The following is a 72,089-nucleotide window of genomic DNA, read 5'->3' as shown; positions in this document are numbered from 1 at the left end:
TTATACAAAGTACAAATAGTGCCAGATGGCTCTATATCAGAGAAGATTTAAGGATCATCTAGCCATAAACCTAGAGAGGACATAATTTGTATTTTATGATTTGGTCGCTCTTATCTTTTCCTACTTAGAAACACTTTTATCCATTTTTTTTTCATTTCACTCATCAAAGAAGTGGATTGAAAGTAGTGCTTACTCACTGTATCTAATATACCTTGTAAATTATTTCTTGAGCTACTTTCAGCTATGGATGACTATCACCTATAAGTCATAAGCCACTAGATCAACATTCACAAGTTTGGCTATCCCATTTCTCGTGTCTTCTGTAGTGGGACTGAACATTTATATATAATATAGAAACTTCGCTTTCTGAAGATGAGGAGAACACTGGATTCATCTGGCTTTTAAAGTATGTTTGCAATGATATCTTTCATCAAGTGTTCTACTTTTTAGCCTTCTAAACAAGTGAAATTTATAATTTTCTAACCTTACTATTTGACTGATTTTCATAGTTGAATGATTTTTATCTGTCTCTTTTTAATATTGGACAACACAAGCTATTTTCAGAAACAATTTTGTATAGACAACTAGGTACAAAAATTATTAGCTACGTTTTGAATCAATGAAAGGATTTTTAAAAAGGAAGGTGAAATAACCACACATATAGCACTGGTTGGAAGCAAATGTCCCTCCTTGGGGAGTCTTGAGGAAGGGCCCACAGAACTGAAGGTCAGCTCATAAGCAAGGGTTGTTGGTTGGCTGGTGTCTGCAGCTGTGTTCAGAGTTGGGTCACCCTAGTATCAGAACCAGGGCTTCTGAGAACAGTCTGTCTGCTGCTGTTGGTTTATCTACCCATGAGTTTTGGCAACATAGAACAATGGGACTCACCTCTGACACATAACTGTCTGCAGCTGCCAAAGTGAAGGATTGCTGGGCAAGACCCTTTGCAACAGGAATGGCAGGAAGTCTACTACAGAGAGAAGCCCTTCACCCTCCAGCTTAGACTCTCCCCCCCCAGCTCCCTAGGGACAGGATCAACCAAGAGGCAGCTGGGAAGGCAGAAGTGCAGATGGCAGAGACCCCCTCCCCAACATCACCAGCCTGCCCACAAAGTGAGGTAGAACTTGGGGCAGAGGCTCAGTAACTGGTACAGCCACTCTGTCTAAGCATATCCCATACAACCTGAATTGGTTATTAATGAATGACAGCAGTGACCAAAGCCTTGGAGGCAAATTTCATTTCCAAGCATTACATATCGGCAATCTCTTCTATATGGATCCTGAGACGAGATCTCATGGAAGAATGTGCTGTCCTTCCTTTCCAATTAGGAACCTAACCTGAGTTTTCAGCTAATGGTCGGCTTTCTTCTTCTAAAGGCCAAATTTATAACATAGTTCTTTCAGATGTTAGAAAGGTTTATGTAGTGGCTCTAGTTACACATGATATATTTCTAGTCCTTGGACCTCTAGTGACTGTTCTCATGTACCAAAAGTCTGTAAAAGGAGGCTCTCAATTGCTATATGGTTTTTTTATTTTTTCTGTCCTATGTGATGTGAAGTTCTTTTCCTCAACTCCATTTTCTACTGAAATACTTAACTATGAGGGAGCACGAACTCTGGTGAAGGTATGGTGGCATCCACTTATTTCTAAAGAACACCAGGCAGTTTGACTAGCCTGGAATTAAATTGACATCATCAATCACAGACATTCAGCTTGAATTATTTTTTAGTATCAGTGGAAACTCGAGACTACATTGAAGTTTTAATAAATAATCAGAAGTATGCAATGTCAGTGAGTCTAAATATACTTTATCTAACTTGGTATGACACAGTGAAGGACAAGAAAAGCATATATCACATGATGAGAGTGAGACCACACAACTTCGGGGGTGGGGGTTACTTACACAGTTCATTGAGGAAACATCATTGTTTTATTATTAGCAGTTTTCGACTTAATATAAAAATCTAAGTAAAACCATATATAGGATAGTCTACAAGGAGCTACTCTTTAGGCATTCTAGTTGTAAAAAAAATGCTATCCAAGTGACATAATAAACATAGGTACTATAATTTGCTTTTATTTATCTATTGATTAAAATAATTTAAAACTTTTGAGATAAGGACCAGGCATTTGGCCTAGTGGTAGAGTGCCTGCTTAGCATGCAGAAAGATCTGGGTTCAATTCCTTGGTACCACATACACAGAAAAAGCTGTGGCTCAAGTAGTAGAGCTCTAACCTTGAGAAAGACCAAGGACAGCACTCAGGCCCTGAATTCAAGCCCAGCACTTATAACAGAAAAATAAACAACAATGGTTTATAACACGACAGTGACTATATTATGAATATACTGCACCCATGAAAAATACCACTTGCTGTCTGTGTGGTACTGGGAATCAAGCCTGTCATTGCATGCCAGACAAGTGCCCTACTCAGCTGCTACCTCCCCAGCCATATATACTCCTGATAATGATGGTAAATAATGGAGGTTTTATGACGGAGTTTGAAACAGTACCCATAGGATCCTATGTTGAGGGCTTAGTCACAGCTGGTGGCATTGTTTTGTGGGTCACCAGAAACTTGAGGAGATTGGCCTGCCTGTAGAACCTACGTCAGCAGAGATGTGTCTGTGGAGGTTACATCAAGATCCTGGTCCCTTCCTTTGTTTGTTTTCTGTCATCCATGAGAGGAGCAGTCTCCTCCTGTACATGCTCCCACAGTTATAATGCTCAGCCTTGCCTCAGGCCAGAAGGAATGAGATGCTGTTAAAATATGTTAAAACACTTCTAAGTAAAACAGTTGATATTCTCCACCATTCAAGGCATAATAAGAAAACAAATGCTACTCAGTTCAAATCCAATTGTTTTCCTGGACAGTTTTGGTTCCTGATCAGTTGATTCCATGGATAAAACCCCACAGACACAAAGGCCAGCCTGGCTTCTTTTATAATCAAGAAGATGTCTTCACAAAGTTTTAATGGTGCCTTGAGATGTAGATTGAGAAAGTATAACAGAAAACAGAAAAACAATATATATGCAGTTCAGTAATGGGATGTGAGGATACCAAGATTATGGGAATGATTTTTAAAAATCACAAAAAAGAGTCATTATGAAGGCTGGAAACACAGTCCAGTGGTAGAGCACTTAACTGGCAGTGTGAGGCCTTGAGTTTATTACTTATCCCACAAAAACAAACAAAACCACATTTTGAAAAGTGCTTATTTTTAAACAGTAAATATAACTTAAACTATGCATATAGACAAGTACAGGTAAGCTTACTAACTCCCATTTATACAAGAGGAGAATGAATTGAAAGGTTAACAACCTTGTCTATCATGACACAACTAAGAATGAGTTTCATTTTTGGCCATTGAAGCACCTGGGAGCTAGTTTTCCTTGGATATATCTCCCCATCACGGCAACTTGGTTATTATGTAGAGCTCAAACTGTGGGAAGAATTACAGCCTGCAAGTAAGAACAGAAGGAAATTTTTTGGTTTGAAGCTGGTGAGCCTGCAACTGATTGCCTGGCAGGACACAATAACTTACAGCTTTAAACCTGACTTTCCCAGAGGCAAAGGACTCCATTCTTCCAGACCTCTAGATATCCTGAGGAGCTCCCTCTGGTCTCACAGTAGATATCTTTCCATTTATACATTCCCTTTATTCTCCTCAAATTCCAAAGATAACTCTCCTGAGTCCAATTCCAACTTTAGCCACCAATATAATCTTTGCTAAGATTTCAACTTTGCTGTCAGGTGTAGGTTATTTTTAGCTCATGAACTGAGCTCACTGTAGAAGTTAGAAATGTTTTCAGTGTATTCTCCATGCATATTCTACCTGTCACACAGCAGACAGTGTGAACGGAAAATAAAGGGCAGAATAAATGCCTGCAACAAAGGAGAATTAATATTTTTGAATTTGTTTGGCCATAAAAAGCACATGGATGAGGAGAAAAGGCACTGAGGGGCAGGAAGGCAGAGAGATCCTGGGTTGCACACAAAGGAAGACATTTATTAAAGATTTACTTAGGGGCAGAATCTTGTCTTGGAAGACAGCAAAACTGGAGGATTTCCACATTCTGCCAGAGAAAAGGCTCATGTGCTATGCTAAACAAAGACAGACTATGGACAACCAAGAATGTACCTGGGCTCTCTCAAAATCTCTTCAGATGTCAAACATCAGTGAAAAAGCAGCCAGGCCTGGCACAATACTTTTACCTGATGACCTAAATTTTTATCCTATAGTCTGTTCATCCAGCAGTTTGAAATGTGTGCCAAGGTCATATGCCAGGAAAAATGGAGGTAACAACAAAATGGCTGTATTGGGCAAGCTGGATTCTTAGAGGAGGCTAGAGAAATACATCGTGTTTGACATGTGTAAGATACTCAACAAGGAAACATAGGTTCAGTGAGTAATTATTACTCATCTCTACTCTGTCATCTGATCAATGTTGCTGGGAGCACAAGACAGACCTGGCTTCCGAATACCTTTTACTCACTTGAGCTCAGTCCTTATTCCTCATTCCCTTTCAAAATATAGACCAAATTTTGCTCTGTAGCTTTTGTGTGTAAACTTTGTCTTTATATGGTGTATTACAAAAAGGTAAGTGTGTTTAATTTTTTGACTTACATTATACTTCCTCCCCTCATAAATAATATAAAATGGGATGCGTCATATTCTTCTATTGGCAAGTGTCTAACCCACACCACCACGTGTCAAGCTTATCCTTAAAATCAGTGCTAAGTCAAAGATGAAAATCAATTGCCAGGCTGAAAATGAGAATAAAAAATATCCCAGTGTCGGCAGGGTACCAGTAGCTGATACCTATAATCCTAGCTACTCAGGAGGCTGAATTGAGGATCAAAGACAATCTGGAAAGGAAAGTCCATACGACTCCATTTCCAATTGACTAGCAAAAAAAATCTTTACTGGAGGTAAGGGTGAGATGGTAGAACCCCAGCTGTGGGCAAAATAAAACAATCAATGAAAACATGCAAGAGTGTTAGGCTTTGAGTTCAAGCCTTGGTACTAGCACAAAAGAAAACATAAATTTCATTGTCTGATGACAGTATTTTTCCTTGAATTTAATTCACCTAAAAGAAGATGTACAGTTTGTGTTTTACAAAGCAGTTAGGGAAGATTTTTTCTTGTTTTGTTAAGGCATTTTTTGTTAAGGAAGTTTTTATGACTATATCAAAATCTGGAGGCGGAAAAACTTGACTTATAAAGTTTAGCACTAAACCTGGGTATTAAATTGATAAATAACAGAAGAACAGGAAACATATGACTGATGAAAATCTTTCAGATGTATTTAATATAAGTTTTACATGACGTGGAAGCCTTCATAAGAAAGCCATGAGAATCAAGAAGGTGTATTAAGTTGGAGAAAGTGTAATTATTCTGACAGGAAAATACAAGGGGTGTGATCAACAAGATAAGGGTTAGTTTGACAAAGCTGGACTTCCCATTCTTGATCATGAAGATGTCACTTCCTCCTGATATAGCAAAGCAGTGCATCGTCTAATGAGTCTTAGCTCATGTTCTCAGAAAGGAACTCTCAGAAAAAAAAGAAAAATCAGAGTAACTTGTTTGTATCTTCTGCTTTTTTTTTTCTTTCTTTCTGATACTGTAAGCTCAAAATAACTCTGTGGCAGTCAGTCTCGTGCCGTGATGACAAAATATCTGAGAAAAATAACAGAAAGGAGGAAGGATTTACTTCAGCTGATTCAGAATTTACTTTCATAGGTCTCAGTCTTGGCTGTCATGGTCTCTGGGCCGTTGTTTCTGGACCGTAGTAAGACCAAACATCATTGTAGAAATGAGTGTGAAGGATGAGAGCATATCATCTCATGGTGGACAGGAAGCAGGAAGAGAAAACACCTTTACTCACGGCTTCCTCTTTCCTTTTCCTTCTTTAGCTCCATCGAGGTCCCAGGTCTTTAAGATGATGCTACCAACAGTCACTGCAGGTCTTCTCCTTTAGTTAATTTCTCTGGAAAGGCCCTTATGAACTCACACAATGTGTGTTTTACTTGTCTCCTAGGTGCTGACTCAATCCAATCAAGATGACAATCAAGCTTAACTATCATAAATCCGTAGGCCAAAGTGGTATATTTGGGGGCATCATGTTTGAACTCCTTCAATTCAACTCTATATATTTAAGAATGAGAGTTTCCATAAGCCATATAATGAATGATGGTTGTCCTTAATGTACTATGTTATCTCTCATCTCTTTTGCTGTCCCTTGATTATCTCATATTGTTACAGTATCTCACTTTGTTATCTGATATATTGGATATATGCGTATTTGGTTATTTGAAATAGGATAGGAAAGGAGGGAAAACAAGATGAGGGATGGCGTGAAGGGGAGGGAAATGGGGACTAAGACATGAGAAAGGGTATCAATGTATGGGAATTAATGCACCATCTATCTGGCAAATATCATGTAACCCTTCTATTAATTACAATAAAAAATATATGGAAAAAAAGAATGAGAGTCTCAAAAGTTCTCTCATTACAGTCCTTGGCAATGATTTATATATTCAAATCTAACCTGTGAATTCAGCATTTCTGTCTTTGTCAATGTTCTTTCCGAAGAGAAGTACATATATGCTTTCAAAAGTAAAAGATTAACAAAATGGAAAGACCTGATTCAAGATCCAGCCTGGCTTCTCTGGGACTGGAAAACAGTATCTCTCCATATCCATTCTTACATTGCATACTCCATGTTTCCCAACAGTATGGAAATCCAGCAGAAAGAACAAAATGTTATTCATAATCTGCTTGTAAAGTATACTGATTTCCACATTTTAGAATCAATCATCATGGAAAAAAATAACCAATTGTATCTTATTCTAAGGTCAATATGAAGTCAGTTCATCCTCATTTTATTAAATATAAGGAAACAATATTAACCTTCTCAGGAGCTTCTAAAGTTCACAAAGCTTTTCCAAAAATGAATTTAATGAAGAATTTTTGTGTTTTTGACAAATTAATTCATTTATTGCTGTCTCTGCAATTAGGTTGAAAAAAATGACAGAAAAATTTCCTAAGGAAGAAAAAATTAAATTTATAAAAATCTAAGTAATAAATATGTACACATCTTTCTAGATCACAGTTTCTTCAGTTTGTTTTACATTAAAGATCTGAAACCCGGGTATTTTGCAGTCAACCACTAAAATTCTTTGGCTATTTTCAAATAAGTTCCTCATGGCATAGTCTCACAGAATAACAAGGTAGTGAACCAAGGTTAATCTAAACTGAAAAGCTCTCTCTCAAAACAGGTCTGAATTCAATTGCAATTAGCATTTGTGTACAATACTTTTCAAAGATCCTTATTTGTTTCACTTAATTGGGCTTTCCACTTGGATGTAATTATTAGTTTGGGGGTAAAATCTGTTATGTAGGACATACAGAAGACACATTTTTCACTTGGAAAATGTTCATATTTTTGAAAAAGTGCAGTAAATTTGGCAACACATGGCAAAAGTCAACTACATAATGTGGAACTAGCCAGGTATATGTATGTGAACAATAAGACATAATAACTGCATATCTGAGTGGTCTGTCCTTAAAAATAAGCTAAATAAGCTGAGTGCTGGTGGCTCATAACTGTACTCCTAACTACTTAGGAGACTGAGATCTGAGGATTGCATTTGAAAGCTAGCCTGGACAAGGGAGTCCTTGATACTCTGATTCTCTTATCTCCAATAAACTACTCAGAAAAAAAGCCACAAGAGCCAGTAGAGCACTAGCTCTGACAAAAAGAGTCTCAGGGATCATGCCCAGGTCCTGAGTTCACACCCCAGGACTGACAGTCCCCATAAAAAAGGGGGAAAAAACAAGCTAAATATAAGCTTTAAAATAGTTCAGAATTCTGGCACTGCAGTGCCCCCACCAAGAAGTAAAATATCCCATATTTTACATGACTACATCAATCCATCCATCCATCAATCTACCTACCTATATAAATGTATGTACAGATGTATATAGATGTAATACCAATTAGTTTCTGTTTATAGACCAGTTGCATTAGAGGTTATGGCAAATACTACTGGAAGCCACCTTTGCCCATTTGTGTCTTTGGTACCTATCCTTGTGGCATATTTAGTTACTAAGGAGATCAGTTCTCTTGGTCCTTGATAGGGATGCAGGATGAACATCATCAATCATTCTGCTGGCCAGGCCAGGGATTTGTGGAAGAGCTGCAGTATCTTGCAGTATCTGCCAATGAGAAAGGACGGTCTGACCATTCAGCCTCTGGGTGTGCGTGCGTGTGTGTGTGTGTGTGTGTGTGTGTGTGTGTGTGTGTGTGTGTGTGTGTGTATTGTCAGGAGATTGGCTGGTCCATCACCCGAATTTTGGGATGTCTTCGCTTGCAACAGAGTGCATCTGGCGTCCTTATTCTCCTCACCTTAAAAGAAACCATGTGTAGCATTGGAGAGGGGAGAAGGGAGGGAGGGAGGGTGAGAGAGAGGGAGAGAGAAACACTACAAGTTCATTTTTTAAAATATTTTTATTGTAATTAATAAAAGGGTTACATGATATTTGCCAGATAGAAGGTGCATTAATTCACGTACATTGATACCCTTTCACATGTCTTGGTCCCCATTACCCTACAAGTTCATTTTAAAACCATATCTTAACTAACTGATTAATTCACAGGAAACAAAGTTGAATCTGAGATTTTATAAAACAAAACTCTTTGAAGGAACTTTCAACAAATGTATGAAGGTATTTGGCAAGGAACAACTCTTATTTGAACATTTATAGCCTTTCTGGCCATTTGCTACAATGACTCTTAGAATAAACAAGAAATTCCTCTTGGTTCATTATAGCTTTATTTAATGGCTTAAACAACAATCAGACCATTACTCAAGAGTGGAAAAAGTGACCCAGCATCCTGCATGCTTGACAAAGGTGTGTCTTGGTTAGTGAGTCCCGCCTTGGGTGGGGCCCAACCCACTGGCTGCACTGAGTTACAGGCTTATCAAAACAGAAGCTCACAGGCCCTCTCATTTCAGACAGTGGAAAGATCACCAATTTGGGTCCAGCTTGCACTGGTATGTAGACTGGAGCCAGAAAGAAACAAAAAGGGGGAAAAAAAATCTCATCTACTGAGTTTTGAGTTCTTTGTTTTATCAGGCATTTTTTTCCATTTGACAATGACATATGACTTTACACTCAACTGTGTGACTTTACTGTACAAGGCATAATGTTGATTGGATTGAAAGAATATGAAAGGGCAAAATAAAAACTCAATTGCTAGGATTTGTGTGAAGATGGATAATTAACATTGAACAACAACAGTAAATGACATCATTTACTAATTTGGGCAAGTAGGAAAAGTTAATGGAATCTGGCTCACAATTGTAAGAGGAACTGCCCTATTTTTTTTTCATCCAGAAACAAAAGGTCCACACATGCTTTAAAAGTATGGTTACAAATAGAATGCTTGGCTCTTTCTTTGCTTAGTCAAAATTATTTTCTCAAAATTTAATTACGATGGTACACAAAGCAGAGTTCTACAGCATTAAGGTTCTTCCCTGTCAACATACTAAATAATAAACACTGATTTTTCAAAAAGACTATTTTAGGAATCTCTGAAAGCATTTTTTAGGGGTGTGTGTGTATTTTTTTTTAGCAGAAATGGAATGTTTTTTTAGTGGGTGGAAACTGTAATAGCAAACACTTAGAAACAGGGTTTTAAAATTGTTAATGGAAAGGATACTTTTAAGCATATTTTAGTTTATCTATAGAAAATCAAGTGTACAGAAAAGAGAGTGTGCTGCTAGCTTTCAGGATCATAAAAGTTAGACAAAAACTTTAGGAACTTTATTTTCATGGATAATGTAATTACTCAAAAATCAAAAGCAAAGAAATGGTTTTGAGTCCCTTGTGTTAAAGTGGTTAATTACTGCTTACAAAAAAACCCCCACTATTCTGATGTTTGTGCATGAAAAAGAAACAACTCCTGTCAATGGTTTCCCTAATGTAGTTTACCTGTAGAAGTGAGCGAGGCAGCATCAGGCACAGTGTAGGTCCTCAGAATCAAGCACAGATCATCATTATAATTGTTAATATCTGTTGTTACTGTGGATAGCCACAGTAAGTACTTTATAATTTATAAACAAGTACTGAGACATTTTATGCCAAGTCTTAAAAGAGAAACAAGTCCATTTTGTGCAATATTTACTTTCCTATAATTCCATAAGAAATATTGCTAAAGAATTCTTCCCATTTGGCCATATAGCCTTTGGTATTATTTCAGTTCCAAGATTCTGATGAAAAGTGAATAAACAAATAGGTTTCTAAGTCTACCTGGGCATCAGATTTATATTTACCCCTGTCTTTTGAAAACCATTACATAAAATAACATTTGCTCATTGGGGTAGCATACATCAGGGTGGGGGAGAAAAAAAGAAACAGGGAAAAGTAGAGAATTCTAAGAATTAAAAATCAGAAGTCCCCATCTGTTTGCTTTCTCCTGAAAGCCATAATCCTTGTTAAAATGTCGAATGTGGCTTTCCAGATATTGCGCAGGCAACGTCTCCCCAGATTGTCAGCCAGTGAAGTTCAGTGGTTTTTCTCGGTCTGATTCCCATGTATCTGGCATGCACGGAAGGGTTGGAGAAAGGAGAACTCCAAGTGGTTGTTGATTAATGAAGATAGTTCATTAGTAGAAACCAAACCCCCAGCCTGCGCCAGGTGGAGAGAGATTCCGGGCTGGGGCTGGTTGCGCAGTGGGGCACTGAGAGAGAACCTTGGATGGGGCCATTTTCCCTGGGTGGACCTCACAACTTGTGAAGAGACTGGAGCGCCAGCCGGGTCAGCCACTTCCACCTGGCTTCTGGGGAAGGCCTTCTTCCCTCCACTGGCCTGCCCTGGAGAGATCTCCCTGACCCTGGAGATGGCCTCTACCTCAATCCCCCCCACACACACCCCCTGACCACCCCAGCACTCAAGGAAGCATCAAGCTATATCATGGCCCTTGGTCACTTCTTTATGGTGGCAGGAAGAGGAGGGCGTGTGACAGGAGCTTCTGTAGTAGTTCTGAAGTCAGTTGTTTCCAACCTGGTGAACTCAGAGGTCCCCGGGACTGGTTTTATGCCAGTTGAGGCTCACTGGGTTCCCTTGGGCTTAGTGTGAATTTCCATTGTTTTTAGAAAACTGGCTTCTGTAGGTTCGGTTTTATCGTGTGCACAGAGATAGCATGAGTGACTCCTTTCTGACTTCCTTCCCTAGTACAGTGAAAAGAGAAGGTAACTGAGGCAGGCTTTTAATTGTCACCAGCGTGTTCCCACATTTGCAAGTGATTTCATTCTGGTTTGGTCTGTTCTAGTGGAATCTGGTGTAAGAGTTCAGTCTAAAACAATGGCTTCCTTTAAGCTTTATCTAACAATACTCATAGGATGAATGTGAAAGGAGAATGATCGTATGCTGGCTGGTTTAAGGTACTTGAATCATCATATTCTCTCACTGTTCTACGCCTTTATAAATAACATTTATTGCCTCACTTAGTTTATGGCAAAGACACTAAATAAAGTGAACCAGAGAGCTCTGAACTAGAGATTTCTAGCACAGCCAAAATCTTATCAGACAGGAGTTTGGCAGGAAACAGATGGCATACTTTCCCTGCCATTGACAAAGAGGGGTTCACTGAAGTCTTTGTTATCAACAATGTGTCCCCAGTTTGAATTCTAACTACATAGGCAGGCATGTATCCCTTTCTGAGGAAACAGGCCATCCAAAAAAGACAAACAAACTTATAGTCCTGTGTCCCAGTATCCCTGCATGACACGAGACAACAGTTATGTCAAAACATGGGGCTTCCAAATTACTCTTCCAGAGGCTCACTTAAAAATAGGAACAGCATAGGAGGAATTCACTGAACATCTGAAGAAACCCAGACATGAAAAAGCCAAGCAAAGAGACAGAAGACAGAGACCAGGAACACACACAGAAAAAGCTCAGGAAACAGAAAAATTAAATGTAGCTGTAGATGTCAAGAGAATATCTCTTCCACAAGATAAGAAAAAAACATATATGTAAAAAACATATATATGTAACCATATATATAACCACATATATAACTATACATAGTTATAGATAGATAGATAGATAGATAGATAGATAGATAGATAGATAGATAGATAGATAGATGAAGCACTGACAGGAAAAAAAGCAGCTCTAGGAAATGAACATTCTGATACAAGAAATAAAACTTGCAATGGAAAGAATGAAAGCTAAAACTGAGAATATCTCTCAGAGTGAAATGAAAAGGAAAATGGTTAGAACATATCAGAAAAGGGATCCAAAAATAAGATCAGAACAGAGATTTAAAAAATTCCATTGGTAAGATTTTCAGAAACAGAGAATAGAGAAAAGAGAGGGAATCATAAGCACATCACCTAAAGTGAAAAGTATGCATTCTTCAGAGTAAAACTCCTTCCTGAGGGGTGCAACAAATTGCGTGGGGAAAGACTAACATCAAACAAAATCTTTTTCGATATTTCAAATCAAGGGTTAAAAAGAAGATCTTGAACATTCCTATCAGGAAAAAGCAGGACACATGTTTGCAGAAGGAGATCTGACTGCTTGAAGACAATGAAGCAAAGCCAACACACGTGCAGGAAAAGATTATTCCCAGCCTAGCAATACAGACCCAGGCCAACGCTCAATTAGGAAATGAAGCTATCTATACATGATACCCTGGAATTCAAGCTTTGTGTGATTATGAAAGAAACAGTGATCAGGTCATTGTTGTCAGCTTGAGAGAGAAACTGGAATCTTGTCTCAGAAAGCCTGGTGAAATATCATCCCGAGAGCAACACCAAATTTGCAAGACTGAAGCTCGCAGGTGTTACCTCAAGTTTTTTAGGTGAGGATATTTTCCTTTTCTCCCAAATGACTCATGCTCAAAAGGCTGCATCTTCCTGAGAGTTGTAAAGTGGGCAAGAACACTGAATCTGCTCTAAAATTGGGTATATTCACTATCTTTTTTTTAAATTGTCGGGATAATGTATAGAAGTGACAGTTACATTTGTCAGGTAGTAGGTACATCACTTCTCATGCACTGGTACCCCTTCTCATGGTTTTCTTGTATCTTTTTTAGTCAGAATCCCATTCTAAATTATAATAACAACATATGTATAAAGTTTTAATGGAGTGTGTGTGTGTGTGTGTGTGTGTGTGTGCGCGCGTGCGCGCATTGCATGTACACCAATCCTGGGGTTTGCACTCAGGGCCTGGGTGCCGTCCCTGAGCTTTTGTTCTTAAGTCACAGCTCCATGTTCAACTTTTTGGGGCGTGTGTGTGTGTGTGTGTGTGTGTGTGTGTGTGTGTGTGTGTGTGTGTTTAATTGGAGATAAGAGTCTCACAGATTTTCCTGACCAGGCTGGCTTTGAATCTTGATCCTTAAATCTCAGCCTTCTGAGTAGCTAGGATTGCAGGTGTGAACCACTTAACACTCGACGTTTAATGGAGTTTTAAAAGGGAAGTTGTCTGATTTCTGGGCCTACGCTCATTAACACCCCTGCTTCTCTTATCTCTAAAATGTGTTTTGTTGTGTGTCTAGATCTGGTCATTCGATTCAGAAGTTAGGTTATCACAAATCCCTTCATGGTTTAATGTATCTTGCCCTCTATTGTGTTTTATACTTGTCTTTTCCAAACAAGAGCACGTTCATCATTCTGCATATCTACCCTGAGCAGTCCTGTTCAGGTACTGCCTTTTCACATCACTGAAGGTCACATTGGTGTAATCGAGGCTTTTGAGAGGGTCCCACTCAAGACATCTGCCAGCTGCAGCAGTAACAAAGAAGTGGCAACAACCTGCAGACAGCCTGTCCTCCATGGCACAGCCTGCAGGATTTAGTAAACCCAATGGACTGTGGTCAGTGGCTCCTCCCATGTCTGCTCTGGGTTCATCCCTGAATTCCTTCTCTGAAGAAACCAAGAACCTTTTTGCCCGCAAGCCTGTAGCCTAGATCCAGTCACTCTAAGGGATGAATCTTATTTGTTGCACCTTTAGTTCTACTAGTATGAACTGTGAGTCCACAGACACTCTGCTAATCGTGTGGTGTGACTAATTAATATGATCCCCAGCATGTGTCATCTGATCTAGGAGATGGGGTCTGGTGGAACAGATCAGCTTCCTCTGCCACTTTCAAGCCATCTGACCTTGGGACAATCATTTAACAACCTCTAACCTGGAACCCATATGTTCACCCACTTAAGAATAATAAAACGAAATAAAATACATAAGTGAATAAAAATAAAATGTATATGTTGAGAGCATTCTTTACTCCTTGAAGTATTGAAATAATTAAATGGAGAAAGTAGTGGTACCTAACTATTTAGTGGTGCCTAATCCAGTACTAAAAGATAAAATATTAGTGTTCTCATAATTAACTGTTATTGTTGCTGACTTAACCTCTCTTTTCTATATTTTCATTATGTGGAAATGAGAATACTAGAACCAACCAGAGAGTAACTCTGAAAATGAAAGAAGATAAAATATTCCAAACATTATATGTAACACCTAGTAAAGAGTAAAAAACTTTCTATTGTGATTAATAAAAATATAAAAAATAGGGCCAGGAGTGTGACCCAGTGGTAGAGTGCTTGCCTAGCATGCACGAAGACCCAGGTTAGATTCCTCGGTACCACATACATAGGAAAAAGCCAGAAATGGTGCTGAGGCTCAAGTGGTAGAGCTCTAGCCTTGAGAAAGTTCTAGGACAGTGCTCAGGCCCTGAGCTCAAGCCCAGGACTGGCAAATATAAATATATATATATATATATATATATAATAAAATGCAACATGTCTTTCTGTATGTTTTACTATGTCACTGTAATACTCGCCTAAGTTAAAAAGCAGCACTTTTAAAAAATACTAACAACGTACAAATGAAAGATAAGTGTGTTCACAATTTACTTATGGTACAGCTTTAGGAATTTACAAATGTGAATTTGCGAACCTTTTCATGCAATAGACTGAATAAAGAACTATCAAAGGCTGACTTTTGTTCACACCTTCCTGGAAAGGCTGTTTGTAGATTTGGGAGAATTAAGGATCTGGAGATGGGGAAGATATCTGTATTGTGTGGATGAATCCAATACATTCACAGTTATGGGAGAGAAACAGAGTGACTGAGATACTAGGAGAAAGAGAGGTTAGATTAGGATTAGAATGGTTAGAGGCATGGGCTATGTGACATGGACCCCAGAAGAAAGGAACCCAGATATCCTCCACAGACAGCATGAGGCAAAGAAATAATTTACCTCTAAAAGACTCCAGAAACAGCCAACTAGCTCTGCTAACACCTTGATGTTAGCTTTTGAAGACTGAGCAGATTTCTAATACGTAGAATCCTGCAAGGGTAGCTTCTCCTTGTTTGGGGTTGTATAACTTTCTATAGCAAATAGGAACCATAAATGTCCCTTAAATTCAAGAAAGATGATACGTAAAAATCAAAGCTGATTGCTTTATAGCAGAACACGCAAATAATCTTCATTTATTAGTATTAGTATTAGGGGCATGAACTGATTGAAAAGAGACTAAGTTTTGAGCTCTTCTAAGAAAGAATGAAACGGCATCTATAAGACAACTATTTATTGAAGACCTTATACAATGTTTTATATACATACCATTGGGTAGAAGTAAAATTTAACAGTAAATATTATACAATGAAAAATCGGCAATATAAAAAGGGGAAATTCATAGCTACCAATATGGAAACTCAGAATTACACAGATAAGGCTATTTATATTTTATATTAAGGGAAATTCAGTAAGATAATTTCAGTATAGTAATTATATATATGCATATATATATGTATTTAGAACTACCAGATTAAGTAAATAAAAATACAGAACACACATCTAAATTTGAATTTTAGAGACCACAAATAATTTTGGATATAAGTATGTAGTACTTAAGCTAAAGAAAAATAATTGTTTATTTGAAATTCAAATTTAATGAGGCTTTTATGGCTATTAGTAATATCAATGATTATACAAGCAATCTTTTTGTTTTGGTGAATTTGTGAAAAGAACATCAGCAGAAAGAACTGTGAAATAAAGATAATTGTAATCTTAGTAAACAGAAGCTTTTACTTACCTAGAAATCACCATTTGTGTCATCAGATACCACTGTACATTGTCAATTAAAATGTAAATTCAGACTATTTTTTCCCTGTTGAACATACTTCAGTGATGGATAAAACTCATGAATAACTGATTAATGGTAAAAAATGATATGTAGCTTTTAATGACACTGTTAGATAAGTAGATGGATGAAATTTGAAGCAGGAAAGGGAACAAATGGTTGTATAATTGTAAGATGCCCCCTGGATTATATAAGAGCAAGCCATCTCCTTCAGGGAATTTGGCACACAGGGCTATTTCTAGGAAGTATTGGGGCACACATAATCACATTATATGCTTCCTTCTCTTCCTAACCATCAATTTTGTCCAGCTGAAATCCAGTTAAGGAAATTTCTCAGGCTCCCTGGGGGATAAAGAAAGGTCACAAAGAGACAGAGGAAGACTCTTTTCCTTTTCGGCTTTAGAAATTTCGAGAGATATTATATGTTCCCAGTATACCTATGCCTTTTCATTTCCCACTACATTTTTCCATCAGTGAGCTCTTCCAAAATATATAACATATGCCATCTGTGGTCTAGGGATGCTTCACACATGAAATGAAGAAACTGTAAAGTAAGGGCAGCTGCAATTTATAACTGAAATGTCAGAGCTACGATAGGTATAGATTTCAGGGAACAGATCAATCATCTGGTACTTAAAAATGTAAGACATCCCTTGCCTATCAACAATGTTTGAAAGAATCATTCCCAGCAGGTGTCTATCCATCAGCTTGTGAGCTACACTTGTTCTCCTTCATTCTAACGTCCTGGTCTTAGACAGGCAGTCCTTAATCTGAACTGTGCGTTCCTGAACCCAGCCCTTTCTCACAGGCCTTCCTTCCATGTCACCAACAGTATTGAGATTCTAGCCCTGCTCTCATTCCCATTTTTTTCATTATTCTTCTCCATAAAAGCTAATGTTACTCCTATCTGTACCTCAGACACGGACATAAGATGGATGGTATACAAGTTGGGTAAATACACCAGAATCAAACAATTTGTCTGATCTACAACTTAATGTGGATGTATGGGTCATTTAACTAAGTTTCAAGTGTGAGAGAGAATCTGATGCTCAAAGGTTGTTGGATGCAAATAAAATGTGCCATTTCCCCACGGAGAGAACAAAGATAAAAGAGCCAGATGAACAGATGCCAAAATATAGACAAGCAAAACCCTACCTGTGGCTGAGAGCTATACTAAAACCAGAGGGCCCAGTGGTGTCATTACAATTACCATACTCTGTGCTACAGCCAAAGCAAGAGTAAAACCAGCCTGTCAAGAACAGATACCACTTAATGCTTCCTGTAATGAGACTGTGGTTTTATTAGTCTAAAGAATCCATTTGATCAAATCTCACAATCATTTTACTTAACTTTGCCAGTAATTTTTCTGACATAATTTCATAAAGTGACTAAGGAATAAGATGATGGGGTTATTATGTGTTAACATCCAGGAGAAGGCAGAAAGACCGCTCTGTGATTCTCTTGGCAGTAATATCTTGTACAAACATACTCATAGATTTTGTTTGTTTTACTTTGACAAATTGTTCCGAAAGCACTTATTCATTTTTCCCACCTTTTCACTTTTATTAGTCATTTTATCTTTTCATGCTACATATAAATCTTTTCTTTATCTCACCACCTTCCAATACACTTTCCTGAATTCAATGGAATATGACATTTCTAACCCCAAGAATCTTAATATTGGCTTGACAGTAGTCTATTTTTTTCCAGCAAAAAAAGGTGTGAGTAAGTGTATGAGTGTGTGTGTGTGTGTGTGTGTGTGTGTGTGTGTGTGTGTGTGTGTGTGTGTGTATAGATAGAAGGCCCTAATCTTTTTTTTTTTTTTTGTAATGGTCGCTGGGCTTGAACTCAGGGCCTGAATGCTGTCCCTGACCATTTTCTTTCAAAGGTGGTATACTCCCACTTGAGCCACAACTTTACTCTTGGCTTTTTGCTGGATAAAATTCTCTCACAGACTTTCCTGCCTAGGCTAGCTTCCATTCTCCATCCTCAGGTCTCAGCCTCTTTAGTAGCTACAGTTACAAGGTGAGTCACTGGCACCCTGTTTCCAATCCTTTTCATTGTCCAGCAGAGGGCTGAAAGCAAAGGTTTCGGCTTTCCTTCAGATTCTTCTTGTCATTAGCTAGTTCTCATATCAGATGCTTTGTAATTGCGCTGTTCTGGTCATTTTCTGTGGCATTTAAGCCAAATATAAATTCTAAACCTGGGGGTCTGTCCAAGGAGACAATGATTTTTCTCACCCTGCACACCATCTTTCCAGAAATGTGGCACAAAAACAGTAGAGCTATGCAAGGAATATAGCTTATTGACTCACGTTTCTACGAATGTTGGGCTGCATTCCCTCCAACTGCACTTGTTCAATTTTTAAGACACATATAGAGTTTATTATGTTAAGTCTTAGTATGTTCATCTGACCACACCAATGTTTCTATGATTTAGCTTTTCTCATTCTTGTTTATCTTTGGTTTTGAAGCAGCTCCTCACTATGGAGCCCAGATTACCAGCCAGATCCCCTGAGGGCTGTAATTATAGGCACAAGCCACCATGCACAGATGCTATCCAGTTTTTTATGCTAGCTGTATAGGGATATAGAGAGAGGAATCCTATATAGGAATATATTTCATATTCCCATTTTCTTCCAAGTCATTAATAAGTTTGATCAGTGCAGAACCAAGGACAATGCTTGCCCTTGAGTATGATCACTGTGACATTTCTGAGTTATGATCATTCATCCAGGGCTCAATCTTTCAACATGTCCTTTGCCTCTAAGCTCATATTTCTCTATCAAGTCCTCAACGATACCAGAAGAGATACATTGTCAAATGTCTTGCTGAAGTTGAAATACTCTGGGTCTACAATATGTGCCTTAATTGCCCTGTTAGTCACACTGAGAAATCAAGACATAAGATTATATGCTATCACATGTTTTTGGAGAAGTCTGTTAGTCTTGTGATCTGGCTCTTCTTTCTCAGGCCACAGACAGTGAATATCAAACAGCTCCTTCATCCAGGGAACAAAACAGCTCTTTAGAAACAATGAAAAGAAAAAAAAAGAGGAATTACCTTGAAATTCAAATAAATCATGGAGTTCTAATGTTGATTAAATTTGTCTAAATTTCTATAGTGCTTTGCTCATGAATGGATTGTATAGGAACATGAAAATAGAATAAATGTTATTAAAGCTGTATAATCCTGGAAGAAATCCATTTTAGGTTTTGGTGGATAGGGTTAATTTTGAAAATTTTGGAAAATACATTTTAATTATTGTTTTAAATCTGCAATTCTTTTTGTAAAGGATAGAATGTCCAAGTGAAGCCTGCACTATCAGTTTCTGAGTCTGGCTGTGAAACTCATTAAATAATGTTTCAGTATGGCTGGCTGGCTTTGTGTGATGTTTGATATGTCTATAAATCTAAGCAGAGAGAGAAAGGAGGTAGGATTTACAGGATCCAGACAAGGAATCAGACAATTCTACAGTGGCAGACAATCCTGAGACTAGACTGAACTGTGTTAAATTCTAGAATAGAAGATTTATTCTGGAGTAAAAAGTATGCATTGCTGCATAACATCTAAATATGCCTTTGAATTCATATAAGAAGATGTCTGGACTAAAATTCCCTAAATTTCTCCTGCTGATGCATTTTTACACATTTTTTTTCAAGATATTAAGATAGGTAGAGAGCTCACCCCCAGCCTTAAAATTACCACAACTTGAATGTGACTATATACCAACTTTGATATAGGAAAGAATGTTAGATATTCAAAACTAATATGATTGATCTTATCACAATCTGTAATTTCCAAATGACCAAGTAGGAAACATTAAAGCTGAGTTATACGAATTAAAAAAAAACTAATAGCATGGTTCTTTTTAAAAGAGGATAATTTAATTAGTATTTTTTTTCCTGGAAAGGAAATGAACACTTGACCAGTTATTTATTTAATGGAATTCCACTAGGAATCCCGCACCTAAATATTGACGTGGTTAATTTTCACTGTCTGTTGAAATCGTTTTTACTTTCTAAAATATCCAATAGCTATTATGTAAAACAAGGGAGGGAATTCATAAGGAAAATTATTCCTTCCCTTTTCTCCTCAATAAAAACAAAACAGAAACGGCTGTCTGCTTCTGCTCTGTGGCTTAAGCAAAAATCTATATAATTGTTATGCTTTTATACTCCAGGAAATATGGTGTTACTATATTTCATGCTACCATACATTTCGAGGTGTTATGAAAGATATATAAACAAGTGAAATCAGTGTGTTAGTAGTAAATTATAAAAATTGTATTTTATGATGGAAAGTTTAATGTGAGTTTCAGAGATCCTTACTATGAACCTAGCACTTCCTTTCTTTCCTTCATTCCACCTAAACAAAGTCTGTCAATTACAAACTTAGCGCTGGCTCAGGAAATTACTGATTATGCTATTCTTCAATCTGTATGGTGCTACTAAAACGATAAAATTAGTGGACTAGAACACTGTCCAGGTTCTATGCCAATTACTTCCTAAAAATAAACATCTTCTATCTAACATGAACACTGCACCAATGTTTGTGTATAATTTAGAAAGTAATTCTTCAAATTAGGAAAAACATCTTGGCTTATTTTCTACAATGGTCTAACAGTTCCAGTCCATTATCCTTCCTTAGATGGATAAGCCCCATTGTAGATGGCATTTAATTTAATAATGTAAGGCATGTTCTTATTACATGAGCGTTCTTTCTTTATTTCTTACAAGGAAGTTTACATAGTAAAGAAAATCAAAATTTAATGGCTATAATATATAATATTTTCAGGTTAATATAAAGACAAAATAGAATAATGTTCTAAATGACTATTTTGTCCTACTTGGTTAAATTCTCGGATTTTTTTGCTTTTCTTCTGTCTTTTTCTAAATGCACAGAAAGTATTTGTGATTTTTTTTTCCTGGTCTCAGAGCTTGAACTCAGGGCCTGGCCACTGTCCCTGATCCTCTTTGTGTTTAAGGCTATCACTCTACTGCTCGAGCCCCAGTGCTACTTCTGGCCTTTTCTGAGTAGTTTATTGGAGATAAGGGTCTCATGAAGTTTCCCTGGCTGGCTTTGAATGGCAATCCTCAGACTTCAGCCTCCTGAATAGCTAGGATTATAAGTGTGAGCCAACCAGCGCCTTCTATACTTGAGCTCTTAAATATGCTGGTCATGTCTATTTTACTTACCTTCATGAAAATACACTTTTTCATTTATTATACAACTAATTACATTAAAAAGAGACATCTGAACTATACACTACCCCAAAGCATAGTGATTTAAAATAATAGACATGGCCAAGCACCATAGGCCCTGCTTATAATTCTACATACTTGGAAGGGTGAGAATGAGAGGATTATAGTTCAAGACCAGTGCAGGCAAAAAAAAAAAAAAGCCCATGAGACTCCATTTTCATAGGAGGAAGCTAGATGTGCTGGCAGGTGCTTGTGAGTCTGGTAATGGCAAGAAGGCTGAAGTATTGAAGCACAGCTCAGGCACAGGCATTGGTGGGAAATGAGATGCCATCTCAAAAAGAATCGGCACACACACAGACCTGGAGGCAGGCTCAGCATGGAGGCGCAGACTCAAGGTCTCAAACATGAGTTCTTGAGTTCAAATCTCAGTAGTGCTCCTGCTCAGTCGTTTCACTGAGTGGTGAATTGAGTATCAACCTAGCTGGGTCTTTCTGATTTGGAATTTCTTATGAAGTATTGGTTCACCTAATTATGGCGGTTGTAAAGTTGTAAGATCTAAAGATAGTCCAGTGGAGCCACAGCAGTGACCATGATGTCATTCCAGTGTACGTCCATACACCCGAGACCCAAGAGAGCCTCGGATTGTGTCAGTTCCAGTCCACCAGCCTCAATGCCCTGGAGGTTTCAATGTTCTACAGCAGGAGAAAAGGACCTGATGTTCTTGCTCAAGGAGTCAAGAAAAAATACTTTCGTTTTCTCAATGCCTTTGTTCTAGTTAGCTCTTGAGTGGATTGGATGGTATCCATTGATGTTAACCAACAATCTGTTTCACTCAGTTATCCTGTCTAGTTAACACAAATGTTAACTTTCAGCCTCATCTCTGACGATGTCCAGGGAAATATGTCTGTGTCTCCTCTGTGCTTATCACAATGGGAAATTCAATGTATGTCTGGTGAATGACAAGGAAAAATTGCTTGACTTTTATTTTTAATTTTTTTTCATTTTGTCTGAAACAATATACAAGAATATAATGTACAAAATTGAGGGACAACGTCAAGAAGAAGTGTAATGAGATGAAATCGTTTTTTGTTTGTTTGTTTGTTTGTTTGTTTTTTTGCCAGTCTTGGGCTTGAGCTCAGGGCCTGAGCACTGTCCTTGGACTTTTTCAAGGCTAGAACTCTACCATTTGAGCCACAGCACCACTCCCGGCTTTTTTCTATGTATGTGCTACCAAGGAATTAAACCCGGGCCTTCGTGCATGCAAGGCAAGCACTCTACCACTAGGCCAAACTCCCGGCCCTGAACTCGTTTTTATAGCTGTGATTTCTAACCAGAAACACCACTTGATAAATTACATGAAAAGCCATGATTGTAGATCAGAGCAAAAGCAGCTGTATTGCCAATGTATTTGTTGACTTTTATTCTTATGATTAACATATTTCCCCCTTTTTTTAAAAAAAGAAAATAGTTGTACTATGGAATTCTTATGTGGAAACTCAGGCATTTGTTGAGCAATAAACCTTTTCACTGAAACTATGCTGCAGATTTTTAATTCTCTCACTCCTAAAAGAGCTTCTAATGGGACCTCTGCTTTTCAAAGCATTCCTGGATAATAAAAAAATCCATCCATACCTTTTAGATTAGGAAAATTTGTTCACTGTAATATCAAAATTCAGAAAGACCACTCAATATAAAGTGTTTCCTTGTCCTGTAACAGCAAGGACTTTGGGTTGAGAGGACAGAATATTTTTAAGTCATCTTTTGGCCATTTTCTCCATCATCCTTATTCCACATTTACTAGCGCCTTTGAGATATACCAAAGAAGACTCACAGAGAAGAAATAAAGCTGGGGAGAAGGTTCTTGAGAGGAACAGGTGCCATCTGTTCACAATACAGGGTCCCAGGGCTGCTTGCTTTCTTCATAGGGTGGCTTAGTAGGTCTTTGGATGACTCTGCTGTGGTCATTTCTGGTTTCTCTAAACAGTTTTCTTGAACACAAACCTGTGTGGTTTAGAAGACCTCACCCTTAGGCTTGCCTTCAGCATCAACTTCCCAGGAATGACTGATTTACTGTCCTGACAAACAAATCCAGACAGACCAATCCTGATGAAGCAAAGACAGCCTCTTCTGAAGGAAGTTTGCAAATATGGGAGAGAAAATATTGAAGTCTCAAGTCTCAAGCCAAGGCCATCTGCCCAGGTTTGCACCACGTGAGGGCAGAGGTCACATTCTCTGGTTTTCTTGAAGCTCTTCATCACTTTAGCTTCAAATGCAAAGGAAATCTGTCCCTCCCTCATTAGGAGATGAGACTCACTCTCTCTCTCTCTCTCTCTCTCTCTCTCTCTCTCTCTCTCTCTCTCTCTCTCTCTCCCTCTCCCTCTCTCCCTCCCTCCCTCCCTCCCTCCCTCCCTCTCTCTCTCTCTCTCTCTCTCTCTCTCTCTCTCTCTCTCTCTCTCTCTCTCTCTCTCTCTCATAATCTAAAGCTAGTTTTGTAAGTTAACACAAGTAGCAATCCTTTTGCAAGTCTGCATGGATAGTGTAGTACTCAATGGAAATGTACCTAGCATCAGTTGTATTTTTTTACTATGAGCCCAAACTCTGAGCCAAGGGGAACAAGAACAGGAGTTCCGCAGGAAAGTCACTCACTGAAAACATTTGCACAGGGCACCTCTTACTTAAAGTCACTGGGTCAGATGCTATCCAGATGTTACTCAGGCTAGAAAATGTCTAGATACCAATGCCAAAATTCTGTGTACGCAATGACACTGAATTACTTTTCTTTGACATCGATTTTGTACTTCTTAAGTATGTTCTATTAATCAAAGAGAGAGCATTTAGTTCTTTATACTCAAAACGAATTAACATTTTTATGAAGTCATTAGCCAAAGTCTACATCTCAAACCCCAAAATTTTATTCCATGGTTTGGAATAACCAAATGAAGATCCCTTGCTTGTAAGCATGTGTTATAAGTTTGTGAAAGAGTGACTCAATTACAATCAACTCAAGGTTGGCGAACTTGATGGTTATTATCTAATTATATTACTTTCATATATGAATTCCTTCAAGTAAACTACTCGCCTAGATCGCTGTTCATAAATTGGTCATAATGTTTTAAGCATGCCTGGGAATTTTGTGAATAGAAATAATAGGAACTCTGGAAAACAAATTTTCTGTCAGTTTTTTTATTCTCCCACCATCCATTTGGTCTCATTCAAAATTAGAATTCTGTCATATACTTATTAAAGAAACAAATGTCATTAGACTCACCCAATGTGTTCAGCATATCAGGTGCTGGAGGTAAATTCTGGAATATAAACCGTGTAAATAGCTTCCTGCACTTCAATAATTTGGGAGAGAATGGTGTTTAGCAATTGATCATATATATTCGTGACTACTGTAACAGGTGCATGAAAGAAAAGTGATAGGTGCCATGTACTGGAGATTTGTGGTGAGTCTACCTTGTGCTGAATACTTTATAAATCATTTCATCCTCCCAGAAACCGAATGATACCAAATCTACTATGACTGTGAGCAGAGTCTCCGAAACGTAATATGTTCCTCCAAGCCCTTGTCTGTTGCAGGTCTTTGGTTCCTATCAACCTGAGTAACCCAAATCGAGCAAGAACTCTAACCAGGACATCTGATCAGATTCCGCTCCCTCTGGTGACATTCCTGCCTGCAGCAAGAATCCTACTGTCAGGATTCAGAAGTCAGAGACCTAAGGGGTGACACTTTGACACACAGTTCTGTGAGCTGGGAGACATTTGAAGGACTTTGGGAAATCAGGTCTCTCTGGCCCTTTTTCTCTCTTACTCCCCAAAGCAAGTAACAGAAACCAGATTCCTCCTTTCCTAGGTAAGTCATAGAACCTCTCTTCCCTGAGGAAAGTCTCTCCCTTCTTCTTTCATCTACAAAGACCCCCATTCCAGAGGGATTCAGGGGAGTGGAATGCTACAGAGAAAGACCAAGAAAAATAAGGGAAAAAAACCCCAAACCTACGATTTGCTGGATTTCTCCCACTTTGTGAACAGGACGCATATAAGTACATAATGGAGAGATTGGTATGATGAGGCAGGATATGGTAAGATTATTCCTCTAGACATTCTCACCTTACCGCCAGTGACTGATGACAAAGTGACTTTGTGATTGTCCCTCAAAATCTATGTCTTATGATTTCCTTAATATAAATAAAATTGCTCCTAGATTAAATGTTTCAATTTATGTTTGTTGTTGCCTTGGCATGGCCTGACCAAATGATATGGGGCCTTCTATAGTCCAAAGGCTGGATGTTTCTCAGCCTTAAACTAAGGCTAGATCTTCCAGAGACAGACTGGCATTGACACTGCTTCCAACACCCATGCCACTATTTTGCCAAGATACTGTCTATTCTTCAGGTCCAACTCATCTCCCCCAGACATCATTTAATCTTGCCTATAGTCTTCACTTCTCTCTCTTTCATGAAAATGGCACTAAACTAGTCTTTCTTTGCATTTCCTACTTTGTAGGCTCATTAAAACTTTCATTATTGAAAGTTCAGGGAGCAGAGAAAAGGTTTCTTTTGGCCTTTCTTGGAAAACTCATTCTCAGTCCTTGTGAAGTATATTCCAGAAAAGGTTGAACAAATGGTGGTTTCTCCACACACACTGTGTGTGTGTGTGTGTGTGTGTGTGTGTGTGCGTGTGTGTGTGTTGAGCGAATGCATGTTTATCTTGCATCTCTTAGCCTCTTATAAATATACCAGTCGCAGTGGCCTAAATACAGCTCTGAAGGCCTCAGTTTCAACAAAGTCACACTCTGAGGTTCTGGGAGAGACAGGAATCCTACGGGGAAAATCCAACTCAGTCCAAGTACTATATAAGGGATCTCTAATGGCATGGCAGATAAGCAACGCCAGAAAATAGGAAAGCCAGCAGAAGTATAAAGGGAAAGGGTGTGGGAAGTGAACAGGGTTATATTTTATTTTCTTTGCAGCTTTCTCCAGAGACCCGGCAAGCACTTTAGCTTGTCACTGAAATGCAGGGAATAGGTGCCAAGGCTACTGTGTACATCTCTACCTGCTTCCACCTTTATCGTAGGCTCCTTTCTTGGCTGGCTTCTGCAAAGAGAAACAGAGTTTCATATTAGAAATTAAACAAGACTTGAAGAATTCAAGTCATGACATCATAGTTCACTTGGTCATTTCAGGCAAGTCATTTGCAGTCTCAGTCTTGGAGACCTGGAGAAGGAGGATGTGAGGACGAAGGGACTGTCTTTGCCATTGCCAGTTCTTAGCAAGTCCCAGAGTACTTATGGGCTCAAACAACAGCAATTGACTCTTTTGAGCAAAACAAGCTTTTGTGAGGAAGTTGATGAAGGCTGGCACCAGAACCAACTTTGTGTTTGTCCCCAGTTAAGATTCCCTTACTTTCCTTGTTGACTATGATGTCATCACTTGCTAGCATCTAATTAGGGAAGCCATGGGTGCATTATCTCATTTGTGATGAGTGTGGGTAGGGCAAAGGTGTTCCCACAGGAACGATCAGTTGTTGATAAGAAGAAGGACTGGGATGGTGGACAGCTACCAGGATAATACATGCTGGAAGACAAGAAGTGTTTGGCATCCAGACAAGCATGAAAATTCCAACAGTGTATTTAGACACTATATACTTGTGGCTATATTAATATAGTCAATGCTATTATTTTAATTTAGTGGGTGGTTAAGTGTTCACATTCAGTTATGACGGAGACCCAAGTTTACATTCCAACTCTACAATAGGTACAACTCTGAGAAAGTGATTTACAAATTAATATATTGTAGAGACCCATTGCCTCATCTGAAAATAATACCAAGCTTATAGAATTATTAAAATGAGAAACATGAGATATATGAGTTTATCTCCAAGTAGCCATGTAATCCCTAGCTATATGTATGTATATATATATATTCATACGAATTTCTGCTAGTAAACTACTAAGTCCAGCAATCGTAATCATCACTGCAGTTCTGCCTCAATTGTCTTGTTTTGGTATTTTGTAATTGTTACAACTAGTTGGCATAATCTCAGAACACCTTTACTCCTTTTTATGGGACCTGGTTACATGAACTTGTTAGCTTCTGATTTCTCTCCTCTTTCTGGTTTTCCTTGATTGGAGCTAGGCTCTGACTGCTTGCCTGTCCCCCGTGTCCCCTCTTGAGCTACATGTCCAGGTTAGAGCTCTGATTAAGCAGAGTTCTGGTATTGCACTGTCTCTAGTCTGCCATCTTGGATCTTCCTCACTTACTCCTTTTCAACAAAAGCAGAAATAAAAGTTACAACAGAACAACTTGTAGGCTATATACACATATGTGATCTATCTAAGTGGTGATATGCCCGGGCTCTGCTGGGTGTGGAGCTCAGGGTCTCCACAGCTCATTGCAGTGGCTCACAGCGCCAACAGCAAGTGGAAAGCTGTTGTCCCCAGATGAAACAGGGAGACACTAGCACCAGAGAGGCTGGCACTAGAAAGTTTGCTTCTTTTCTAATTTACTACTTGCTGTTATTACCACTAACCTCTCAGGTTATTGTTTTAGTCTACATTTCTGGCATTTCACTGTCATCAGATATCTGAGCACCGAGGGTGGTGGTACATGTGTGTAATCTCAGCATTTGGAAGGCAGAAGGACGGTGAGCTCAAGGCTAGGCTGGGCTACAGAGGAAGACTCTGTTGAAAGAGAGGTAGATAGAGAGTACAAAGCGAAGAGGACAAATGGTCAGCGTGACTACTTTGAACTTTCCCGCTGGCTATAAAAAGTTTGCCCTTTGGCATTTACTTTGAACATTCCACTGGTTATAAAAACTGATGGTAAGGCAGGGCGAGGGGTGATTCATGCCTGTCATACTAGCTGTTCAGGAGACTGAGATAGGAGGATCAAGGTTCAAAGGCAGAGCAGGCAAGGAAGGCCATGAGAATCGTGTCTCCAACTAAGCAGCCAAAACGACAGAGGTGGAGATGTGGCTTAAGGGACGGCCTTGAATGAAAACGCTGGGGAAGGGCGCTCAGGCCCTGAGTTTAAGCCCCTCCTCCTGGGACAAACAATAATAATAATAATGATAATAATAAAAGAAACTTTATACTACCCGAAGATCCAGCTTTCCTATTAATAAGCCGGGCCTTCTGTTTAGATGTGTATCACACACTGGATATTTACAAGAATTAACACGAGCTACTTGAAGTTTGGGACTCCTCGTTTCCGTTTCTCTTCCCAGCTTTCTTTTGCACTTTCAGTTGATTTATTTTTTTAAAGTCCATACTATTGGAGAGACAGCAAGCCTGAAGGTGAGGGGGGTGAGGGCCCGGGCGCCGCCCGGAGCTGCCCGGGGACAGAGCGCAGAGGCCCTGCCCGTCCAGCCTGGCCTCGAACCGCGGCCCTCACCCGACTCCCAGCCTGAGCCACGGGTGCCCTGCGACCCCAGCGCTGAGGCGGTGACATCAGAGCAGCGGGAACTTTGGCTCGGGGACGGGAAATCGGTGGGCTGGAGCGGGGGCGCGCGGGCGGGCTCGGCCGACCCCCGAGAGCCCCGGGGCGGGGGTCCCAGGGCCCGCCCAGAATCCTTCCCGCGTCCGGGGACGGCAGGAGGGCCAGAGCCGGAGGGCGGCGGCCTGGCGAGCGGGGAGAGCCGGGGTCGGGGTGCGCCCGGCCCGCGGAGCCCGGGCGCCCTTTGCCCTGGGCGCTCTCCGCGGCTCTGGTCCCCGCGCGCCCAAGGCCCCACCCAACGCGCTCGAAACCCCGCCCCGCGCGCCAGAAGCCCCGCCCCACGTGCCCGAGACTCCACCCAACGCGCTCGAAACCCCGCCCCGCGCGCCCGAGGCCCCACCCAACGCGGCTCGAAGCCCCGCCCCACGCGCCCGAGACTCCACCCCACGCGCGCGAAACCCCGCCCCACGCGCGCGAAGCCCCGCCCACAGGGCCGCGCAGTGGGCGCGGGGCGTCCCCTCGCCTCTCGGCACCGCTCGCGCTCGGGCCGAGGCGCCGCGGCCGCGCGCCCTCCCGGAGGAGGTGGAGGAGGAGGAGGAGGAAGAGCAGGAGGAAGGAGCGGGAGGCGTCGCCGCGTGAGGGCCGAGCGCGGCAGTCTCGCCGGCGCTAGGTGAGGAAGCCGGGCCACCGCCGGGTGAGAGGCGGCGGGCCGAGGGGCGGCGGGGCGGGCGTCCTTCCTGCGTCGGCGTCCCCGCGGCCCGGCACGCCGGCCGCGGGCCTCGCCTCCCCCGATCCCCGCCCCGGTGGGGACCGCGGGGTCGGGGCCGGGCGGGGGGCCGGGGCCGGGCCGGGGGTCCGCGAGGGCCCGGCCTGCCCGCGCGGGGCTGGGCGCGCGACGCGTCCCGACCCGGGGCCTCCGCGGCCTCCGCGCGCCGCCGGGCCCGGCCGCAGCCTTTGTTGCCCGCCGCCCGCGGGGGAGCGGCCCGGGCCGGCGAGGCCCTGGGCGGCGGCGGCGGCGGGGCCTGCGCGCTCGCGCCCGGCGCGGGCCCCCGGGGGGGCGCAGGGGAGGCCGCGTCCGGCGCGGGGCGGAGGCGCCTCGGCGCGCGGGGCCGCCCGGAACCCCGGGTCGGCCGGGCGCGGGCGGGGGGGGGGGTGTATCGTTGGTTTCAGGAGTTGGTAACTCGAGGGGACGCGGCGAGCGGCCGGACCGGGGGACGTTTTCTGGGGCCTGGCGGACAACTTGGGGTGGGTGCGGGAAGGCGAGCGCCAGCCGGGCGGGGAGCTGGGGAGCCGCGGCGCGGGGCGCCCGGGGGGCGCAGCTCGGCTTCCGGTGGTGGTGGACTTGGGCACACGCGGGTGGCCGTGACCCCGGGAGCCCCGGGGAAGCCTCACGACGTGCACCGGGATCTTGGAAGCCCCAAGGAAACTTGTGCCCCACTTGTAGGTGAAGTGCCTGCCCCGCGATCCTCCGCCGTCGCGGGCTGCGGTTCACCTTGCCACGGCTGCTGGTGTTGACCCCCCGCCCCCACCAGTCTTGCTTTAGAAGCGAAAAGATCTTTTTTTTTTTTTTCCCACTGGATCTTCTTAGAGCCCAGAAAGCCACCTGAAAAGTCCACACTTAAGCTTTCCTGAATGAATGAGTTCTAAACAGAATATGGAAAGCCGGGAAGAGTCAAGTTTTCGTGAAAGAAGTCGTCTTCACAGGTAAAAAATACAGACCCGGTGGGAGTCAGTGAAGCTTGCTCTAGTTCCTTCAGGTTCCTCGTCAGTCCTGCCTGCCTGCCTGCGTGCTTGCCGGTGGAAAGGGTCGGGAGCCATCCCTGCTCCACAGAGAAAGTAGGTCACCTTAACCTCCTGGTGCCCCCCCACCCTCCCTAGTTCTTGTCTTGGGGGACCATGGCTTCTGGGAGGGGGGGGCTGGACTTGCCAAGAGCCTTTCCGCCTTTCCACTTTGTGTCCCGCGTGGGGACCGTCAGCTCCGTTCCTGTACCTTGTTTTTAGGACTCCAGCATTTCTTTTGAAAGACCATGTTTTATGTGCTTACGGTTTTGTTTTTTTTTTTTAATTTCTGGCAGGCACCTGCCCTGCCCCTTTCTCTTCTAGAAGACAAGCTGGCCTTAAGTTTGACTTCCCCATAGAGGGAAGGCCCTCAGGTGACCCTTGGCTGGGCTGCCCTTCCTGGTTAAGCCATGGGGAGTGAGGAGGAAGGGATTTGAACGCCAGCCACAGTGCTGAGTGTCGGTGTGAAGCCCCACTGAGTTCCTGGTTGTTTTGCCTTCCCGTGTTTTTCTCTAGTCTTGTTTCAGAATTGAACTTTGGTTTTCCTTTATTTATTTATTTATTTATTTTAAATGAATGGTACTGAGATTTGAACTCATGTCACACTTGCAAGAGAGGCCCTATACCACTGAGCCAAATTGCCCACCTGAAGAGGTCTTTTGATGTCCTTGTCTTTCTTTCTAGATTGCCTTGTATAAGCTTCACTCCTTAGAGAAAACCCTGCCGTTGTTTTCCCTGTGGCCAGTTTTTTGGGAAGTTTTGTACATTCTGTTTTTCTCAAAGAAGTAATTGTGGAATTTTACTTGAAGTAATTGTGAAATTTTATGTTCTGAAAAAGGGAGAAATGTTTGTTTTGGGGTTTCTTTTCGTTCCCTAGCCTTTCTTTAAAACATGCAGTCATAAGTAACAGGATGGCATGTGTTTGTGTAGAAGATAATCCCAAATGCCTCTTGGTGTTTGCAGCTCATGGATGGATGTTGATGCATACTGTTTTAAGGCCTGAGAAGGGCTGGTCAGTCAGTGACCTGGAATCCAGATGGACACCCTTGGTTGTGCTGTCTGCTGAACCCTTTGCAGTAGTGAGAATCTTCAGTGTTGATTCTGTGTCTTTTTTTCCTGACTTTCAATTCTAGAAATGGTGCTCCCATCTGTGGTGTCTAAGCACTTTTGTAAACTTACTGCTTTTACAAGGGAGAAATGTCTAATGCCGATATGTGTGGTAGGATGGATACTTACAGAATGAGATGAATGGAAACAGTCACTCATGTAGCAAAAGAGAAAGAGCGCTGGAGCAAGTTTGATGTTGTCTTGGGAGTCACCTTGTCTCTTGTCTTCTTGTTCTTAAGGGTGATTTGTTCTGTGCTCATGTCTTCATTTAGCTCTTCATTGGGAAGGCTTTAGGGCTGAGTGTACAGCTTTAAACTGACCTCAAGGACTTGGTGATAATAAAAAAAAATCCATGAACAACTTCTTACTATACAGTTGTTTTCAGGTGGGCATTGGTCTTGCTGGTGCTTTCATATGCCATTCAAGACTTCAGTGCCCACTAGGGACATTTGGGATGTATGAGAGCAACCATTGACTAGATGTGTGACTTGAACAAAGATAGATTCCCTCTCAGTCTTTTAGGGGTAAACTCAGGGTACTGAGTCAACCTTGGAGAGTCAAAGTGAGAATATACTTTATTTAAGTAAGTCTCGACTCTTCGGTCAGGCCCAGGATTTCTGTCTAGTTCTGCCCTTTATCTTTCCAACTTTAGTCTCTGAGCTGCCAAGAAGCACACAATACCTTATCTTGAACCAGTTACACCCTGCCCTTCTGTTCCTCATTTTTGTACAGTCTCTGCCTTCTTAGCCTTGACACAGTAGCTGTTTGCCTAAGGTGTCCTTCAAGTGGCTCCTCAGATGGTTAATTTATTCCCAGTCCTTTTTTTTTTTTTTTTTTAAATTGTCAGGGTAATGTGTAGAGGGGTTACAGTTACATTTGTCAGGTAGTGGGTGCATTACTGCTCCCACATTGATACCCCTTCTCATGTTTTTGTTCCCATTCCCCTCTCCCCACCCCCTCCCAGTCATCTTGTTTTCTCCCCTTCCCTTCCCTATTTCAAATAAATAAACATTTATACAATATACCAGGTAACAATCAGATACAGTAACCACATGAGATGAGCCATAAGAGGAAAAAAAGAGAAGAGAAATAACATAGTACATTAAGACCAACAATCACAAAGATAAACCTCATGTTTCCATATCCTAGAGTTCATTTCATTTAGTCTCATCCTATATGACCTTATGTGCATAGCTTTTGAGGTATTGTGAGCCTCTCCTAGGAGAATCCTAGATATGAACTAATTATTGCAAATGAGGGAAACCATTGAGCCTATGTTCCTTTGGGTCTGCCTTACTTCAATTAATATGATTTTTTCCCAAGTCTTTCCATTTCTTACAAATGAGGCAATGTCATTCTTTCTGATTGCAACATAAAATTGCATTGTGTATAAGTACCACATCTTCTTAATCCATTCATCTACCAAGGGGCATCTGGGTTGGTTCCATATCTTTGCTATGGTAAATAGTGCTGCAATGAACATTGTTGTGCAAGTGGCTTTAGTATGTCCTTGTTTCTGGACGATTGAGTAAATGCCAAGGAGTGGGATTGCTGGGTCATAGGGGAGCTCTATGTTTAGTCTTTTTAGGAATCTCCAAACTGCTTTCCAGAGTGGTTGAGCGAGTTTGCACTCCCACCAACAGTGTAGTAGTGATCCCTCCTGGCCACATACCCGCCAGCATCTGTTGTTATTAGATTTCTTGATAATGGGCATTCTAACTGGAGTGAGGTGGAATCTTAGAGTTGTTTTGATTTGCATTTCTTTTATGGCCAGAGATGTTGAGCACTTCTTCATGTGTCTATTGGCCATTTTTATTTCCTCTTCAAAGAAGTCTCTCTTTAAATCTTTAACCCACCTTTTAAAGGGATGGTTGTTTCTTAGAGGATTTGTTTTTGAGAAATACAATTTTTTGAGCTATTGATATATTTTAGATATGAGCCTTTGTGTATGGTTAGTGCAGATCTTCTCTCACTCTGGGCTATTTAATTTGCTAGCTATGTCCTTTGCCATAAGAAGCTCTGCAGTTTAATGCAGTCCCATTTGTTGAAACTTTCTTTAATTTGTTGTGTTTCTGGGTCTTTATTAAGAAAGTTTCGAACTGTGCCAAGGAGCCCTAGTGTGCCTCGAGGCCTTTGATCCATTTGAAATTAGTTCTGGTGCAGGGTGACATACAAGGATTTAACTTTAGTTTCCTACAGGTGCTTAACCAATTTTGCCAGCACCATTTGCTGAAGAGGCTGTTTTTCTTCTATTTTTTTTTTTTGGCTCCCTTATCAAAGATTAAGTGGCTGTAGGTCTGTGGGTTAATTTCTGGGTCTTCAGTTCTATTCCATTAGTCGTCAGGCCCGTTCTTGTGCCAGCACCAAGTTGTTTTCATGATTATAGCTCTGTAATAGTCTAAAGTTTGGCATTGATATTCCTCCAGTGCGGTTCCCAGTCTTAATGCCTGTGTCACCACCACTCAGAGATGCCTGAGTTCCTTATAACTCCTTGACAGTCCCAAGTTCCTTGTTTCCGTCTTCGCTCTCAGTACTGTTTATGATGATTTTGTCTTGTCTGGCCTGCCCTCGTCCATGTTATGTGGGAGTGTGATGCTTGCTGTCTTTCTCCTTTGTGTCTCAGCACGTCTTGTGGAGCTTGGCCACTGAGTGGGAACCTTGTGTGCAGAACGTTTGTCATTTACACATTTTTTCCCCTACACACTTAAGTGTAAAATCTTGCTGTGTAGATTTTAGAAAGTTCTTGGCATTTTGTGTTGTTTATTCCTATCTGAGCTGCTCTGCTCAACTAAGTAAATCATAACACAGAATCAAAAGTCTTGTAATGCCATGGTACAAACAGCTCTACACAGAGAGAACCCTCCTCCCGCCCCCCCCTCTCTCTTTCCTTTCTTTCTCTTTCTCTCTCTTTCTCTCTTGTGGGTCATGGGACTTGAACTCTGGTCCTGGGCACTGTCCCTGAGCTCTTCAGCTCAAAGGCTACCGTCCTACCTCTTGAGCTACAACACGACTTCCAAGAGAGAACCCTCTTTTCTTGAGCTGTAATGTCTGAGTTGACTGCTGGGCCGCGTAGGCCCACTGCATAGGTACCTGCTCAGATGGCTCTTCCTCACTTCTACAAATGTGTGGACAGTAACCGTTCCAGAGCACCTTGTCTGAGACATTGCATCACACAGCTGGTACACTCCAAATTCCGCTGTCTAGAACTGCTTGATATTCTTCTGACAAAATCAGGCAAGAATGACAAACAGATTTGGTATTAGCCAAGCCAGAGAGTGGAAGACTTGGGTTGCACGGATAAAGGAAATCTGTAATGGGGTAGTTGATCAAGCTTTTAATTTCAGCATTTTCATTTTATAGGGTAGAGCTTTTTTAAAAAAATTGTTTTATCTATAAAATAATAGTGTCATTCACAAAATTGGTATAAAAATTAAGCGAGACACTGCAGGTAGAGATTACGTGCTTGGGCTACAAGTGCTAATAGTAATAATTACTTTAATATTAATTTTTATATGCTATGTTAGTTAAAAGAATGTTGTGATGAGTGAACCACCCCTGTGTAAGAGACTTGATATTCTTGTGTGAAAGACTGTGAGACCAAAGGGACAAGGAAAGTGAAGTAGCCGCACGGTGATGGGTAGCCATAGTGGTTCCCGTGGATGCACGTTGCTGAGGAAGGACACCACAGTTCAGAGTGTGGTGAAGGGGTATAAGACCCTGTGTCTGTCACCCCTTTCTTCCTTGCAGCCATTTCTGATCAGCTACTGTCATACCATTTTTCTGGCCATCATTCTAAAATGCTTTCTTAAAACCAAGAAAGGCCCTAACCTCTGAGATTGGTGTGGTGATTAATTATCAGCTTCGCAGAAATGCTCTGTTAAGCAGTAGCAAAGCAAGGAAGAAAGTCCAGTCTCCGCAGTGATCTCAGCATCAGAAAGCCTGAGGGTGGCAGGATGCCATCCTGACATTTTCTACCAGGTGAAAATGGAGAGGTATCTAACTACCTACAACAATTTAGTGATGGCATGAGATCGTTTCTAATAGGTACACTTATGCTTAAGAAGGCCGGAGAATAGTTGGCTCCTGTTAGGTAAGTTTGTTTTAATACTGTCCGGTAGTTTATGTAGGAGGAAATAAAGATCAGGGAGGCCAAGCGGCCTGTCCAGAGTCACATGTCACATTGCTAGCAGATTTCAGAGTGGGATCTGAAAGACACAACTCTTCTCGCCCTGGATGTTAGTGTCGTAACTGACGCCTGCACGCTTGGATTCCTGTCTTGTTTGAGGGGGTAGCAGTGCAGCTGGCTCTTGATGGGTGGCCTGTGTTGAATGGGGAGAGCAGCAGAAACTCATCGTACAGCATCTGACAGGAGGAATCTGTGTCATCACGTTCAGTGCTTTTCTACTCTTTCCTAAGTGGAACTCCTCCTTTCTTGATTCTTAGTTTCCTTCTTTCTTGTGATGGAGCGTACCTTCCTAGTCACTTCCTGAGAAAGCTGGTGGAGTGGACATGTGCCTGAGCACAGGTGCACACAGACACATGCACACGCCCGGTTCTGGGTTTGAACTACAGGAATTGTGCTAGACAGTCTTTCTGCTGCTGAGCCTCATCCCCATTCCCCAAACCTTTTTTATGAGACCTTGTGTGTCAGAAAATGTCTTACACCAAGTGTGTGATTTATAGTCTGGCTGTGTGTAGAATTGTAGGTTACTGTTTTAGTCAGTCACCTTAGAGCAGGCTAAGCAGTGATGACAGATGAACTTTGCAGTCTCTGTACCTCTTGTTTTCACACAGTCTGCCACCTGACGGGCTGCTGAGAGCTCTTCCCTTTGCCTTGGTCTCTCCTAATCCTCAGTTGCCCATCCTATGGCCTCCTTGCAGGTGTACAAGTACTGACCGGTTACGCCCTAAAGTGCTTGGCCAGCAACTACCATGTTGGCGTTATTAGCATTGGATATGATTTGTTTTCTAGTTTGCATTGTTCTCTGATGGCATGGGGAGGAAAGGGGAGAGGCAGGGACATAGTAGAATGAATAAATTTGCATGTTGCCAGACAGCAGTAGCTCATACCTGTAATCCTGTCTACTCAGGAGGTAGAGATCTGAGGATAAAGGTTCAAAGCCAGCCCAGGCAAGAAAGTGTCTGAGACTCTTTTTATCTCCAATTAACTATCCCCCCAAAAATGCTGGATCTGGAGCTCAACATGCTAGCATTGAACACATCAGGAACAGTGCCGGGCCCTGAGTTCAAGCCAAGGACTAGCACCAAAAAATAAGTAAAACTCTGCTTAGCTACATCCATAGCCCAAAGCTTCCTTTCACATTGTCTCCTCTTCCCTCTTTGTGCTTCTGCTCACCTTCTCCCTCGCTCACTTTCTTTTTGGCAGTACTGGTTTGAAGTTAGAGCCTCAGATGTGCTAGGCAGGTGCTCATCACTGAATCTAGTCCCTTTTTACTCAGCTTTTGCTTCTTTGCTGGGTCCATACTTGGATCTCAGACTGTAGGTAGGAAAACAGGTATATATTACCTCTCCTGGTGTCTTTCGTTGAGATGTACTCTTGTGATCTTTTTCTGCCCAGGCTGACCTAGAATATTCAGATTTCAGACTCCTTAGAATTACAGGACACTGTCCCCATTTTTTGTTTTTTTTTTTTTTAATAGAAAGTATTTTTGCTAATATTACTGAATATTAATTGATACCATTGCTTTGGGGGAAAGCCATATCTGATTTTTCTTTAAGCAAAGGTGATATGTTTCCAGTGGCCATCTCATACTATCTATATCGCTGAGCTCCACGTAACTTAATTTATGAACTGTCTGCTGATTCACAGCGGATAACATGAATAGTTTTAAGTTGAATCATTTTAAGAGCATCAGGAGTTCTCATCTTTGTAAACTTAATAAGTGGTTACTTTTGGCAGTCACATTTTACAAAGCAAATTATCTTTTCCATTGTGTAAGTTTATTATTCACTTAATAGGCTGTATTATTAATTTGAATAATTATTGCTCGCTGAGAATACCCTGTAGCTTTAATGATGAATGAATGAGATTTAGCCTGGGCTCTAATATACATTTAATAATAACATACATAATTTTTTTTTGGTATCTTAATATCTTGTGTGGATTTTTTTTTGTATCTCAAATCTGTTCTTCTAAAACTGATCTTAAATTGAGTGTGCTTTAGAAAATGATAAGATTATTTTTTAACGAAAAGCTTATATTCTGTAGTGCAAAAGAATGAAAAATCTTACAATGCACAAGCATTGGAATAATTAAAAAATTGCTCGTTACACTAGTGATTTTTGTGTTAAGATCTAAAAGCTGAGAGCAGTCAAAGCAGTTTCGTTACTTTGCAATTTTTATGTACATGTTGCTTTTCAGAAGTTATTTTTTATCTTTAAATAGTTCATAATCTAAGAGTAATACAAACTAAATTTTTAAAATAATGGAAATTGTTGGAGTTTCGTCATATCACTATTTGCTACAGTAGTACCTCTGCCCCCAAATAAAAACAAAACAGCCAAACATAGATATTATTTGAATCCTGCCTAATATTCATAGTTGGTCAAAAATTCTCAAAGTATTGTACCAACATGGTATTTTAATTTGTAATGTATACTATTTCATAGGGAATGAAAATAGTGAGATTTTCAGGGAATTTGTAATATTTTAGCTAAAATAATTCTGTTGACATATATTAAAATACTAGTGGCTCATCCTAGCTACTCAGGAGGAAGAGAACCAAGGTTCAAAGCCAGCACAGGCAGCAAGTCATGAGACGCTTATCTCTAGTTAATCACAAAATACCTAAAGTGGAGCTAGGCAGAGTGCCAGCCAGAGACAGGGCCAAGGTCCTGAGTTCAAGCACCAGGACTGGCGTTTATGTGCTTGTGTACGTGCTCTCTTGGGCATGTGTGCTCTCTCTCTGTCACTCTCACACACAGTTTCTTTTATTTTGTTCTTCAAATAGCTGCTTATATATTTATTTTTTTAGTGATTTTTTTATTAACTAAGTAATTGTAAAATAAGTTATAAATACGACATAAGGGCTAGGAGTTTGGCCTAGTGATAGCGTGTTTGCCTACCTGGGTTTGATTCTTCAGTACCACATGCATAGAAAAAAAATGCCAGAAGTGGTAGAACTCTAGCCTTGAGAAAGCCCAAGAACAAAGCTCAGGCCCTGAGCCCAAGCCCAGGACTGTGTGTGTGTGTGTGTGTGTGTGTGTGTGTGTGTGTGTGTGTGTGTATAAAATGATGTAAGTTGATCAGTGTGTTAGTTGGTTTTAATTTACAATAGTAAATTGTAACATTTTATATTTCTCATTCCAAAGGTCAGGAATTATTCCATTATGCTTTGTTTCAGAAAGTGTTAATAGAATTTTTAAGCCATTGGCTGTAATTGTCCCAAGTCAGTAGGGTTGAGATTTGGGGTTCATTAAAGGTGGGTGCTATATTTTAACAGGTAGAATGATTTCACTTGTGAGTGTAAAGTAGAATTTATGTATTAATAGTTACCCAGTCCAGGTTCACAGAATGAAGAAATAGGCTTGTTCATTTTCACATGTTTTCAGTATCAGCAGTCAGTTTCCCAATTCAGAGACTGGGTATCTTCTTGTGTGACACAGACCCTACCTCTTAGCTGGTGCTCCGAAGTCAGATGCCATGGAATTGCAGTACTCCTCTTCAGATTTGTACTTTGCTAACGTGGCTTCTAGATCTTACTGAAATACATTGCCAACATTGTTGACTTAGGATGAAGGATACCGCTCAGGAAGAAACAACTGGAAAGGAAGTCAGGCAAGGTGTGGGACTGATGTGGAATTCTGTGTCCGTTAAAAGATTTTTATAGATTTTTATAGTGTTCACTCTCCTACTCTCCCTTCTGGCTCTGGTATAGTTCCAGTAGGCCCCATCCAGAGGCTACATGGGGCCTTCCTGTAAATCACCTGGTTATTGTTAACACAGGTATGATTCAGAGGGCTTGTCATAGTTACAAAAGTCATTATTCTATTACACAGCAGTACTAAGGGTCAGGAACTGGAGACAAAGACCAGCTTTAAAAAAAAAATATATATATATAGATATAGATAGATAGATAGATAGATAGCAGGGCACAGTGGCTCACGTTTGTAATCCTAGCTACTCAGGAGGCTGAGATCTGAGAATCAAGTTCAAAGCCAGCCTGGGAACTAAAGTCCATGAGACTCTTAACATCCAGTTAACCAGTAGAAAACTGGAAGTGGTGTTGTAGCTCAAGGGGTAGGGAAGTAGCCTTGAGCTGAAAAGCTCAGGGACCACGCCCCCACACAGTGTTCAAATCCCACGACTGACAAAAAAAAATGTTATTTGTCATTACACTATGTTTCTTAGAATTGTAAACCTGAACATAACATGATAAGATCTGAATTCTTTGTTAATCAGTTTTCTAAGCCAGCTGCATTGATTTTGTTTTTGGTGAAGTCGTGAATACTGGTTTGATATTCATTTAAGTGGAATATATTGAACTCATTTAACAGTAAAGCATGCTTCAGATGTTCAAATAAAGGTTGTTCACTGCAGGATAAACATCTAGATCTCTATTTTTATTGAATCACATACTTTTAGAACTGGATGTGATTAAGAGATGAAACTCACATGCAGAGTCACTTCTTTAGAACAACAATTATAAATCATTCTGTTTATTCAACTTTAATTCCACGTTTTTTAGATTTGATCCTGTTTCTTCTATCTACCTTTATTGCTACTCATTTTCCATGTCACTTTTTAAAGTAGAGCTTCTTGTAAGATCTATAGGCTGTGAAAGAAATTACTATCCTTCACTTGTTTTTGTTTGCATGTGCTTGTTGAGAACTGAAGGGGTTGATGTATTAACCTTATTTTCAGGCTAACTAGTTGATCTGTGACAGTCTTCATGTATGCTGGTGGAAGTCATGGGATTCCAGCATTATCCAATGTCAGCGTATGTTCCAGGTCCCTGGGCACAAGGCCCTTTGTGGAGGGGAGCATACATGGAGCCAAAAGATAAGAGGAGGAGAGTAGTTAGAATGCACTTGCAGTAATGCAGGTGAGAGAAGATGGTAATATTGGGTATAGAGGTAAAAAGCGACTAGATGCTGCATGGTGTGAAGGTAGCTGAGATGGGACTTGAAGACTTAGATGTGAAGCAGGTTAAAAAATAAAAAGGAGTCGGGGATGAGTCTGGATGTTTTGACCTGAGCAGTTGGAAGGTGAAGTGGGAGAGGCTGCAGGTAGAGCAGGTTTGGAGGAGGGTGGGAAAGATGTAAAGGTCAGGATGAAATAAATGGGTTATGCTTGCGCATCCATCGATGGTATTCCCCAGTGAGAATGAATGAAGTCGGGGTGTGAATATAGGTGGAGAGGGTACGAGAGCGGGCCTGCCAGACACCCCATCATGAAAGGTCAGGGGCAAGCCAGCCAGGGAACCTGAGAAGTGACCTGAAGTCCCATCGAGTCAGTGGTGTCAAGTAAAACTTCCCAGAAAAGGCTAATTAGTGACGCTGGAGTTTATGTGTGCTGGCGTGGCCGTAAGAAACTATGAAGAGGTGGAATCTAGCTGCTGAGTTTACTGGGGTTTCTCCCAGCATTTTGCCACACTTGCAATTACAGATGGTACTGCAGTGGGTGGAGAAACTGGGGTCAAGACAAGTTTGTTTTTATATGAGAAAGTTTTGAGGAAAGGTTCAACAGGGGAGATTGTAGGAAATGTGGTATGCAAGAGTTCTTTAGAGGTAAGGTGCAAGTAGATGTGGAGACGTGGCGTGGTCAGCTGATGGGATGATAGAAATTGGAAAGCCCCTCAAGTAAGACTAAAGATGGTGTGATGACAGCTTGAGGAGTGGTGTGAAATAGTCAGCAAAAAAGAGAACGGGAATGAACCAGGAAAATGGAGTTGGTCTGCAGGCAGTACCGAGCATCTGTCTGAGGATTATGACCAGCTTGTGCGTTAGACCCAGCCACGCTACGCTGTCAGTGTTAGGTATTGCCAGAGTGCAAGGAGGGGATAGAGATGTATTCATGGACTTGATTATAGTGATTAGTTGTGCAATATAAACAATAGGGTGGGAGGAGCATTCCTTCCACCTAAAACGTTCAATTTCAGTTTTCCTTAGAATGAGGAGGAAGAGGTTCTACTAAAGCAAAAATATGCCATTGACACTGAAAGCCAAGAAAGACCTTTCATTTGCTTTAACCTGATGATTTGAAGTTTCCAGATGGATATGGGAGGCTCGGGCCTGTAGTCCTCCTACTTAGGAGATCGGAGGATTACAGTTTGAAGCCACCCTGGACAGAAAAGTCTGTGACTTTTAATCTCCCATTAACCATCAAAAAGTTAGAAGTGGGCTGGGAGTGTGGCCTAGCATGCTTGCCTAGCATGCATGAATAACTGGGTTCATTGATACCACATACATAGAAAAAAGCCGGAAGTCATGCTGAGGCTCAAGTGGTAGAGCTCTGGCCTTGAGAAAGTCCAAGGACAGTGCTCAGGCCCTGAGGTCAAGCCTAGGACTGGCAAAAAAAAAAAAAAAAAAAAAAAAAAAGTTAGAAGTGAAGCTGTGGCCATGTGATAGAACACTACTGGCCTTTAGCACAAATATCATTTTGTTTCCTGTGTCTAGTATGTAACTAATGAATAATATGAAGTTTCCTCATGATATATATAGACTACAAATATCAGAATTTATTGATATCTACCAAATTCCATTGTTTAAGTGTACCAAGATGTTGTTTGTTGCTCTCATCGCTGGAGATTAGGATGTATCTGATTTTCTTTAACTCAAATGTTTTTTTAAATCATAATTCAGGGGGCAGGTTATGTGCATCCTTACCTCTGCCTCCTTCCTCATTTCCTCTCCTCCTTCCTTTCTTCTTACTCTCTTTCCTTCTTTTCCTCATTTTCCTCTCTTCCTCCTTTCCCCTCTTCTCCCTCTCCTCCTTTCTCCTCCCCTCCCCTCCCCTCTCCTCCTTTTTCCTCCCCTCCCCTCTCCTCCTTTCTCCTCCCCTCCCCTCTCCTCCTTTCTCCTCCCCTCCCCTCCCCTCTCCTCCCCTCCCTCCCCTCCCTCCCCTCCTTTCCCCTTCCCTTCCCTCCCCTCCCCCTCCCTCCCCTCCCTACCCCTCCCTCCCTCCCTCCCTCCCTCCCTCCCTCCCTCCCTCCCTCCCTCCCTCCCTCTCTTCAGAATTCAGGGCCTTCTCCCCCTGGAGCCACACCTCCAGCCCTTTTTGCCTAGACAGTGATCTCTTACCTAGGCCTCCTGTGAAGATCAAGCACCAATTTTTCTGGGATTCCAAACCTGTGCTAGCATGCCTGGTTTGTTTTTGGAGGTTGAGTCTGGGAAACTTGTGCTCAGGCTAACCTAGAGCCATGATCCTTCTATCTCAGCTTCTCACATAGTATTACAGAAGTATACCACAGACCTGGCCCATTTTACAACATTGTTGTCAACCTAGGAGGGTTCCAGTGTACTCATTCAAACAATTGCTATTGTTTAGTGGATGTGTAATGCCATCCATTTGTGGTTTTAATTATATCTTCTTAATGACTAATAACACAAAGGTTCAGTGGCCATTTTTTGTTTTTAGTAACAGATCTAAGAAGCCAGTCCCCTCTCTCCCTTCTCTTTGCTTCCTTTGTCTTGTGCTGAGGATTAGACCCTCTTGGTTGCTCACTAATTTTTAAAATTGAATCATTCGTCATAAGTAGAGGACTTGGTATATAAATATTAGTTATGCTAGGCTGGTATTTTCTTCCGGTCTACAGCTAATCTTGTATTTCTTTAAACACAAAAGCTTGTTTATTATATTTTTTATTTTAATGATGCCTAATTTGTCAGATTTTCTTTTGTTTACTATTGTGGGTTTGGTATTTTAAGAAAGAAACCTTTGCTTACAATAATACAAACTCTTCTTTTGAGGTTGTATAGTTAGGTCTGTGACTTGTTTTGATCTTCTGTATGTTGTGAGGAGAGGGTTTTAAGTGGTTTTGTTTTTAGCTGTCTGAGTCTCAAGACACTAATAATTGAAAAGCTTGTCCTTTCTTCACTAGTTTGTCCTGGCACTTTGCTTGGACCAGGTGATGATAACTCATTTGCTCATCTTTTCCTGTTCCACTACTTTGCACCCCGTGTCTACACCAGGGTCAAACCCCTTAAGTCCTCTTGAAATCGAGTAGTATAACTTTCTTCTTTTTCAAAACTGCATCTTCATATACGTTTTAGGAACTATAACAGATTATACAAAGAGCCTATAGCTTTTTGATAGGTACTGTTTGTCTTTATACACCAGTTTTCAGTTTGGGGGAAAGTGCCATAATAGTAATATTGGGTCTCCCCAATTATTTAGCATCCTTAGCCAGCAGTGTTGACTGTACCATGTTCTTCTTTTCAGAAGTTTGAGTAATTTTACTCTTCGATGATGTTGTGGACGGAATTATCATAATTCCTTTTTTGTTTTGTTTGCTGGCAATTTGATTGCCGTCCTTTCAGCTTGGTTTTTTTTATAAAATTGTGTCAGCTCATGAGTGAGAATGGCTGTGGCTCTTTCCAGTCTGAATGCACCTTGACTGCTCTGTGTTAAACGGGATGGGGCTGACTTGGAGCAGACACCCCCCCCCCCCCCGTGTTGTCCACAGCCTCAGGTACAGTGTTCAGGGCCCTCGTGGGACAGGGTGATGTTGCTGTGGCTTCATAGCTGCCCTTTACTTCGTGGAGATATCCTACTGTTCTTACTTTTAGCTTGAACACTGTGAGGTTTTGTTGTCATTTCTTGTTTTTCGTTTTGGTCTAATTCTTATCTACAATCATGAATGACCATGAATGGTATTTCTATTGTGTGTTAATTGTGTGTGCGCACGCGCACACAGACACACTCACATACACTCACATATGTACTGCTGAGAGTTTGCTGATGTTAAAGCTTTTTCATCACTGTTGATGAATATGTTGCTCTCTCATTTCTTGTGATGTGTTTGGCTGTGATATCAAAGTCATTACTGGCCTCATACACAGGCAGAGTATTTCTTCCTTCTGTGTTGTCTGAAAGAATTTGTGAAGGATTCTCTGTTTTCTATTTTACCGAGTTCTACTCTTGATACTGTTTTCTTCTGTTGGATTCAGTTCTTCATTCTCTAATTTTTTGAGGGGCAGTATGTTTGGATTCAAAGCTTACTTTCTGGGCAGGTATTCTGCTGAGCCATCCCCCTAGCCCTGCTTGCAGTGGGAGAGTCTTGCTTCCTTCCAGAGCATGAGCCTGGACTGCAGTTTGCCTGTTTTAGAATTCCTCTCATTGCTGGGCTGTCAGACACGTGCCCTATGGAGATGGAGTGTCAGCAGACCTTTTTTTATTTTTGACAGTACTGGAGTTTTTGAACCTCAGGCCCTTGTTCTTGTTAGGCAGACATCTACCCACCCGTGAGCACTGATTTCCTCTACACAGATCAAATGTGTAGATACATGAGGGTTTTGGGGTTTTTTTGTTTTTTTTTGGTGGGTCATGGGGCTTGAACTTGCCTGGGCGCTGTCCCTGAGCTCTTCAGCACAAGGCTGCGGCCCTACCCTTGAGCCAAGCCCCCCTTCCCATTTTCTGGAAGTTAATTGGAGATAAGAGTCTAAGGTCCTTATGTGCCTGGGCTGGCTTTGCACCTTGATCCTCAGATCTCAGCCTCCTGAGTAGCTAGGATTACAGGTGTGAGCAACCATACCCGGCTGGCTGTACATGAGATTTTTGTACACTATTGCAGCTTCTTGCTCATCAATACAACTTTGTACAGATGCCTTGCCCAGAGTTTGTTAGATCACATGAATGAAATACCAAGTTTCTTACTGCTTAGTCCAGCTGTTGTTACTTCTGGGGTTCCCACCAACAAAGACCTCTGCCTTTTCCACCTCAGACATGACTCAGAGTATACTGAGTTCCCAGCTTCTGTTGTCCATTGTGGTTTGGAAAAGGTCAAACTAGCCAAGGTGGTTTTTTGGTAAGGTGAAGATGGTGAGTCTCTAGGTAAGTGCACACACATGTGCTACAATTGCCATCCACAGGATCAGGCATTGTCCCCACAGCACAGTGGAGGCTTCCCCTCTGAGTGGTTCCCTGAGGCCACACAGCTGATGGCTAACTACTTCCTGTGCTGGACTCTGAGATACTTCAAGGTCTTTAACTATTGCTTGTCTCCAAGGCTTTAGATTTTTCCAGAAAGTGCAGTATTTTGTCAGTGCCAAAACAGAGATAATGATAAAAATAAGGGAGGTGAGGAAGGCAAAGAAGTGGATGCCAACTAGGGGAATTGATGGACATCATAGTGACTGATGGGAACCATGGCTACACGGAACGAATTCAGGCATGCGGAGTGTTGGATGTTAGGGATTCCATTGGTGGAGGTGTTGGTTCCTGTGGCTGCGGGGTGCAGAACCATTGGTGCTTGTGAGTCATGACTAAAGCCGGAAGGAAAGGCTGTGAGACGCAGGAGCAGGGATACTGTGTATGGGCAGGTTAAGTTAACAGCCGCCTGTGAAGCCTTCCTTATATAAAGGAGCATGGATGCAGCTGGTCCTGAGGGCTGCAGAGTCGCCTCTCCAGGTGACTGAAACAGTTGCTCCTGTACTTGCACTGCTTTACTTTCCTTTGCTGCTCCAGTAACAAAAGTCAGCAGGCTCCCTGTTCCCTTTACACTTTCTTTGGAAGGATAATCACTGCACCTTGAAGATCCTTTGAGACATGTAATGTGCACATGTAGCATTCAGAATACACAAGTAGAATCATTTTGCATTTTGTTTAATAGGTTTTGTTTTTCCATTGATGTATCCTGGACACCTGTTTACTTGGATAACGTTCCATTGGCTTGATTATAGTTTATTTAACGAGTAAAATTTTGGATACATAGTTGTGTTGGTTCCTGAAGTTTTGTTTTTTGAGATCTGTAGTGAAAGGTGTGTGGTGACTGGACTTGACACTGTGTTGACCAGTTGTGATTGGGGGTGAGTGGCTCAGTGTTCCTGTGCCTCACTTAGCCTCCCTTTGACGCGGTGGGGATAGGACTACTGTTGCCTACAACAGCAAATGCCTCTCTAACCCCTGGCATGCCAGGCATGGTTTTAAGGCCATCTCCTCCATGAACCATTTGAACCCTACATACAGCTGCTGAGGGAGTGAGATACATGTGAACTCAGGCAACCTGGCTCCATCGTGGTTTTTACAGTGCTATATGATAACAAGGAATAACAAGACACAGCGTATTCAGGAAGTTTATACTGAGGCCTGCTCACAAGTCAATGTGTAGCATGTAATAATCGAGTGATAATAGCTTCTTTTTTTAACTTAAGTTTCCTTTTCAGTGAGGTTTAAATTTTAACGTAAATCAGCTTTTTTTGGGGGGGGGGACTTGACCTCTGGGCCTGGGAGCTGTCCCTGAGCTCTTTTGCTCAAGGCTAGCACTCTACCACTTGAACCACAGTGCCCCTTCCAATTTTTTGGTGGCTAATTGGAGATAAGAGTCTCACAGACTTTCATGCCTGGGCTAGGTTTGAACTGTGATCCTCAGATCTCAGCCTCCTGAGTAGTTAGGATTACAGGTATGAGCCACTAGCACCCAGCATAAATCAACTTTTTAAATATGCAATTCATCGAGTTTTGACAGACGTAACCGTGTAAGCGCAACACGGTGAGCACAGAGTGTCCACTCCCCAGGTGCCTTGGATTTCCCTGGGAAGAATTAAGCTTAGGTAGTGATTGGCCATCTGAGTTCCTTCCCCATCTTTTGCTTTCTTCCTTTCCTCCCAGATTGCGTTTTGTTTGCCTTGTTTTTTTTTCTCTTGCTGTCCTTTTATGTGAAGTGCTGTAAATGTTGCTTATTTGCTTATAAAAGATCTTTGCGCTTACCAACTTTTCACTACAGTCTGTGTCACAGCACTTTGTATCATAAGCTTTTGCAATTTTTCCATTTAATTCTGACTGTACTTATACTGCTTTTGAATTAGCCAGAATTGTATAAACTTTAATGGTCAGATCCATCTTTTCTCTCAGGCTATACTTAAAAAAGATCTCAATACAAGATTAAAATTTTTTCTCCAATTTTTTATCTTTTTTAAAAAAATCTTTTTACCTTTTATTCCTCTGAAATTTATTTTGATAGAAGAAATGAAGTATGAGTACTGCAGATGGCTGTCCGACGCTCACCACTGTGTATGAAGGCCCACTTTCCCTCAAGAGTTTCATATGCACTTGGCAGATCTCTCCTTTCTCTGTTTCTGACAGTGGTGGGGGTCTCTTCACCAGTGTGTTGTACTTTCCTGTGCAGATTATTCTCCTTAGTACTTCATAACTTCTCCATTTTTACTGCTTGCATACAGTTTAACCTCACTGCTGTTTTCTCATGTTCTCTGAGAAACTCTGATGTTTCCTTTTATCAGAGATTGTTTTATCTAAGAACAAGATGTACCTTTCTGTATACTGAAATGTACTATCCTCAGGAGTTTTTCCTATCATTCTTCGTATTTCTTAGTTTATCATTTTTGAAGATACCATAAACAGAATCTAATTCATTTTATTTTCTTAGATTAACATACATATTTTAGTCATTTTGTTCGATTTTGTGTTTAATGATTGGATGTTATTTCTTTCATTGTGTGCTTATTCATTTGAAAGTGTTCTTTGCACAGAATGTTGGCTTTCATATTGTATTCCTCCAGGATAGTGTTATAAGTACGTCTTTTTCTAGTTTCTTCTATTACAGGTTTGGTTGTAAAATCATTCTGAATTGGTTTATGTTAGTCAATAAACATCACTAACTAGAGACTTCTGTACTTGAGCATTTTATTTTAAATGAAGACACATTAATATATGCTCTTCTCTTAATTTTAAGTGGGAGACCAGTGTCTTCCTTTAAAAAAGATATTGAATAAACTATGTCGGTTTGAGTGGTTTGGGTTTTTTTTTTTTCTTTTTGCTTGAACTCAGGGCTTGGGCCCTGTCTCTGAGCTCAAAGCTACCACTCTATCACAGCCCCACTTCTGGCTTTATCTGTTTTATGTGGCTCTGAGGAATCAAACCCAGGGCTTCATGCATGCTAGCACTCTATTGCTAAGCTATATCCCCAGCCTTAGGGTCTATCTTTTAAAGAAGAATTAGAGCAATCTAAGTGGAAAGTGCACATTACTTATTAAAATACCATTTCTTCAGCTTCTTTTTTTGGAGGGGAGTAGCTTTTGTCTGAAACTTTAATCTGTAGAAAATTTTTAGCCATCTGTGTTTATTACTTAACTTCATTAGGCAAATTTCTCTGAGACTCAGGTTCATCAGGTTCAATGAGGATAATAATACAGCTATTTTGCTTTAGGAAGTCTAGTTGTCTGTGTGTCAATGATCAATTGACATCTGTTAAAAGAGAGGTTGTGATGTTATATTTGTGAAAGTTTATATCTGTAAAGCACTCTTCATTTTAAATGCCTGAAGTCTTTTTCCTTGAATCTACACATTTTCAATGTATATGTAAACTTAAAATTTTACAATTAGAAAAGCAGTAAGCAGATTCAGTGTTTACTCAGGCATCAGGCAGATGGTAATCCTATAAAAAGATGGCATATATTTTCAGAAATGAAAACAGAAAAACAGAGACTCTTAAAAATTCCAGAGTAATTTTTGCCTAGAAAATAAAGGAAAGAGATAGAGACCATACAGCCTAATAGGACTTTTTATAGGCTTTCAAGTCTTCGACTGTTTTCTGCAAACTAGGATTGAGTTGTCTAGATTAAAAAGGAAGAAATTTCAAGTAGATAACTTAGGTAGCTGCTAAGTTGTGGTAGTGTCTCTGATCTTCTGTCGTGTGGATATGTGGTGGGAGGAAGAATTACCATTTGAATTCCAAGTTCAGTGGGGTTACTTGTACTTGTGAACTTACCACCTTCGAGTCGGGTGACCATCCTGCTGTCCAGGCAGGTGCGTGGGGTGGGAGACGTACCGACGACGTACGGGGCCACTTGAGAGTAGCTCACACTCTGGTGATTTAGAAGAAGCACTGTGCTTTTTCTGCCTTGTATTCAAAACTGTAGTACATGGTAGTAAGATTTTTAAGAGGCCATACTGCTGATCCTGACAGGTTGTTGATCAGAGTGGTTTTCAGTAAGCTTAGTTTCCTTGCAGATTCCATTTACACACCAGCCAACTGCCGTCTGTACCCAGACCGCTCGTTTGTCCCTCCTCCTCCTACCTTCCACCTTCTGTTGCCATTATGTTTTACGTGGATTTGTACTATAAATTTCCATTCATAGATCTGCCCTCCTGCTGCTGGAGGGGGTGGGGCCTGCATCGTACTATGAATTGAACTGCATTGATTTGCAGAACTGAGTGGCTAGAGCTCCAGGTGAAAAAGCCCAGCCTGCAAGCACTCTGTATCACTTTCCCTCTGCTCTAGGCACTGAAAACGTGGGGTGGGTGGGCCTTGTTCTCAAGGAACATTTCTAGGCCACTTCCCACATGTAAGGTGTTGTTTCTATACAGGTAAGCTGTGGATGAGTGGACTTTGTGTCACTCCCATGTTCTGTGGTGCTCTCCCTCTTGAGTGTCTTTCTAGCACTCAGCAAGGCAGTGGGCAGAGCTGTGTCTGAGATAAACAAGGTCTATACAGAGCAGGGAAGGAAGGGAACACTGGCCTGTACAGTAGGAATAATAAGCCCAGAACCATGAGGTACAAAAAGGAAGGATGGTGAATGCGGGTGGTTCTTTAAACTCCATCACACATTTGCCACAAACCCCCGTGACACAGGCAGTAATTTCATTGTGGAATGAAGCAGAATAAAAGTTCCCAAGCTGTCGGGCACCAGTGGCTCATGCCTGTCGCTGCTAAAGGAGTGTGAGCTCTGAGGATTGTGATTTGAAGCCACCCTGGTCAGGAAACACCAGGAGACTCTTATCTACAATAAATGTTTCACAAAAGCTGGAAGTGGTGCTGCAGCTTAAGTGGCAGAGCGCTCTCCTTGAGCAAAAGAAGCTCAGGGACAGTGCCTGGGCCTAGAGTTCAATGGAGCCTAAGGTCTAGCAAAAGAAGAAGAAGAAAAAAATCCCATGCTGCCTGTGTGTTTGAAGCTAAGGCCTTCCACTTGATAGAAAGTAAGCTGTGCTTCTGTCCCTTTTTTCTGTTAGATTTTTTTTTTTTTCCAGGTAAGTAAGGTCTTTTTGCCCAGACTGGCCTAGAATACCAGACTTCTTATCCAAGCCTAGCTGGATTTGCAGGACAGATCACTAGACTCAGTGCGTTTGTTGAGGCAGGGGCTCACTAACCTTTTGCCTTGGCTGGCCTTGGACTGCTATTCTCTAGATTAGCTGGGAACAAGCTTGAGCTACCATGGCTGCCCAGAGTTGTCATTCAGAAGAAAAGAGTTGAAGCTGAAGTTTAAAATCTCTTAAGATTTAAAGCTAAACTCAGTGAAATAAAACTTTCCATGGAAGTTTAGAAACTAAAAATATTTTTGTTGAGTTTGTTTTTGAAAGTTATTTATTTTTTTCCTTTTAGAGAGTGGCTCCGAAGGTTAGATGAACCTGAAAACCACATGGATGCCACTTTGCAGCCTCTCCAGATGTTTGGGGATAATACTCCAGAGAGACACTGATCCACTTGGATTAGTGGTAGCAAGTCATAATGAAGAAGATTAGTCTTAAAACCTTTCGGAAATCTTTCAATTTGAATAAAAGCAAAGAAGAAACTGACTTCATGGTAGTCCAGCCTCCATCCCTAGGCAGTGACTTTGGAAAAGAGGATTCCTTGTTTGGTAGCTGCTATGGTAAAGATATGGCCAGCTGTGATCTCAACGAGGATGAAAAGGGGGGGAAAAACAGATCAAAGAGCGAGAGTCTGATGGGCACCCTGAAAAGGCGGCTCTCGGTGAAGCAAAAGCCCAAAGGCAAGAGCAGCTCGCCTTCCGGGGGCTCTGCTGATGACGACACCTTCTCCTCCTCCTCTGCCCCCATTGTCTTCAAGGATGTCAGAGCCCAGAGGCCCATCAGGTCCACCTCCCTCCGCAGTCACCACTACAGCCCCACCCCCTGGCCTCTGCGGCCCACAAACTCGGAAGAGACGTGCATCAAGATGGAGGTGCGCGTCAAGGCCTTGGTTCACTCTTCCAGCCCGAGCCCAGCACTGAACGGGGTGCGAAAGGATTTCCACGACCTTCAGTCGGAAACTGTGTGCCCGGAGCCAAGCATTCCACTCAAGAGTTCTGATTCCCCCACGGGAGACCTGCGTCTCCACCTGGACGACCATGTGCCTGTAGTTATTGGACTTATGCCTCAGGACTACATTCAGTATACCGTGCCTTTAGACGACGGGATGTACCCTTTGGAAGGACCGAGGAGCTACTGTCTGGACAGTTCCTCGCCCATGGAGGTCTCTGCGATTCCCCCTCAGGAGGGAGGAAGCTCTTGTGCAGAGGAAGAGAATCAGGTGGACCAGGACCTAGTCGTTGGCCCAGAGATCTTTGTGGATCAGTCTGTGGATGGCTTACTGATGGGCACCACGGGAGTCATGCTGCAGAGCCCCAGAGCCAGTCACGAGGACGTCCCTCCGCTCTCACCGTTGCTACCTCCAATGCAGAATAATCCAATCCAAAGGAACTTCAGTGGACTCACCGGCCCCGACGCCCATGTGGCTGAAAGCGTGCGCTGTCATTTGAATTTTGATCCTAACTCTGCTCCCGGGGTTGCCAGAGTGTATGACTCTGTGCAGAGTAGTGGCCCTATGGCTGTGACAAGCCTGACAGAGGAGCTGAAGAAACTCGCCAAACAAGGGTGGTATTGGGGGCCAATCACACGCTGGGAGGCGGAAGGGAAGCTGGCGAATGTGCCAGATGGCTCTTTTCTGGTGCGGGATAGTTCGGATGACCGTTACCTTTTAAGCCTGAGCTTTCGCTCCCATGGTAAAACACTTCACACTAGAATCGAGCACTCTAATGGTAGATTTAGCTTTTATGAACAGCCAGATGTGGAGGGACATACGTCTATAGTAGACCTAATCGAGCATTCAATCAGGGACTCTGAAAATGGAGCTTTTTGTTATTCAAGGTCTCGGTTGCCTGGATCTGCAACTTACCCCGTCAGACTGACCAACCCAGTGTCACGGTTCATGCAGGTACGTTCTCTGCAGTACCTGTGTCGTTTTGTTATACGTCAGTATACCAGAATAGACTTAATTCAGAAACTGCCTTTGCCAAACAAAATGAAGGATTATTTACAGGAGAAGCACTACTGAACGATTGAGAACCCTGCGTCCTGCACTTTGGGAATAAGAAAAAGAGATTGAAATACAGTTTACAAATTTCCCGTCGCCATCACAGTCTTTTGCTGCCATAACTGTTTTAGTTCTATGTGTAAAAGAGTCATGATTTCTTTAGGGGTGGGGAAGTGTCTGCACAATGTTGTGGGTTTATTTTGGTTCTTTAAAAAGGGATGTCTTGAGGTTCTGGAAGTGTGAATTACGTTAATCGCAGAATAATCACAATGTGAATTATCAGATTTTCCTTAATCCCCTAGTCCTTTGCTGCTATCCACTGTGATTTTTATGCATTAAAAGCACATTTCATGTGTATTCAACCCTTAGTTGGATGAAACTTAGTGAATGAAAATTGCTGTCTTTAAATGGCCCATTTTCAAATGATAGTGTTGAATAAACATATGTGTGTGATGAAACACTGAAAATGATTTGTTAATCTCGTACTATGAAAAGATTACTCAGAATTAGGAATTGGCATAATCTTGGTTAATGGAATGCAAATCTACAACGTGTTTTACAGCACTTCATATTTTTACGGTTGTGCTAATTGGTTTTTTTTTTTTTATCGTGAACGGTTGGATCTTTCTGTTGCCTTCATTTTCATCTTGTCTTTTTTAAATAAATGGCCTTACATTAAAATTGTAAAGACATATATACCACCAGTTTAGAAAATTGTTGCCTTTTCTGTCCTTCAACTCGGGTACAAAGTTGGCATAAGTCAAAGAGTCAGAACCAGAACTGTTGTTGTAGAAATAAAAGATAGCCGTACTTTCTGGAGCACTTTTCTGTTATCTAAGCTTTGCTTAAATGTTACATGGGGGATTTCTTTAGTTTACTCAGCAATTTCTTCGGTGAATTTGATTGTACAACTAATTTTCATAAATGGATTCTCTTACAATATTAAAGTTGATATAGTTTTAAATGGATTTGACCATTAAAGCTTGTTTTACCGTTTTTATTTCATATAGTCACCACTAAAAGGTGCTAGTTTTGATCACTTGCTCCCATTTAACTTGACCCATAATTTTTAGAAATTGTGGAACATCATGTGAGAAAAATAGTTAAATCATATCAACTGTGTGGAAGTTTCCTGCCAAAAATGCTGTCAATTAAAGTTAGGGTTTTTATTTAAGTTTAATTCTTAATTTGCTTCTCATCCCTAGTGGTTTTTTTTTTCCTCTGCTAGTCATTGAAGTAAGACACCTAATAATTTTTAGTTATTTTGAAATCCAGAGCATTTATTCAGTTCCTGATTCTGTGATACAGTATTTAAAGATTTCCCCAGGAAAATGCTCCTGGTTATACAAGCTTTAAGGAAAAGTATTCCATCTCAGTGGAGCATGTTATTTGAGATATCTTTCTTTTGTGACTTCTAGTTTTCCTCTCTCACTTCCTTTCATTAAACACAAGGGAGAAGGTGGGGCCAAACTTACTGGCTTTGCAATCCAAACATAACTGTCTTTTCTGTGTGTTTCTTCAGATGGACTTGGGATCCTCCAATAAAAGGCATAATGCTGTAATATGATGTGGTGGTATTTTGACTTAAAGGGGAAAAGGTACTTAATTTTGGTGAGGTCAGGTGTTGTCACAGAGTTGCTGTGTGTTGGTGATAAACTGTCAAAATGGCTTCTCTGCCTGTCTAGTTTCGCATCTCCCCTTGGATGGGAGCCTGTGATGCACAGAGGTCTCTAATCTGCCCCCAGCCTGTCTCATGGATATGTAGGCTATGTTTTTCTCACAGTGCTATGTGTTGGATTTATGCATTTAGTGTCAAGGTTACCCTTATCTTCATTCAGGTATTTTTAAAATTGTATTTTCTGGAGGGCACGTTTGATGTTCTAATCCGAAACACCTCTGTTTAATGTTTTTTTGTGTGTGTATTCCTAATTCAGAATACTATAAAGGAATGTGCCCTACTCTAGTCCAGTTTGAAATTGTTCTTTGAGAGCAGTGAGTGAGCTTGCTAAGAAATTAAGTTCACGAACTGAAAGACGTATGATCCCATTTTCTGCTTTTGTGTAGACAGAGATCCGCTTGACGTAACAGCCCAGTGTGATGGGAGCACACTGGAAGAGCGGACCATGGGGAAGAGATAAGTCCTCTCATCCTTTAGTGTGTCTCCTCACAATTTGGTGAAAGCTTCGGATTTTGTTTTAAGTGATGTTGGATGATGAAGATACAACCTGTGGGTGATACTTAAAAATCTGCATTAAGAACAAGTGAGAGTACTATATCCACTTATTATGATGGTTGGTTGGATCAAGATTTTAAAATGACATACTTGATCCCAAAACATGATGGAAGCTGGGAAGTATTTTAAGGCTTCTTAGGACACCGAGGCACTTTTACAGATCAGAAAGCTGTAGGAAGTACTTGACAGATCTCACCCTTCTCTAGCAAAACTTAGTTCTCTTTCTACTTGGTGCAGTAATTAGAAAATTTAGATCACTTACACCGTCAATGAGAATAACCATAGAACTAAAAAAGTAGTAAGGAAACCAGCCGTTCAGAACAACCTCTTGCTGTTGAATAAAATTACATGCCAAAAGCTTTACATCATTGGCATATAGGAAACAAAACAGAGATGACCACTTCTGAGCCAGTATTAATTGAAACAGGATCCAAGTTACTCAAATGTTTGTGGGTTTTGCAGTGTCTACTAGTATTACAAGTCGGTCTTAGCAACAGTGCTTTCAGGATCTAGGTTTAGTTACTGTACATTTCACCTTTCTGAGAGAAACTGCTTCAGGAAAGATTCAGAATAACATGTTTTGATTTTAGTCTAAAATTTTGCATGGAATGTGAAGTGTTGATTGAAAATGAAATCACCCTACCAGCAATAGACAGTTTTGTTGAATTAGAAGGAACTGTATTCCATAAATTAAATTGAAATTAAAAAGGCACTGGTACATTAATAATCAAATTGATTTCTTAATGCTTTTTTAATCTTGTAAGGGAAGATTTTATAAGCATCCTTTTTATTGACCAATCATAACATAGCAAAATATGTGTAGTTGCTGTTTCTGAAAAATGATACAAATGCTACTTGCAGAGATGAGCAATTCTTAAAGATTTTGTAATAGCATACATACTTAAAGAAGTCTCATAGTTGTTGGAGTGCCATGAAATTAATACTTGCAATCCAGATTGCTGTAGTTTACACTTTTTCCTGTATGTTTCAAATCAGGTGTGTACCATTTGTACTGAAAACACCACAGAATGAGCTATCCAAAGTCCATTGATTTTAATATGTGTTTTGGTTTGTAAAAGAATTATAGTAATTTCTTGCACATTTTTGGAAATTAATTGTATAAGAATTTATGTATCTACTTCTAGATACAGTGTGTAAATAAAAAAATTCGTTCACAAGATCTGCCTTGTAGTCTATTTAATATCCTAGTGAATTATTTGATTTTACTTAGGATTTGCACAATGGTGCAAATGTGCCAAAATAATGAGTGAGTCAGGAGGACATTCTACTGAAAAAAAGAGACCAGGGGCTGGGAATGTGGTCTAGCAGTCTAAGACATGGAGACCTGGGTTCGATTCCTCGGTACCACATACATAGAAAAGGCTGGAAGTGGTGCTGTGGCTCAAGTGGTAGAGCTCTAGCCTTGAAAAAGCCCAAGGACAGTGCTCAGGCCCTGAGCTCAGCCCCAGGACTGGCAAAACAAAGAGACTAAAATAATCACAGGGATGAAATATTCAAGGTTAGGCAAGTGACAAAATATTTGCATTATGACTTTTTAGAAAGAATATTGCCTGTTTAATGGAGTCTTGTGGAAGTAGACCAGGCCATATAAGTGTATCAATACAGAAATCATTTAGAAGTTCTATAGATAAGGATTCGGCCTACTGTTTATATACTTTTACTATTCCGAACGTCATTTTGTAGTGAAACAAGTACTTGCATAAATTGATTTTTGTCATCATGGCTAGTTCCCATGTGCAGCGCAGGAAGGATCAGTGATGATAGTTTAGTCTCCAGAGTGGAACTCTTGCTTACCATTGACCTGACCCTGCAGATGGATTTTCTTTTTTAGGGTTATTCATTCATAGTGACTAAAAGAGGGAAGTTCCTGGGAATTGCTTGCAAATCCTAGAAGCCTTCAAGTACCACTATGAGACTGGAGTAGATAGCTATGTCCTGCTCTCCAGAAGACCCATCCTGCTGCAGCCTAGCAGACACCTTCCATAATTTATTGCATTCTTCACATAGCCAATTCCTTCTACCTTCAAATTCTTAACCCTCCCTCCTTTCCTCCTTTCGTGTGACCTGTCCTGCTGATGAGTATTCAGTGGCTTTAACAGTGCTGCTTTCTGGCTTCTTTCTGTTTTGCCTTCCTCCGACTGGACAGCTTCCAGACATATCACTTACCAGACTTCACAGTTCCATAGGGGCTTTTGTTTCCCAGGCCATCTGCTCCCTGGTAGAGGTAGTCACTTTGCTGGAGTGGACTTCCTTATTCAGTTCAGTTCTCTTAGATAAATCCAGAAGCCCAGGATAGAGCCATTGGCATGGAGAGAATGAACACCTGTTGGTATCTGATTATGAGAACAAATACAGGGAGCCTTAGGACTTCCCAGTCCTGATACTGCTGAACAACGCCGGCCAAGTGAGCATTCATCTCCTTGTTTTCTACAGCTGACTTTTGTAGCCAGGTTCCCAGAACCAAATTTGTGCAAGGCTGCACTTTCCCTTACTTAAACCCAGGAAACCCGAGAACCACTCGTGGACAAGTCATAGAAGGGTCCCCTATGAAAAGCTCTCTCAGATTGCGAAAGTCAACCAGAGGCTGGTTAGAGTGGACTTCTTAGATTTTGGCAATTAAGGGGCCTTGCACCTGTTAGGCAAGTGCTGTACTATGGAAAACCCTAATCTGTTTTACTTTAGTTTTTTCAGAGAGACCCTTGAAATATCTCCAATAGTTCAAATACAGTAGGAGCTTCTGCTCTGCAATAAACTAACATTCTTCTGGTCTTTAATTAAATATCAGATGGGACCAAGATGTAAAAGGAAAAAGCTGTATTTTCTCTCACTCAGTCCACGTTGCTTGCTCCTGGGGTGCAGCCACTCTACTTGAATTGTAATCTCTCTCCAGTGCTTTATAGCTGCTATATTTATCTTTGGCACTTTATCCTCCTTGCTGTTTTTTTTTCCTCCCAAGATTTCTTTTTTAAAGTGTGTTTCTTAATTTGTTTTAGTTTAAGGTTCCTGAAGTCTTACTTTGTACATGAAAACTTTCAGTTGGACAATGACTTAAAGGGAATTTCTATGAGGTTCCTTAGATTTTTTCTTTGTGATAGCTTCCTTTGTAGGGTTTTGGCCCTGAAGTCCTCCACGATCTAAACACAGTTTTGTCTGTGTGATAAGGCTACTGGTTTCAGCTTGAATGCCCCCTGAGGGGTTGCTGAAGTTTGGAAAATGAGCCTGAGGCCATAGCTGGGGTCAGTGTTGGGCTGGTGTCTCATGTTTTCCTTTCTAGAGAACTGCTTTGTACATGCTTTCATTTAGTTGTGTTTTGTGGAATGGTTATCAAATATAGCTTTTCATAGCCAGCTGGGGCAGGGAAGTGTGAGACCATTTCCAAAAACCAATAAAAAAACTGGAGGTAGTGCTATGGCTGAAGTGGTAGAGCGCTAGCCTTGACTGCAAAAGCCCAGGGATTAGTGCCCAACCACAAGACTGGCACAAGAAAGAAAAATAGTTCTTCATCATCACCGGGAATCACTATCTGGCATGTCTACTTGTGCACCTGAGTACTTTTTCCCCCTGCCCCCAGTTTCTCCTGGCCTAGAATGAGGCCAGTAACATGAAACATTATATTCAACCACTGTACTTCAACGCAAGGTGCCAGGACTTTGTGGGCGGTGGGGGTGGCAGGGAGGGATGGAGAGACACTTCTTGATTCCAGAAGAATCTCAAGTTAAATGAGATTCAGGTTGACCAAATGAATTTGAGATGATGTCTTATTGATGCATCAGTGAAATGTTCCTTAACCAGTGTGTGTGAGTTAAGGCCTGATACTCGTGATAGGAAAATCTACCCTCCGCAGTAAAAGCTGCCATCACAGCATAAACCGTAGGAACCTCGTCCACACAGTTCTGGAGACAAGTCCAGGACCCAGGAACTGGCAGAGTGGATGTGGGATGAGTGCTCTGCCCTTGGGTTGCGGTTGGCCCCTTCTTGCCATGTCTTCCTGTGTCCTTTCCTTACGACCTCACTGTATGTTCATTTTCAATGATCCCACCCCAGACACCATCACACTGGGGGTAGGTAGGGCCACAGCCTATGGATTTGAGAGGGAGCAACATTCACATCACAGCAAGTGGTAAGGACAGACTTCAACCAGGAAATGCTGGGGTGGGAAGTAGATGCAGGCTGTTCCAAATGCAGCGTGGAGGTGGCTCAGATGTCAGCTAGGGTGGAGAGCCCTCCCTCACGGCTGCTTCACCAGTCTCTTGCCCTCTTATGTACTTCCACACTGGTCTCCTTTTGTTAAGTGTTCAGCTGTAATATTTCTGTGTGGTATATTTCATGGGTGCTAAGGACTTCTCACCCTCTCCCCCCAACCACCCACTTCATTCTCCAAGCAAACACGTCTGTGGAATGGGACCAATTCGCCAGGTAATTTGTTTATACTCTGCTTCTGTCACCCCTACGTCCAGGAATGTTTCCACTGGACCTCAGTATTTTTCCTCTTCCCAGAAGTAGCATTTTCACGACATCAGTAGCACACTTGTACATGATGTTCCAATGTCGAACAAAAATCCCTTTACAAAAACCAAATTGGATCTTTGTGGTTAAAGATTTAATCCCAAACTATGTCTTTCAGACTTAACATGTGAAATAGATTAAAGGTGAAAACAAAGTTTAGGTTACTAAAACCATTCTATCAGCATTTCAAATACATACTCTTCTTTCTCTGGTACAGCAACAACTTTCCTAGAGGATCTTTAAATGAAGCCATTTTAATGAAAATAATCTAGCAAGGCCAAAACATATACTTTGTTGAGACTTTGGGACTTTCATGAAATGTGCTTGTATGACTAAAATAATTTACAAAATAACTTTTTTTCACAGCTTTGATCAGTTTCTGAGCCAGTCTCTTGATTATCGGAGACAGCCACCTCTTTTTCACATGAGAATACCTCTTCACCAGGCAAAAAAGTTGTGAAACTAAACTTTGATCTCTATTCTTTGATTATGGGAAAAAGATAAATGTCATCTGCTTATTACAAGCCCTGTTTGTTTTGAAGATTTCAGATAGTAAGGACAGTAAAAGTGGGTATAGGTTTATTTTATGCCTTTGGGTCCCTCTTGGAGTTTCAATTCTCACTACATATTTTTCCTGGTAATATTGGCAGATGGTTTTCTTTGTGGATTTTTTTTTTTAGCTACATCTGAGGAAGTAGTTTTTCCCTGTTTAGAATTTAAAGACAATTGGTGGAATCCAGAAATTCAGCAAATGCCAACTGAAAAGGAAATCTGAACTTGAGTTCTTAGAACAGCTTAAATCCCCTTTCTGCCTTATATACTGAAATGCCTACATGTTTATACTGCTTCCAGTCATTTGGGAATTTTTGAGTACTCTGCATTTGCCCTGTATTTGGAAAATTAAATGTCAATTCTGCATGTAATAAAGTTAATTTAATTAACGTGAGAACTTAAGAGTAGGGAAGACTCCATCTAAGAGCATCAAATGTGAAACATGTATTAACCACTAACTTGCGATTCTTCATCATTAACCGAAGTAACCTTGGATTCTGAATTACTAAGCTATTTGGAACGAAAGCTGTCCTCTGTAAGAACTAGGTTCTGAAGCCATAGGAAAAGGTTTTGGTTCTTGATCCTTAGAGATGAATACAAATGAGAAACGATGAAAAGAAGTGAGGGCTTTTCTTTTCCTCTGCCACCAAGAGGTAGTGATTTGAATGGCAGCCTTCAAGCTAGGGTTGGTGTGTGTACACCTACAGGTCAAAGATGTGAGACCTTTTCAGGACAGGAGGGCGGAGTTAGTCAAAGATCACCATTTCCCAGATCTCCGGGAACCGTGTGCTTCTTAGTGATGCGTTGGAGATCGTGTTTGGGGTAAGGTTGGGTTCTGTGCCACTCTACTTTGAAGAGTTGCAGAATGCCTTCGTAACCAATAAAAACCATGACCTACCCCCAGCTGACAAACAATATTTAATATGTTTACACGTGATTCCTTTTCTCTGTGCTAGTTCGAGTTATTCCATTATTTTATTACTTTGTATTTCTCGTCATATTCTGTCTGCCTGTTTATTCTAAATGTTTAGATGTCAAAAAAGTGACAAAAGTGCCTTAATTATCATGATTTGACTGAGTAGTGTGTTGGATTTGCCTTTCTCATGGGCGGTCTCTTTATATCCCAGCCTAGTTTCTGGGAGGTTCAGTTCAAGGAAGCGGTGACTCAGCTGGACCTCCTGAGTCATCAGGAGAGAGTGCCCTGGGGAGAGGGGTGGACAGGAGCTAGGCTGTGTTCTGTCTCATGTCTGCTGGCTCACTAGTGGATTACCTTGAGCTTGTTTATTGGTAATGGTTTAATTTCATACTCTTCTCCATATCCCCAAAATGTTAGTAATCATACTTTATTACACTGCCTCTCCATCAGGATGCTTCAAAGATCAATGATTAAAAACCACATAAGATTGCGATTCATTCTGGAGGTAAGTTTCATAGGAAATATTCCCTATGGTTTCCTTTTTCTTCCTAATTATGCCTTCAGGATAAGAAAGCACAGTGTCAGCTATGGGAATGTTTTGAAATTCCTTCCGCAGGAGTCTTGGATTCATTTAAAATGGATGTGGAAGCACCTAGAATTGTTCCAGCTGGCTCTTACTCTACCAGGTAAATATTTCTAAGATCTAATGTGCTACTTTAAATGAGCTGTTTATGGATTTGGCTGTTATAGTGGCATTGTTCTTTTGTGTTGTTGATAGAACCCATTGGTTTTATAGGCCCCACTTCTCTGTGCCTGCATATATTTCTTAAGACAAAGGATACCAGAGCTGAGTAGAGGAGCCAGCCCACTAAAAGACATTTGTCAACATGTTATACAATGGCAGACGATCGTAGATTGGTTGGTAGCTTAATGTCATAGTGTTCTATACTCTTGCTTCCTCATATTCAGGCTCCTTGTAGCATGTTTAGTTTATATCCTCAGGCTTAATGCAAATAGTAGCCACATTTCTAAGCAGCAAGTTTTGACATGGGATTGTACATGTGCAGGAAGACAGGTTTTGCCAAAATGGCTGAGAGAGCTCTTCTCCCTTTCATCTCCTTTTATCCAGGGATAAAATTATTTCACACAAGCTTCCAGTACTACACCTATTTGGGTCGATTGAAGTCTCATAGCCTTTCTAGGTTGGGTGGGGAAGGGCCAGGAAGAGGTGAGTATTTTGCCTGCTCAAGCTTCAGTATTGAAAGGTGGGGAGGGAAAAGAACTAGAACTAACAAGTCCTTGTTCTTTCTCTGTTACTTACAGAACTCATTGCCTGTCAGCTACCTCCACGCTCCAGGGAGTGGACTGGAAAAAAATCTCAGTGCTTGTGGAAGCACATGTTTCCCATTATGGATATATACTAAAAGACAAAGAGCAACCAAAGAAAACCCAACCACAGCTGGGGTTCTGAACCTCATCACACTGCTTTTAACAGGTCATCTACTTCTGTGTTAGAGTGGGTGGCATGTGTCTGTTTAAATTATGTTGATGTTTACCCAGAAAAAAGCCCCTAAATCATGTCACCCTCGGGACTGTAGTGGGAAATTGGCACTGCCATGAGTTTTCCTCGAATGTTATCAGCCTTGTGAGGGTGGTGAGCAGGAACTACTATCAAAGACGTGAGAAACATGGAATGAACAGCTCGATGGACAGTCGTTCTGCTCTTAGAGGCTGGCATGCAAACAGCCAGTTCTCTAGACTCTATAACCAAAGGTAGGTTCTCTGTCTGTGGTCTACTGGGACCCTGTTTCTAAACCAAATACTTTGTGATTTTCTTGGCTGTATGCTGAAATATATACTTGGTTTGCATTGACTATTTGGAAGATAGTATGGTATGATATTGGCAATAGATCACAGACAAAATCAGTTCTGTACCTGAATTTCAGAACATAGGAAATAAACATACATTTCTTTTTGTTTTCATTTTACTCAGTAAAATCTTACACTTACTCGTCTACCTTGAAAAGAAGTTTGTCCTATAGTTGTACCTTTGTTACCAAAATAATCGTCCCTAAGAACTTTCTTCCTTTTTGCCTTTCAGAGTTGGGGGAAACATACAAACAAAAGTCAACAAAGCCATCTTCCTGCAGGTCAGCACCATTCTCTGAAAACCAAGAACATAATTGTGAATAAAACCCAGCAAGTGTTAAAGAAGTTTGATGTGTCTTGACTCACTGTGTAGCTGAAACTGATTTGGCTGAGGATAACAGAGATTTGGACACTGCTTACATCAGTACCTGGTTTATTTATCTCAGAATCAGCAGGGGGTGTTCATTTCAGTATCTAGAACTATTCCAGGGCCCTGCTTATTACACCTGCCCACCATGCTCTGCTTCCCCTGAACCTGCAGAACATCTGGGTGACAGAGAAAGGAAGAAGTCATCAGGTCTGAGGATTTTCCAGAAACCCTCCATGCCATGTCCTGCCTGGCCTGTATCACACAGCCACTTTTGGCCGTTAAGAGTTTGGCCTTGAGATTTGCAATAGAGCAAAACCTAGATACATAAGGCCATATAGTATGATGCTAAATGAAAGGACCTCTAGGATATAGAAACAAAAGCCATATAATGAGTGATTGTTGTCCTTAACGTACTATGTTATCTCTCATCTCTTTTGCTGTCCCTTGGTTATTTCATATTGTTACAGTATCTCACTTTGTTATCTGATATATTGGATATATTTGTATTTGGCTATTTGAAATTGGATAGGGGAGGGGGGAAAACAAGATGAGGGGTGGGGTGGGGGTAGGGAAATGGGGACCAAGACATGAGAAAGGGTATCAATGTATGTGAATTAATGCACCTTCTATCTGGCAAATATCATGTAACCCTTCTATTAATTACAATAAAAATATATGGAAAAAAAGAGTTTGGCCTTATGTTTTAGTTTTTTTATATTTTTAAGCCTGGGCATGTCGTCGTTTCTGTAAAAACTGAAATTCTTTTAATGAGGATGAAACCAGGAAGTCATATTCCCTAACCAATTAGCAGTGTGTACCTTTCCCAGCCACAGAAATCATAACATCTGTGATTTCATCTGCTGGTTGTCACTTTCAGTATCTGGCACCACAGTAGACATACATTAAGTGATTATATATAAAATGCTATTGTATTTTCTCTCTCCATTAAGTTAAAAAACAACTTTCCCATCCATTTTCTTTAAACAGAAGTGAAGTTGCTTTACTGTGTTATGTGTGCAGTTTCACACCTGTCCTCGTTGTTTGTAGGGGAGGGTCGTGTGGGCCATATGACTCATGTGGCAATATTTAGTTGTTCCTCTGTATCTGCTGTCAATAGATCCAACCAACCTTGGATTAATAACATTCAGAAAATTTGCACCTGCATTGAACAGATACAGACATTTTTATCCTTGCCATGGTTCTCTAAGAAATGTAATGGCTATTTACAGAGCATTTACATTACACTGTCTATCATAAGTCATCTAGGTATAAGTTAAAATCCACTGGACGATGTGCATAGCTACATGCAAATGCTACAGCATTTTATGTAAGGGACTTAATACGTCTGATGGCTTTGATTTCTCTGGGGCTTCTTTGATCCCTTCATCCGAGGGAGTACTGTGTCACACTGGATGGTTTAAAACACAACAAACAGAGTAATTCTCATTGTTTTGATAACTGGGAAGTCAAGGTCAAGGGGTGAGGTGATAATGGCGTCTGTTGAATGCTCACTTCCGTGTTCATAGATGGTGCCTTCTTCAGGGGCAATGAGCTCTTGAGTTTGTTTTGTAGATAGGCACTGTACTACAACTTACAAGGATCCTGCCCTCCTCCTCTCATCATTTCCATGGTCCCACCCTCAGACACTGTCACCTTGATCACATGTCAACACAGGCATGGGGGCAGGGCAGGGTGTGCAGCCACTTAGTCATCAAAAGGATCTGAGGCACACTGTGGGATTCCCATCCCCCTTTCCCAAGTGCCCTGCCCCATGCACATCCTTGCTTATCCTGAATTTTCCTCTCCCGGCCCAGCTGTCCAGCCTGTGCTAGACCTGAAGATGGTTTGACCCTCAGGATGAGTCAGCAGGTGGCTCATGCTGTGCAGCCCCGCCTCACTGTCTGGCTGGAGTAGTAGGGACAGTTACCCGAGTATTCAGGCAGAGCTGGAGCAGGGTCCTGTTCACTGCCTGGCTGCATCGTGGGTCCTATCCTAGGAACTTCAGTAGAACAGGCATGCCAAACTCCTAGACTCACTCTACGGTGAGTCAGCCGCTCGCAACCTTGTTATTGGATTTTGTCAATTCCTGGCTTTCCCCTCAATGATTTCATTCTTTTTCTCTATTTCAGTTTTATCTCCGAATATGATTAGAATTTTCAACTTGAAATGACCCAAGGAAGTTGCCCTTTCCAGCCCCCCACCTTCAGGGATTCTGGAAGACTGTGTCCAGACTCTCGATGCTGAGAAGACACTCATCCTGTGGGAAATCCACCTGTGCCATGCATGAGGCTGACATTTATCAGACTTCTTAATTTTGTGCCAACAGGAAAATCTCTGGTTTAACAAAATGTCTGAAAGGACTAATGTGTTTACTGGGCCTGCCATCGTAGGTCCTCACTGTGGCACAGGCAGAATTAAATGACAGCTTGAGCCTGTAAGAAGTTCAGAGGGGAAGCATCTAGCAAGCATCTAGCAAGCACAGCAACAGTTTTTATAAGAGCTGAAAAATATGATGAGGTGTGAGAGAGAAGGAAGCTGAACAGTATTGTGTGCCATTCTGACTGGCGTCTGTAAAATATCCAGGCTATATCTGTAGGAGGCTCTTTGAACATATTCCTCTCCGCTCTCACTCTTTCTGGTTTTTCTCCCTCTTTTCCTCTCTTCCTTCCTCCTTCTACACTTATTACTATGAAAGTTTTAAGAAGTGGTTAATTGATTTGATGCAGGATGACTGGTAAAAGCATTGTGAGAAAGGCTTGAATTAACCTCGAAGAAATAACATTTGGTGGATGGGATGGGAGAGGCTGAATGAAGACAGATGGACAGATGCACTCACTTTTATTAAGTCTGTTTGAGTGGCTCAGTTGTGGTTTCCCCAGTGGCTGTTACACCAAGGAAATGTGCAGGCAGCCAAGACTGTTCACACTTCCTCATCCTCTACTAGGAAAAGGGCAACGCATTGACTGCTACCCAGATAGGAAGTTAAAGCAGAACACTCAGTGATTCTCAGCACTTTTCTCCAAGAACCACATTTTAGATGTCATCCCCAGCAAGATGATCCCCAAAGAAGCACAGTGGGTCATGCGCCATTCTAGGCAAGCTGCTGGTAAATTTATCCTCTTCTCTCAGACTGGAATATAAAAGAGAGAACAACTGTAAGAAGTGTACCGGGTCTAGACGCATTGTCCAAACTGATTTCAGTTAGCCATGTGAGTGGCTGTAACTGAAGATTATCGAGAATTGTAGCACCTGTTCAGTTCAGCAAAGGCTGCTTCTTTGGGTCTTATGGTTGGTTCCTTCTGGTACAAAGGGATTTGGAGGAATAGTGGATTTTACAGAGTCTAAGGTACAAGTCTTTAAGATCATCTTTGGTTCTCCAGCGTTCTGTTTGGGTGACATGCTCTTTTAGGAGAAAATGTATGGAGGCGTTGGTATGAGGTAGTGGATAGGGAGCTTTCTAATTGGCTTTCCAGTCCGTCTGGCCATCTGATTAGTTCATTACCAACAAGCACATGCCTGGAGATCCAATCAGGTTAGGGTCTCCTGGTTGTCAGTATGAGCCAAGCAATTGGCAGATAGTATCACATTTAGTAGAAGGTAAGTATCACAGGTAGTAGAGAGAAGTACCACTGTGTATTTTCTTAGTTTAATGATACAGAAATTGAGTCATGGATGGATGCTTGCTCCGGCTACAAAGAACAGAGCCAGATTCAGTCCACATTATTGATATACGGTCAAAGTTATACTTAGGAGAAACATAAGAGCATTGGTTGGTAGAATAGAGTTCTACCTTTCAACTGGAAGATGCTTTAAATTTTCTCTAATGCTTCATCTGACAAGTATAAAACTAATGAGGTTACATAGTTGGCCCATAAGAAAACTTGACAATATTGTGGAATAGGCCCAAAACCAAGGTTTAAAATTCCCTTTCTAAAGTTTTTTTTTTTCCCCTACTCTCAGAAAAGCTAATTTGACTCTGAAGGCAGCTGACTACATGATAAGCTGTAGAGTTTTAGACAAACAGATGGGAATCTGCATCTGATCTCTGCCTCTTTTCGGCCTGTGATTCTTTAGGAGAATGCAAAACAACAACCACAACTACAAGTTGCTGGCCACAAGAGTGTCTAAATGGCAGTAATTCATGATAGAGTTTTCCATCAGGATGTCTTTGACTCTTATCTCCAGTTAACCACTGCTAGAAGCTTCAAGGAAGCTGTGGCTGTAAAGATAGAGCACTAACAGAGAGTGCCTGGAATATATATGTGTCATTTGTTTATAATGTGCTTACTATTATCATCTTTATGAGGAAGCCATGAGGTCTATTATCCCTAACTAGGCTGTTGAATAATGATTTGTCCTGATTTTTACCATTGGTTTTCTGGTCATTGAAAGTTATTTTGATTAATAAGGGAATGGAATTTCTCAACGTATTCTCTTCAAGCTCTGAGAATTAATGTCTCTATGAATTGATGGAAGATTGTTGTGGGAAATTTTTCTGTTTTTGTTGCCATAGACTCATCTCTGTATGTTGCTTTTCTTCTGTTCCCAGTTTTTGCTTTTGATAAATGAGCAGAGCCCTGCCTCATTTCTCAGATGTGTGCATCTTAGTATCACAGGAGGAATAATAAGTAACAAATGGCTGTATCTCAGAATACACATCTCTTAGAACACATTTCCTATGAATGATTGTAATTGTAATAGAATTATAACAATAGCAACATAGATTTATTGAGTTACTTTTTCTGTGCAAGGAGCCAAAAGCTGTGTAGGCCTTATTTCAGTTCACTGGAATCTTCTGTAAAATGGAGAATATTATCGACATTGCTTTAAAGGAACAGGACAAAGTTTGGAAAATTTGCTCAAATCTCACAGCCAATGACCTGCACAGGCAGGATTGATTTTCTTAGACTCTAAAGTTTGTTCAATGGCTATGTGAAAACATTTACTGAAAGTGTGGATAAATGCAGTGGTGTGACTCACTGACTATGTTGAACATGAACTAGACAACTGAGAAGTGGTAGGGGGGAGCGGGAGGGAAAATCTGGAAGAAAGCGAAAGTTGACCCTGTTCTAAATGTACTCTTTATCTGACTTATGTAACTGTAACTGCTCTGTACATCACCTATACAATAACAATAAAAAATAAAACAGAAATTTAGAAACAAACAGAAAAACCCTATTTACTCTCAATGTATTTGCCACATCTTTTAAAAAATTCAGTGATTGAGTTTAACTGTCAAGTTTAAAATGTGGAGAAATTATGGAAGCAAGAGGAAAGGTAGCTGCTGCAGAATGGGGTTAAAGTACGTGGCTGCTTGTGTTCCCTTTTACACTGAAGCTTTTCTCACTTGTGTTTTCTATGGACAGTTTTCCTTGATGAAGGCTCTTGTTTTAGGGTTTCTTACACTGGTGGTAACATAATTTCTCTTGTGGAAGTGAACTATCATGGTTTTAATAAATAAGGACTTCTTGACTTGCCACCTCTTCAGTTAATTTAAGTTACCGATTTATAAATAAATGAAGGGTATTTGGAGATATTGCCTGCCTTCCTCCCTCCCTCCCTCCCTCCCTCCCTCCCTCCCTCCCTCCCTCCCTCCCTCCCTCCCTTCTTTTCAGTTGTGGGGCTTGAACTCAGTTTCTGGGCACTGTTCTTAAACTCTTTTTGCTTAAGGCTAGTGCTCTACCACTTTAAGCCACACAGCTCCACTTCCAGTTTTCTGGTGGTGAATTGGAGTCTGCACTGAATGGTGATCCTTACATATCAGCCTCCTGAGTAGCTAGGATTACAGGCACTATATTCATTTCTTAAGCTGCCAGTTTAAAAATATAGCAAGGATATTCGTGGGTGGTGTGGTCTGGATATAGTATATGCAGGTCCTCTGAAGGGTCTCATGTTGACAGGAGTGTGATTGGGGAAGCAGAGCCTAGGACAAGCCCTCAGGCCATCTGGAGCTATATCCTTAAAAGAGGTTGTGGGAACTCAGCTTCTCTCTGGGTCCTGCTTTGTTTGCTGGTTTGTTTATTTTATGGTTCTGGGGGTTGGACAAGCTAGGCAACAGTTCCACTTCTGAACTACAACCTTGGCACTTTGGCCCCTGTTTATGGAGGTGACTGTGGTTTTTTTCCTGGGCTTGAGCCCAGGGCCTGAGTACTGTCCTTGGATTTTCTCAAGGCTAGAGCTGTACCACTTGAGCCTCAGCACCACTTCCAGCTTTTTTCTATGTATGTGGTACCGAGGAATCGAGGCATGCGAGGCAAGTACTACCACTAGGCCAAACTCCCGGCCCCATTTTCCATATATTTTTATTGTAATTAATAGAAGGGTTGCATTATATTCACCAGATAGAAGGTGCATTACTTCACAAACATTGATACCCTTTCTCATGACATGGTCCGCATTTCCTTCCCCCGACCCCAGCCCTAGGGAGGTGATTGTTTTCCCTGTACCTGCTGTTTGACAGCATCCACCATGCATTCCTCACCAGACCAGAACCATGCCTCTGCATTGTCCTTGAGTCCCGTAAACTGAGTTAAATGAACCCTTTCTTTTATAAAGTTACTTTATCACTTCATTACAGTGATGAACACAGACAAATGCAGTGATTAAATTGCTTAAGGTAAGGTAGACACATTAAAAAAAATGTATCTTTCTTAGTCGGGCACCGGTGGCTCACGCCTGTCATCCTAGCTACTCAGGAGACTGAGATCTGAGGATCAAGGTTCAAAGCCAGCCTGGACAGGAACGTCTGTGAGACTCTTATCTCTAACTGCCGGAAAACCAGAAATGGTGCTGTGGCTCAAGTGGTAAGAGTGCTTAGCCTTGAGCTGAAGAGCTCAGGGACAGTGCCCAGGCCCAGAGTTCAAGCCCCACAACTGATCCACCCTCCTCCCCACAAAATGCCTCTCTTGTCAAAAAAACATCCAAGATAGAAGGATCTTGCACAGATCCCAGTTCTGAAGTTTTGTCCTTGCCTTCCTTTATACATTGGTATTAAGGAGATGGCACTGCCTTTTCTTCTTACTCACGCAGTGGTCAGAAGTCTTGGCAGAGACGATTGTGTACTTTGTCAGAGACTCTGTCCTCAGTATCCAGGGATGGGACCTCACTGGATTAAACAATAAGTGCTTTCCATTGCTCAAAAGAAGAACTTGACCAGCCCTAAGCTTGCACATGTGCACTGCGGCTCTGTGAGACAGTCTGAGGCTGAATATCTCACCTGAGATCTCTTAAACTGTAGTGCCATGGTGTCCCATGCATTTAAAAAGTGATCTGCCAACAGGAAGGGTTTCTAGTGTCTCCTTCCCTAGCTGGTGAATGGGTACTCAGAACTCAGTACCTTTCAGTTATAAAATACTTTTTCCCCTTTAAGCCTACACCCTTTCGACTGTTGTATTGTTGTTGGAGTGAGTGTGCACATGTGTATGTGTGTTTGTGTATGTATGTGTACACATGTATGCAATAGAGATTGAGCCTAAGCGCCTCATGCATGTGAAGTCGGGGCTCTAGCACTAAGCTTCACTCAGCCCCAGTTTTTGCATTAGGAGCTCCTTTAAGTTTTATAAGAAAATCAACTAATCAGATGTGATAAGAAAATAAACCGATCCTTTTTTTTTTTTTAACTCTTTGACTAGATTCTTTTGGATTCCTTTTATCATGAGCCAAGGCCTGAGTCACCCAAGAAAAATGCGCAGTTGAAACAGCCTGGATTTTGAGTAAGGTCCAAGGAAGCTTGTAACTCTAGGAACCATTGGAAGTTCTAGGAGGAGAAAGAAGATGTTTGGTGAAGGGGTGATGCTGCCCCAGAGGCGCAAAGTTCAGGGATGGAAGGACAGTGGGTGTTTGGCGGTTTTCCGAGGCAGATGGATCTGTGATTCCTGTACTGCTTTAGTGAGTTTAGTCACCTCTTCCTTAATTGAGGACCTGAAGAGACCTAACAGATGCAGAGGGTATGGGGTGTGGTTTAAGAAGGACAATGGGTCTTGGGTTTACAACCATGAATAAAAAACAAGCCTTGCCCTCAAAATCATTAGGTCACAACTTAAGAACCTTTATTCCTTCATCTGTTTTTATTTTGGTAGTAGAATGAGCAGGATTATCCTGAAGCCATGCCATTAAATTGAATGCATATTTTAAATGGAGGTGTCGTTTCACCTGTAATAGAAACGCTAAGGTGAGCGTCAGTGCTCTTAGTCAGTGCTCTTAGCGTGGTCATGCTACAAACAGAGCCACAGTTAGTTTAATCTCAGAATCTTTTCAACACCACAGAAAGAAACCCTGTACTGCTAGCAGACCTCCCCATCTGCCTTGCCCAACTTGTAGGAATTACATGCTTTGTGTATGTGTGTGGACACTTAATAATAAGAATAGAATTGCGTAATAGGTGTCCTGTTATGCTTCATTTCTTTCACAGTGTTTTCCAGGGTCATCCATGTTGTAGTAAGTAGCATCATTTTGATCCTTTATATTGTTGAATAACATTCAATTGTGGGGATGTAAGCATTCTGTATACTAATTTATCAACGGCCTGACCTTTCAGTGGCGTCCACATTTTCACAGTGATGAGCAGCCACGCTACACATTCGAATTTGGAGGTGGTGTGTGTTCTCCGTTCTTTAGGAGTCAGCGTAGGAGTAGCATTGTTGGGTGGTGTGGCAATTCTGTGCCTCATTGTCTTGAGGAGCTGCCAGGCTGTTTTCTAAAGTGACA

The 72,089-nt window shown here is 41.4% G+C and overlaps 1 protein-coding gene and 1 long non-coding RNA gene across 5 annotated transcripts; one reads left to right on the top strand and one right to left on the bottom strand.

The window, feature by feature from the left end:
- Positions 1 to 26,313: 26,313 nt before the first annotated feature.
- LOC150049568 (uncharacterized) lies at positions 26,314 to 28,800 on the bottom strand. Its single transcript, XR_016538858.1, has 3 exons — positions 28,466 to 28,800; positions 27,899 to 28,049; positions 26,314 to 26,463 (listed from the first exon to the last, which is right to left on the bottom strand). It is a non-coding gene; the product is annotated as an uncharacterized LOC150049568 (long non-coding RNA).
- A 554-nt stretch (positions 28,801 to 29,354) lies between these two features.
- On the top strand, positions 29,355 to 63,760 carry Socs6 (suppressor of cytokine signaling 6). 4 transcript variants are annotated; one of them, XR_016538806.1, is made up of 5 exons: positions 29,355 to 29,473; positions 30,392 to 30,507; positions 61,761 to 61,830; positions 62,468 to 62,917; positions 63,246 to 63,760. XR_016538806.1 is itself a non-coding variant. In XM_090352966.1 (3 exons), the coding sequence occupies exon 3, from the start codon at positions 51,333 to 51,335 to the stop codon at positions 52,935 to 52,937; it is 1,605 nt and encodes a 534-aa protein (XP_090209092.1). In that variant the 5' UTR covers positions 29,355 to 29,473; positions 30,392 to 30,507; positions 51,207 to 51,332; the 3' UTR covers positions 52,938 to 56,327. The 4 variants fall into 4 exon arrangements, 3 of the variants coding, with proteins under 3 accessions (XP_090209092.1, XP_090209094.1, XP_090209095.1); XM_090352966.1 differs by lacking the exons at positions 61,761 to 61,830; positions 62,468 to 62,917; positions 63,246 to 63,760 and adding an exon at positions 51,207 to 56,327; XM_090352968.1 differs by lacking the exons at positions 29,355 to 29,473; positions 61,761 to 61,830; positions 62,468 to 62,917; positions 63,246 to 63,760 and adding exons at positions 29,979 to 30,048; positions 51,207 to 56,327.
- Positions 63,761 to 72,089: the final 8,329 nt, after the last annotated feature.

The sequence above is a fragment of the Megascapheus bottae genome, chromosome 19, assembly GCF_031878675.1.
Source record: "Megascapheus bottae isolate mThoBot1 chromosome 19, mThoBot2.hap1, whole genome shotgun sequence".
Classification (NCBI taxonomy): domain Eukaryota; kingdom Metazoa; phylum Chordata; class Mammalia; order Rodentia; family Geomyidae; genus Megascapheus; species Megascapheus bottae.
Note: the sequence above shows the minus strand (reverse complement) of the source record. Positions and strands in the feature narration are given on the sequence as shown.

Coding starts and splice junctions, on each gene's coding strand:
- Socs6 (XM_090352966.1), top strand. CDS start 51,333: ATGAAGAAGATTAGTCTTAAAACCTTTCGGAAATCTTTCAATTTGAAT.